Genomic DNA, 72,089 nt, shown 5'->3' with positions numbered 1-72,089 from the left:
GATTTCCATGGCCAGGCTCATCTGTCTGGATGGACTTAGACAAGCCACTTCTCCTGGACAATTCTCCTCACTTGTCCTGTACGAGCATTGACAGGTGTCCAGGGAGCAGTGAGTCTGAGATGCTGCGCACGGCCTCGTTGTCCCCATCAAGAGCCTTCTTTGGAGGTGAGGAAGCCCTTCTCCCCACCCCCCCACCACCCCCCGCGCCCCCCCCCCGGGGTTTTGGACATTGTTAGGTGCTTAACCAAGTCTTTCCCTCTTTTTCTTGCTTTCAGTTAAGCATCAGGATGAGTGTCCTCCTGTCCGAGAAGGTGGCCCCAGCCTCGTGCAGGTCAATTCCCCCCTGGATACCGAGGAGCTTGCAGGATGGTGGCTGATGCTTGGCTTTTTAATTGCCTTTTAAGTGTTTTACCCTGTTGAGACTTTGCCGTTTCCAGGCATCAGAGAAAGAGAAAACAAAAGCAGGTGTGCACCTGAGCTGGGAAATGGTGGCGTCCCACCAGCTTAGACACAGGGGACAAGGCTGGCAGTGCTGTGTGGGCAGGTGGCTCTAGGGAGCCGTGGGCACAGGTGAGGGAAAGGCTGTCCTCATCACCGGTGACAGCACCAGCCCCCTGGGCTCACACTCCACGGGGGAGGCACTTTCTAGATTACCAGTCCCGTGGGGGTGGTTTGCATCAAAATTAACCGAGCCTCAAAGCGATCAATCCAAGGTGTGTTTTTAAGGCTTCAAATACAAGGAGGAGCGGCCAGCCTGGGATGCAGAACAGGGTCAGCAATCCATGCATCTTGCTGTGAATTATTTGTATCCAGATCTGATCCTATCAGCTCATTTCAGATGCTTGTTTAGTTTTCCCAGTGATGAAAATAAAGCATCCCCTGGGGAAGCGCTAAGAGTCAGCTTGGAATCATGGGCATTTGCTTAGGGGTCGTCGCCGGCGGTCAGATGCATAGTCCTGAATATTTATGGAGGTATTAATAAACCAATCTCGATTTGCTACTGGCACAGGATGTTAGGGCCCAGAGCTGCGGCAGACATTTTCCTTGGCCGTCATCACCCCAAAGAAAAACTCCCCCTTCTGTCACCTCCCTAGAACAAGAAGCACAATTCATTAGGGGAAAATGCCTCTGACCCTCCCCTTGCCCTTGGAGCCCTTCCGCGGGAAGTTTCTAAACAAGGAGGATTGCTACCACAACTCCGGACATCTCCAGCTTACTTTTCTTCTTCCTGGGTCTTCCTAAGTCTTCCAATTTGTGAATAGTCTGCCTTTGGGTGATGCCGATGCCCCCACACCACACCCCATCCCCTGCGGGAGCTCCCAACCCCTAAACACAGGACACACGGTTGAATGTGACTTTCAGATAAACAGGAAATAGAATTTCAGTGTGAGTAGGTCCCAGATAGTTAGTTCATAGGACCTATTTATGCTAAGTATTTACAATCATTATAAATATCAATATATATGTAAATTATATATAAATATATATTTAGTATATATAAAAGTATATGTAATTATATAACATAATGTAATATAACAACATAATATATAATACATATATAATTATGTTTTTATGTTAAAGTATATATAATTATGTCATATAATTAGATTAATATACACAAATAGCTACTAAACTTAGTATATATCAACTTAAAACTATATACTGTATAGCTTTAGTACATTCATTATTATATTTATTATAATGTATAGTGTTATAATGAATTACATTAATTATACGAATAGTTATACTATTATTACTTATTAATGGTTGATTAAATATGTTAAATTTAAGATGCATACTATATATATATATATATATATATATATATATATACACACACACACACTTTCCATATAAGTAAATCCCATGAAATGTCTGGGACCTACTTGTACTAAATTTTTATTGATTCTACGTGTGTTTATATGCCACCAGGCCTGGCAACCCTGCACCCTTCACCCCTGCACCCTGCACCTGTCCTGCATCACCCTGCAGGGAGCAGACCCTGGGCAGCGGGTCCACTGTGAGAGAGGGGAGCTGGGGTGTAAGAGTGCGTGGCCCAGACCTGCCGAGGGTTCCATCCGTGTCTGCCGGCCGCTTCATTGGCACCTGGGAAATAGAGAGGAGGGACGGTCCCCTGGCTTGCTGTCTCCACTCACCTGCTCTCTCCGGGGTCCTCTACTCAACACCCTGCAATAGAGAGCGGCCAGAGGCAGTATTTACAGCCAATCCGGACAGCTGCCTCGGTGACAAGAGTCGCAGCTCCTGTCTCCTGTCTGCAGGCAGGCCAGCCTTACTGGTGGGCCCCCAGCAGGTGCCGTCTAAAACTCATGTATTTTCCTTTCCGTGAAACCTTATTCAAAGTCTGCTTTTCCTCTCTGGGAAAGCGAAAGTCCCCTCCCTCTCCTGCTGTTTGTCTCCTGTCTTTTCCTGTCCCTCAAGGTCCTAGTCTCCTTCAGATAAAATGAGGCTTCCTGCACACCAGCACCTGGGGGATCGGGTCGGAGGCTTCGCGGGAGCTCAGGGCTCGGCTCCGGGACCCTCACCCTGACGCCTCTGCCAAATGGTGTTCCAACCGGGTCTTCTGATCTCGGTCTGAACCAGAGTTTGTTTCGGGTGCCTGTATTTGAAACAGGGTCTTCACCAAGGATCCTCAAGATTGTTCCTGCGTGAGGTCTCCTCTCTCAGAGGTGACGGGATATTTTTGAGAATATTTGGACTCACATCATTTGCTCTGAATTTCCCTTGTCAACACAACCCAGCATCCTCGGAGGCAGGGAAACCAGAACACGAAACCAAGGAGCGCCAGACTTTTTGTGTTTGCCGTGTATTTCTCCGTGTGGACTTTCTGAGACCGGTACAGGGTCCGAGCTCCAGACCCCAGGTTCTCTGGCTTGAAGTCAAGGGGAGGGGGAGGGTGGGGGGGTGGGGGGCTTGCGATAGCACAGCTGTGATACAAACACAAAAACCTCACGGGTCGATCCTATCACCTTCCACATAGTTTCCCACTTGGTTTCCCACATGTTACGAACCAGCAATCACACGTCTGGACATTGTTTTTCCGCGGAGAAAAGTGTCCCCACAAAAACCTGCACACCGTGGTTTACAACCATTGTTTTGGTAGCAGGCACAGAGTGGAGACGACCAAGTCCCTCCAACGGGTAGATGGTTAAACACACCCTGGTGGGTGCAGACTGTGGATTACTACTCAGCGGTTAAAAAAAAGAACATGCTGGGGCGCCTGGGTGGCGCAGTCGGTTAAGCGTCCGACTTCAGCCAGGTCACGATCTCGCGGTCCGTGAGTTCGAGCCCTGCATCAGGCTCTGGGCCGATGGCTCGGAGCCTGGAGCCTGTTTCCGATTCTGTGTCTCCCTCTCTCTCTGCCCCTCCCCCGTTCATGCTCTGTCTCTCTCTGTCCCAAAAATAAATAAAAAACGTTGGAAAAAAAAATTAAAAAAAAAAAAAAAAAAAAGAACATGCTGTCAGGGCGCTGGGGGGCTCAGTCGGTTAAACCTCCCACTTCAGCTCAGGTCATGATCTCACGGTCCGTGAGTTCGAGCCCCATGTCGGGCTCTGGGCTGACAGCTCGGACCCTGGAGCCTCCTTTGGAGTCTGTGTCTCCCTCTCTCTCTGCCCCTCCCCTCCTCTCTCTCAGTCTCTCCTCCCTCTCTCCCTCTCTCTCTCTCAAAATAAATAAACGTTAAAAAAGGAGCCTGGAAGTTCTGTGCCTTTCTCAGCTGTAGGGGACACCCAGAAATGTCAGCAGAAGTCACGAATTTACAAACACCCAGGCCTGTCTGCCTACGGTCTCTTCAGGTGAGTCAGCGGCACAGAACCCTCCACGGGATGGGTCGCTCCACTGGGGGGAGTGTCTGGAAGGGAGTTTTCTCTGTCTTCAGCCCCAGAGAACAGCATGGGCTCTTCCCTTCCGACCGGGAGTGGCCGTGCTCTCATTACCTAAGTCTACCTTGGACCAGACGGAACAGCATCCGTTCTATAAGGTCTGGAGAAACGTCACCGCTCTCCCATCAGTATTCTAAGATTGGCTCGAGTATAGCGAAAGACAAAAATAAAAAGAACTTGGACATTACAAGCCAAAAGACAGCCAGAGGGGTTAGTAACGGGTCCCCTGCGAACGCCGGGTGGTGCTGGTCCACAAGGTGGACACACGGGTCCTGGCAGACCGAAAAAACATGTTATTTTTATTCTTGCCCTCGAATTTGTTTTCAACATCAGGGCAGGAGGCGTTGTATATGGAATTCTGGGTTTCTGGCTTCGTTTGAAATCTTCTTTCGAGGATCTGTCGATACAGAGCCTGACTTTCCGCCAATTGTAAGAGCCACATAGCTGGTTGCCCTTGGGGTGCAGCATGGACTCCAGGTCCCAGGTCTTTACGGGCCCCTCGTCTTGCGTCCAGGCCAGTTAGCTCTGCTGCTGTCCCTGCCCAATGCCAACAGCACAGGCAGACTGATCATATAAACGCTCGCCTAGTCCACATTACCTGTCACACGATTAGAATAGTTAAAAAAAAATCCTTTCCTTCGAAGAAAAACACCGATTTTCCCCAAGTTTCTGAAAATCAACAGCTTCGTGGCAGTGACTACTTGTGAAAGAAAGCAAATCAACAAATGTCGCTCAAGTCAACACGTGCAGGGCTAGAAGTGGGCCATTCACACACGTGCTCACTCGGGAAGGTGAGCGGTCCCCTCGCCCTCTGACCCGGCCCCTCTCTGCTCTGCTCCAGGGGGCTGTGTCTGGGCAGCACAGCTCTCTGCTGCTTAAGACGGCAGTAAAGTACGCTTTGTTTCGGTGACCCGTTCCTTCGACAGAACTACGGGGATTTACAAGATTAATCAGACATAGTTAACGACCTCCAACAGCAAACAGTGCAATCGGAAAGACATCGGAAAACATGCTGCAGGGTGAACACTGATGATAAACCTAGAAGAGGTAGGGAGAAAAATATTTGCAGGTGTTCACATAGTGTTATTTCCAAGCGGGCAAATCAGAGAAAGTTTTGCTCAGCCTGCACAGGTTCCTAAGCCCACACAGAACGAAGGTGCAGTGAAGGGGGGCTTTGTAAACGACACAGAGGGTACGAGGTCACTCCAAGGTCTGAGACAGCTGCTGAAGCCCCAGCTCTTACGTGTGGATTCCAGGCAGCAGAATAGAAAGGGTGAGGAATCAGGGGGTGTGACTCCTGGCTGAGTTATCTCCCTTTGAGCGGCCTTTCTGGAAGTCGCGGGCAGCACCCCCACTTGTGCGCCCGCCTCCTGCAGAGCACCGAGTGACCTCCGGGACTTCTGTCAAGCCCGTGCACTCGGGTCCAGCCCACCGAGTGCTAACGTAGTGGAGTGACTATTTGCTCTGCACTTTCCGAGAGACCTGACTCTGCAGGACGCCTTTCGTAAACAGTCCCCTTTCTGGGTTTGTCAGTTTGCTCTCGCCAAAACGTGTCTAATTCATGGTCCGATCTTTTCGCCTTCCTTGGTTTCCATTTCCCCACATGACAAGGGGGTCTAGACATGCCCAGATGTAATCGTGGAAGACGGAGTGCTTAGCACGGCCTGCACAGCGTGCGGGATGGCGGAGGGGACGATGTGCAGATGCCCGTGACCATCTGGGGCGGTTGGATGATTCTGGGGTTGGGGGTTGGGTATCCACGTGCCGCTGTGGGGGTCCCTTCTGTGAATGTTTGGGACGTGAACCCTATCTCCACATCCAATGGCCACTGTGGCCGGAGGGTTTCTGGTTGAGAAGGCCTGTTTCTAAGGCCTGGCATTGAGATCCTTGGGGTCCCGCGTCCCTTATCAGCTACACCACTGTAGTCGGAATAGTCTGGGCTGTGTTCTGGTCCCTCTCTGCCTCAGTGCAGACGCTTGTGCCTCCCCTCTGCGCGCCCCCACTGGGCACGGGCGAGAGGGCTGAGTGCCACGTTGGCCCCACACTCCAGGGCCCAGGCTGTCACAACAGCACCATCTAGGGCATCACGTGCCAAGAGGAAGACAGCGGGCAGAATGCGACCCCACTGACAATCACACTCAAATCCTGGCTTCCAGGGGCCTGTGCTGCCTGGAGCCTCCACTCCCCATGCCTCCCCTGGCCCGAGAGGGAGGGGCCAGCTTGGGATGGGTATGATATCTCAGGACCTCAGGACGGGGACGCTGCCCTGACAAGGTCGTACACAGAAAGACGACTTCCTGGGTTTGTTTCCAGTGCCCCGGTTGTCTCCACGCTGGGCGGCTGTATTTGGCATTCATTGTCACGTTGACCTTCCGCTTAACGAGGGTGCCAGAAGCTGTCTCCTGGACAGTGGTCTTCAAAGGCCACAGCTGTAAAGGCCAGAAGCAAAGGTGGCCAGGAGCCCGGGGCAAGGCCCTCGGATCAAAGAATGTAGATTGGGGACTTTCATCGTGTGGTTTTGGAACAGCAGCTGGAAAGAGCCCATCGCAGCCGTGAGTGTTTGCAAGCGAGCACGTGAGATGCGTCTCACAAAGGAGGAAGACAAAGCGGGATTTCTGCTAAATGAAACCATCTCTCTGGAAACCAGCCCCATTGTGGGTCCAGGAGCCCTACCCCCCTTTTTGCCCAGCACCTGGCTCCCACGCATCAGCAGGCAGTGGTGAGAGTGCATAACTCAGGCCTGATACCCTGCCCTGAAATTAAATAGAACACAAAGGAACTGGAAGATGTGATCATTTCACCAGTGGGAGGAAAAGGCGTGCCTCATTGTAGCGTGGCTGTTCTCCAGGGAGGCTCCCTTCCAGAGCTCTCGGAATGGCCTGTGGCCTCAGCATGAGACGGTGGACCCAAATACAGCCAGTGATAGAACTCACTCGGACTTCCATTTTGCAATTTCCAAGTCCACGTGACATGGCCCAAGCTACAGGCTACAGGCCTCAGGCTCTTAGACCGTAAGATCCCTTTCCAGCTCTCCAGAAGCCTTCCTTCACCCTGTGTCACGGCATTGTTGGTCTGGGGTAGACCAGTTGTCTGTCAGTCAGGTTCTTTGCATCTGTCGTTGCCTCGCGCTGTTTCTCTGGATTTAAAATGTCTCATCCTTTTTAAAAACCCTGAAGCTCGGTGGCGTCTGGGGGGCGGGGGGGCTCAGTCATTTAAGCATCCAACTTCGGCTCAGTTCGTGATCTCACAGTTTGTGAGTTCGAGCCCCACATCGGGCTCTGTGCTGACAGCTCAGAGCCCAGAGCCTGCTTCGGATTCTGTGTCTCCCTCTGTCTCTGCCCTTCCCCTGCTTGGGCTAGCTCTCTCTCTCTCTATCTCAAAAATCAATAAATAAATATTTAAAAAAACATAAAAATAAGAACCCTGAGGCACATTAGATATCATCATGCATTAAACTTCTCTTCTCAGAGATAATGATTTAAGATCGAACGGGCAGTTTGAAGTCTTGAAATCAAAGTTGGATTCAAAATAAGTAAGAGATTTTGTACAGAAATTGAGAAAGTCCCATTTAACTTGGTTGCCCTTTTTTTTGGCGACCTTCTCTTGAGGTCTGAGGCACTTCCTTGTTTTTTTTTCTTTTTTTCTTTTAAAGAGAGAGTCTTTTTTTTTTTTCCTTATGAAGAGCTATGGTCACAACCCCACATAACCCTGACCAACCCAAGTGAGTCATTTCCTCTTTCCTCGGCTCCTGTGCCCTCTTTGAAGATCATCAAACAGTATTAGGAAAACAGATGGATTTCTGTTTTAATGTATCCTTTGCTCTGCTCTCATCCTCAATCTATTTTCAAATTAGAGAAAGATGCTTTTCTTGTCCCACGCTTTGAAAATTTGATTTTAGGGCTTCTGTAGGCACCCGTCTTAGAAAGCCACCTGCCTCCATTTCTACAAAGTAAAACTTTTACTAGGTGCTTCTGCACAGTGACCCAAAACTTGCAGCAAGCAACCCTCAATGTCACAGGTAACCAAGTCCCACTCTTGTTCAGCAAGAGTCGTGGACAAAGTGTGCAGGACTTTCAGCAGATAATGACTATTTTCTTGGATGAGTATTTACAAGCAGAACGCAATTTATCAAAATCTCCATGCCCCCAGAGGCTGAATATGCATATAGTTGAACAAAATCTACTTTGCATTGAGACGAGATGGAAAAAGTGCTGTTTTATACTTTACAGGGTTTTCTTAAATTTTTCATGGCGATCAAAACACTGTGAACGTCTGTTTTTTTTTTTGAAGCAAACTATCTAAGAGCTAGAAGGAGCACGTTCTTGTGGTTGTTGTCATTGCTTACATCGCTTGACGTAGTCTACAAAGCATGGTCCTTGGTAAGAACTGCTCGAATGGACTCTACGGGGAAGGGGACCCCTGTTTGTTTGCCCAGAGGATGTTTCACTTACAGCTGCTAAAGTAGGAAATGTAGCTTTGCTCAGTCTCCTAGAGCAAGCGAGGGAATGGCATGTTGTGTGTGTGTGTGCACACATGTGTGTGTGCACACGTGATATGCCAACCTAACTCACCGGTCTCCATGAACATTGGTGCCTCTCTGGGAGACGGAGATGCTTTTGTTGCCTCAGAGGTGTTTCCTGGACGTGTGAGATTTACTCTCCGTGTACGTTTTCACGAACACCTCTCTACCTTGCCCAACCCCAAATTATTTCCATTTGGCACCAAGAACGAGGCTGCCGTCAGCCCCTATTTTAAGGTGCCCTTATGGCACTTTATGGGTTCTAGACCTCCCCCCACCTTCCACACTGGTCACCAAAAAGTAGGACTTTTTGTGTCCCGGGGAAGAATTTTTGCAATGTGGATTTTGGGGCCCTAACACGGGGACGAACCTGGGTGACCTGGGATGTGGGTCACCGCAGGAGCCACAAGACGGAAAAGAGCTGCCCAACTCACATCGGACCTGGTTGAGAAGTACGTCTTTATTGTGCCGAGCCATCGAGAGCTCAGGGGCGGTGCTGGGAAGGTGGGTGTTGTCCCCCCGGCTAATGCTGCACACCTCTTCCCGTGGCCTGTCTCCAAGCAGCCTGTATAGACACACTGTGATCCAGACAGCACAACCCAGTAACAGACTCCGTGCCCACACAAAGGAAGAGTGCAGGTTCCCGACTGCAAGTCTGCGTACCTTCTGAGCCGCTCCCCTGGCTAGCTGAGCTGGATTATGCGCACAGAAGATAAGCAGGTTTAATAAATCACGAAGAACTTTTACCACAGGTGCCTGGGCCGTGAATTACCGTGGAACCAGCAGCCCGACATCTCCCACATCTTAAATTAGGGATGATGGCTGTTCTTTGGTCATCTACACAATAGATAATATGAAATATTAGGCCTGAAATGGGTTTTAGACATGACCTAATTCTAATTTCTGTAATTTAGTTCAAACATTTATTGAGTGGCTTCTGTGTTCCAGAGACACAGGAGAGGGTTTTAGAAATAAATCGCGCACCGTCCCTTGCCTCAAGCCATGCATGCGTGTGCGCGCGTGTGTGTGTGAAGGTAACACTCACATGATGAAAAGTTAACTGCTAACAACTTTCAAATGAGCAATCCAGTGGCTTTTACTCCATTCACAATGTGGTACATCTGTCGCCTCTATCTGGTTCCCAGACATTTTCTTTTTACAGTTCTTTAAAAAAAATTTTTTTTAATGTTTATTTTTGAGAGAGAGAAAGAGAGAGCAGGGGAGGGGAAGAGAGAGAAGGAGATGCAGAATCTGAAGGAGGCTCCAGGCACCGAGCTGTCAGCACAGAGCCCGACGCGGGGCTGGAACTCACAGACCCGCGAGATCATGCCCCGAGCCGAGGTCAGGTGCTCAACCGACTGAGCCACCCAGGTGCCCCATCCCAGACATTTTCTTGAGCCCAAAGGCAACCCCCTTCCCATTCAGGAAGTGCTCACCACCACCACCCCCCCCACTAATCCACTTTCTGTCTTTATAGATTTCCCTATTCTGGATGTTTCATATAAATGGAATCATAAAGTATGTGACCCTTTTTGCATAGCGTTTGTGAGGTTTATCCCTATTGTACAATGCATTCAAACAAAAATTTGTACCCAAATATCCATGGCAGCACCCTTCACACAAGCCAGAAGGTAGAGACAACCCAAATGTCCATCAACTGATGAATGATCAAACAGAATGGAGTACATTCATAGTATGCATATTCTGATATACTGATATTATTAACCTATAAAGAGCTTTAACAAATGAAAAAGCTATATATATATATCTCAATGTGACTATACTTAATAGGAATGTATTGCATGTTTGAAACTTTCCAAGAGGACAGATCTTCAGCGTTCTTACTGCAAAATAAAAAGGAAAAGAAAACGGTAACTATATGAGGTTGATGGAGGTGTTCCCTAGCTTGACTGCGGGCATTTCCATCACGATGTGCACGCATATCAACACATTGAGTTGCACGCATACTTTTGATTTGTCAATTTTATGCCGATTAAGCTAGAAAAGAAAACAATAAAACGAGGAAGTGAATGCCTATTGTTTTAAACAAGGAAAGCCACTCTAAGTTTTCCGTTTTCTGTATACAGCCCGCCCACCGACCTGCGCTGTCGTGCAGGGCATCGCCCGCTCGGAGCTGGGAGCGGCCCCAGGTCCCTGGTACCCTCATCTAGCTTCTGAAATCTCTAGGCCCAGCTGCTGTACCCGCACCGCCCTCTTCCACCGGCATCGAGGGCGCAGAAGATGTGCAGAGGCTCCAGGCACCGCGCAGGCGAGAGAGGAGTCCGCGAGCCGCCTCGGGGGCGCCCCCCAGTGAACCGCGCCGGCCTCTGCACCCCACTGCTCCTCAGCTGTGCTGGGCCCGCACCCCTGAGCCCGGCCCTGTCCCCACGTCCCCGGGCACACAGCACAGCAGCCCTTTGCTCTTGGACGCGCACACTAGCTGACCCTGCTAACGTGTCCCGCTGTCTCCCCTGGATGCTCGAAGCCAGCCAAGCAGAACAGGTGGGGACACAGCGAGCCGCGAGCAGACTTTCCCCAGGGACACACAGAGCAGACTCTCTTCGTCCATTATTTCCCCATTTGTGCCACCTTACTTCTCCTGGGGCAGCCAGTGCCTCCTGTTCTGGCTTATGTGCGAGAAAACCCATGTGCTGGGCTAGAAAAATAAATTACCGGGAACGAACAGAAATAAATAAGTTACTACATCACCGTGTAATCCCATTTTAATAAACATAAAAAATGGAGGGTGTATGGTTATCTAATAGTGTTTTCTATCCTAAGAGAAAACTAATAAGCCATAAAGGACAGCCTACATACGTGAGTCTATGACATTTTCAAACTTCTGTTTATTCAAATGCATTATAAATAAACTAAAACGGGGGGAAAACCTGGGGAAATACTTGTAATAGAGAAGACAAGGCATTTGCATCCCTAATATAGAAAGAACATTTATAAATCAACCCATATAAATGCAAACGCTTTAATAAAAACTGGATGAAGGGCAAGAACAAACAAATCAGAAATGAAAATAAGACAATATGGGAAATACATACTTGAGAAAATACGTGTTTGAGAAAATTTATTAATAATGAAAATTCAACTTCATCATTAATAAAAAGAGAGCAAAAAAAAAAAAAAAGCCGCCAGAGGTTATGTCTTGCCCATCCGTCTAGCAAATGACTTTTAAACACAATCTCCTTTGTTGGTAGAACATGTTGAAAAGGGTACAGTAGACACATTTTAAAGAACGATTTGGGGATGTGGATTCAAAGTCTTATAATGGAACATCCTGTTTGACCCCAACTTCACTCCCTGATATTTATTTCAAGCCGGTAATCAGATATGTAAAAACCATGAGGGCTTCTATATGATGCAAAGCACTCCCCATTTCCGAAAAGCTTTCAGCAGTGATGGCATGCCCATTGTGAGGCATACTAATGGCATTTTTATAGAGAGGGAAAGAGCTGTTATGGATGAGCCGAGGATCGCTACAAGCCCCAAATTTTATTCGACTACTCTGTCATCAGAACAGAAGCAAATGAAACCTTAAAAAAAAGTAGTGATGGTGAAAAAAATAGTGATGACGAGGGCGGTGACAATGGTGATGATGGGGATGGTGAGGACAGCGACTTAAATTCACTGAATCCTGACTCTTTGCCGGACAACGCTCATATGAACATTTTATGCGAACCAACCCTCATATAACCCTCATCGCAGCCTGGTGGGTGGGTTTCATCACTACACATGCTGCAGAAAAGCACAGAGGGTTGAGGTATCTCTGACTTCGGAAGAGAAAGATGAAGAACCTGGGTCCCTGATGGCCCACGAGCCACACACCGGCTCCGGCTGATGAGTGCTGGCTGGGTCACGGCGAGCCACGTGCCTCCAAAACAGTCCCACCATGTTGTTTTGAAGTTGTGATGTTTGCAGCGGACTCCGATTCCTTACTTCTCGGGAAGATTTTAAACATGGTGAAACAGTCCACCGTGCATTGGATTGAGGGTCCGTCGAAGACACCACTTCCCTAGACCATCGTCCCTCCAGGGACCCACAGCCCCCCTCCTGTGCCAGGGAGCTTGGAGTCAACTCTTCTGGGGCTCCTATGGAAATACTGGAAACAACCCGAGGGTTCAACCATAAGGGCTGGTGAAATAAATACAAGGATAATTTTAACGACGACTGCGATTATCCAGCACTTACCGTGGTAGGTAGGCACTGTGGAAAGCACTTACCATGTTTTACGGGAATGTGTCGTTATTCCCCAAATGCAGGCGACAATCCACATCTTTGAAAACACTACAGAAGTCTTTTAATCGACATGGTGAGATGCTTTATGACCAGCTCTCGCTGCCAAAATGCCGTGTAAGGTGCAACCCGCAAAGGTCAGTGCCTGCAGCCACGAGCACTCCCTTCCCTCTCTTGCTGCGTGTGAACAGCGGCCGTGTCAGCTGTTGCACACCCACACGCTGCCTGTGTTCTTGGGGCCAGAAGCCATGCAGGATGTGATTTTTCCCCTGGCGGATAGCAGAGGCCCACAGAGGCTGGTCACGCCGAACAGCACATTTTCAGTTGTTTCCCCCGTCGGCATCGCTAACGTCTCATCGCTAAGAGCGTTGTGTCATGAAGCCCCAAATCAACAGGTCAAGATTAGCAGGAGGAACCCCAAAGTCACATGGAGTGGGGGCCGTGACGTTTATTTTCACGTGTGGAAGGAAGAGGGTGAGAAATTGAGAGCAATAAAGTGATCCAGGCGTTCACAACATCATCACGAGGAAATACACGCGTGTTGGGCTTAATGCCTTTTGGATAAACGATCTGTCAGACGCGTGTACGTATATGCATGTACTGGGAGAAGGCTTAAAGTAGCAATATAGGAGTGCTAAGCTTCATCTCAGGAAGCGTGAGTGTTTCCATTCTGCTTTGAGCTACCCCAGATCTTCAGATTTTTTGGGGGGGCCGGATGAACTACATTCCATCCTTCACAAAGGACTGTGTCATTGGTGGCATTTCAGAGTCAGGGCCCTGGACAGCATAGCAAAGCCTCTCCTCTGCTACTGAGGACCCAAGCGTCCCCAGGGCTGGAAGGTGGGCTCCTGGACCCTTGTCTCCCCATCTAGCCTTGGAGGAGGCCCCCTCTGAGGGGCCGTCCCCGGCCTGGCCCAGCCCTCAGTTTCTTGGTGCGCTCAGCACAGGGTGGGGCCCTGCATCCCAGGACCTGGCCTGGTCCCGAGGCCCCCACCTTCAGGCAGGCGGGCCCCTGAGGCTTTCGTGGCCCTGTTCCGGAGCAGAGACAGTCAACATCAGGTTTGTCCTTAGTTCCCAAGTGTGGGGACCTCTTGAATTTCTCTGCTTTGTTTAAATGAAAGTATTAACCAGATGAGTTATTGAAGGCTCCCGAATGGAGCATCGGGAAGTCACAGCACACGCGGGACCCAAGAGCAGTGGTTTCAAATCCAGCCCGGTATCCCCTCAGGCGGAGGCAGGACTGAGCGCCACGCTGCCCCCAAGTGCCACGGCGTGCGCGTGACGACGGCGGAAGCGCTCATCAGCTCTCGTTGGCAACACGTTCAGTGAGAACGTCCCCACGCAGACCCGAGCAACAGACAAAATAAGAAAACACAAACTGAACAGGCCTGTCAGGACTGGCAGTCCCAGAGACCTCAGTCCCAACAGCACCTTCCCTGCACGCTCGTGTATCCGCTCAGCAAACAGACAGGTGTCGAGTGCACAAGGTGGGACAGTGGACGTGGGCACTGCGAGGCCAGGAGTGCCCTGATGAGATGCTCAGGCGTGGAAACACGGCCCGGGGCGGTGGGAACCGGGCACTGGAGCCGGGGCGGGCACATCTGGACCCTGGGAAGGGAAGGCTGGGTGCTCTCCTTGGCCACAGAGGTGGCAGGGAGCAGGCACCCCTGGGGAGCAGGGTGTGGGGTGATTTGGAGGTGGGCAGAGGCAAAGCGGGGTGGGCTGCTCAAGGTTGTGTCCCAGGCTTCAGGCAAGGACCCCAAGACTCTCCTAGGCAGGAGAGGGTGGTCAGCAGAGGGGCAAGTGCCCGAGGGGGTCAGAGGACAGGGACACCGTCCTCAAGCCCCTTCTCACTCCTTGTCTAACAGGGCGGGACACGCTGTCCTCAGCCCTGTAGCAGCATCAGAGCCCCCACCGGTGGTATCTCCAGGTCCCTAAAGATAACAGGGGCTTCAAGGTTGGGGCTCAAGGATGGGGGGGTCGTGTGGCATCACAGGTAGAAGAGACACAGGCGTGCAGGTCGGGGGAAGGAGGAGAGAGCTGTGCTGAAGCCCCCAAGGTTATTTCTAGGGGCCATGCATCCAGAGGCCCCTGGGAGGAATTCTTTCTTTAGGAAGTTCTGTCTTTAGAGGAGCTGCATTTGAAGTTAGAGCGGTAACCGGATATTGGGTATATTCAAACTCACTGCTCAAAAAGTCGGCTTTGGGGGTTTGCTTTTCCCAGGGACGAAGTAGTGTATTGCTTTTCTTTATTTGAGTTGGGGGTGCTGGCCGCAGAAGCGGGGCTCTTACACGGAGGCCCCTGAACATCAGGGGAGGTCTTATCTGTATGCACAAGTCACGTGCGGCACTGTGGGGTAAGGGCACGGGGGCCAGCCATGGGAGCAGGACCCCTGTCTGCTTTCCCTTTATTTTTTTTAATGTATATTTATTTTTGAGAGAGAGAGAGAGAGAGAGAGAGAGACAGAGCGAGTAGGGGAGGGGCGAGAGAGAGGGAGACCCAGAATCAGAAACAGGTTCCAGGCTCTGAGCCATCAGCACAGAGCCCAACGCGGGGCTTGATCCCACGAACTGTGAGATCGTGACCTGAGCCGAAGTCGGACGGTTAACCGACTGAGGCACCTGGGCGCCCCTCTGCTGTCCCTTTAGACAGCCTAGCTCTGTGTGAATGGGGTCCAGAGGAGAGCAAACTGAGGTGAGGTGGCCCCCGCCACTGGGGCCTCAGGGACGCCTATGGGGCAGGCTCTTCCCTCGGTCAGAATCCACGCTGAGTGCAGGGCTCTGCTCTTGCTGTTGTCCTCGTCTGCAACTCTCACGGCCACTGGACAGGACCCCACCTTCGGGTTCATCTTCCCCTTGTGGATCGGTTGCTCAAGAGGAAAAGTGAGGTTATTTGCCAAAAGAGAAGCAGGACTGGCGGCTACCGCTCGGCATCCTCTCCCCGCACCTCCCTGGGCTGCCCCCAGATCCCTGCAGGAGGGTCGGGGCAGCGGCCACCGTGCAGGGACAGCGTGCAAAGACACTGTGCAGGGACAGCGGCTGTCTGGGGCCTCGGCCGCGGGGGTTTCTGAGAGGTGATTACGGAAGAGGACCCTTGGCCAGCTGCTGGCTTCAGACGTTTGGTCTCAATTACATGGGACCCGGGGGGAGAAAAGAAGATAGTTTCCTCTCTGTTGTCTGGTCTCAGTGTGCTCGATGAGTTCCAGAAACAACACGGTCACAGTCCAAGTCAGTTAATGACCTCCGGCCCCTGTCCGATGTGGCTCCAGGGCCCGTCCTCCACAGACACCCCTTGCCCTGCAGAGTCCGGGCCCTGGGGGGACAGGAGAAGTGTTGTTACCATTTTTTTCCCTAAGCCTGGGAAGTAAATGAAACGATTTGGGTATAAATGTGATTGTTTTGTCTTTCCAAACTGAAACAAAGAAACACAGTTCGAAGAGTGAACGTGTGGGCTCCTCGCGCAGCAGGAACAAACCTGTCCCGGGACAGGCGGCCGTGTCTCTACTCCTCTCCATCACCCTCCAGAGACACGCCCGGATCTCCCCACCACAGGCTCCTCGTCTTGCTGTCTCAGCTTCCCTCTGACGTCTTCAGAGAGCTCGCTTCTGGACCCTCAGAGAATCTGCCCGCAGCCGCCTGGACCACCGTGCTCAACATCTCGCGTCTGGCCTTCCCGGCACGCATCGTGACGTGAATTTTTTGCACCCACCATCTACATTTTCCACCCTGGATGATATCCCGGGCTCCAGGAACAGACTTGGTCCTATCCTTCTCTGTGGCCCCGGGGCCCAGTAAGCACCAGGCAGAGAAGAGACTCAGCAAATACCCATGGAATTCGTGAACGAGTAAAAAAGCCCACACTTGAACGTGATTATACGTCGACCTCCACGACCCCAGGGGAGATCTCCATTACTCGTCATTTTTGCCGGTTGCTTAGACTTTCTCTCTTCTTCCAGCTCCTTTTCATTTTTCTGTCCTTTCTTATTCTTCTTCCCAATGCCCAGATCCTCACCTCCTCTGTCTGCAAAACAGTTTCATTTCCCCTCCTTCCTTAGCTCTTTTTACGGCACACCTTTGAGGTTGTATTTTCTCCACCCAAAGTGATCAATCAAGGAATTTTGAAAGCAAATGAAGTTCCTTCCCTAATAGCTCTTCAGTCAGAAAAATGTTTCAGTGGATCAGAAGAAGGAGCAAAATCAATGAAAAAGGAATAGCAGGGTGCCTCCCTGACTTCCGTTTGTCCGGTCCGCTGATATAACTCAAAGTCAAGGTTACCCAAAACGGCTGTCGGTGCTCCAGTCATTACATCCACATTCCAGGTGGCCAGAAAGGGCTGGAGGCAGGAGAACCAAACGGGCTACACCTGTCACCTTCAACTACTCCATTTAGGGAGGCTTTCTAGGGCGTCTTCCAGAACACTTCCCTTCTCCATCACTTAATAACAGGGTACATTTGATTACAGGAGATGTTGGGCATAGGGTACCTGAATAAGACAGGTTTGATTTTGAAGAAACAGAGAACGGGCATCAGGTAAATGGCACACGTGTGGGCAGACACGGAGATGCACCGGAAACTCGCTCAGTCATCCTTCCTGGCTTCCTTCTATTTGCATCAGCTGAGGCGATGTGCTCCTACGTGGGCCGATGACAGTTGCCGTGGGAATCTGACAAACCTTATCCAACTAAGGATGTGAGTCTGGGGCTGGGGCTGGAGCCGGCTGCCTCTACCCGCTGTGGCCGTGTGGGAGAGGAGAAGGCACCTTAACAACATGAGGGCTCTCTCAAGAAGGAAAAGGGGGCTCACGGAGGGAGGGCAGGCACCTGACAGCGGCCACCGTGGATCCCAAGCCCCGTGCGGTGCCTGGTATTCAGAGGGTGCCCCTCAGGTGGAGGGTGGGAGCATTAACTCGCCCTCGCCTCTTACCTCTTAGTGCCACGTTTCCCTTCCACATCCACTCTGCCTTCCCTGCGCTGCCCGCCGTGTAGCCCGTCACTCAGGAGCCACGGCCTCCTGGCTGCCCACTGGCATGGGCCTGAGGCTTCACCGTGAAGAGCTCACACTGGCCCATCCGGCCGGAGGGAAACGCATTTCTGGCGCAGGACAGGGGGTGGGACGGGGGGCACGGGTCTGCCATTCCAGAAAACACCCAGGGCCCGGCTCCTGGGCCAGTTCTGGTTGCTGGATTCTGTCCTGACTCTGAAATCCGCTCCAGCCCCCCAGAACCACCTCCCATTGGCACGTAAATACAGCTTTCCCTTGACCCAAAGGAACGCCAAGAGCAGCGGGAATCATTCGCTAATGAAAGGCAAACACGACCTGGTCCGTTAAACCCGCAATGACGATTAACCAGAAACAAACAACATTGATGTAGTTTCTTCATAACACGTATTCGAATGACTGTGTGTGTGTGTGTGTGTGTGTGTGTGTGTCTGTGTAAGAACACACACGACTCGACGTCGAGAACCGTCACACTTGCCAGTTTCACCCACTGTAAAATTTCGGAGGCAAGTTCAGTCTATAGGAATCATACGTTTTAATTACCAATATTCTTGCAAGCTAATATTCATGGTCTCGTGGTCAAGTATTATAAATATATTCTGAAGCTGGAGGAAAAACCCCTTTATGGTATATGTTCTCGTAACTAGAAAGCACTGTTTTCTTTTTTCTTCTTTTGATGAGGAAAAAAAAATGCCCTCGGTGGTATTTCTTTTCCGATACGGCATCATTTTTCTGCACCATTTGTTAGAAATCTCTGTTCTTATCATCAAAGATCTTTCTGGAAGTGGTTGTGCTCCAACCTCAAATATTTATAGTTTTCAGGCTTGAGATGACTTATTTCTATTTGCTTTTAATTTCCTCATGCAATGTTTCAAACGGCATCACAAGTTGTTATGAATGGTTTCGAGTTAAATTATATAGAGGTGCCACATTGCTTCAGATTGCCTGCATTTGATGAGGTTATTAAAACAGTGGAAATAAAAATTACCATAGCAACAAAGGCATAAATTCATAGCCTGTTTCATAATCTTGGGCCCGAAGGAAATTTTACGGCTCTTAACAGCTCGGGCATGATGCAACATGAACACTGAGTCATGTGGGCTCAAAAATCCATCAAGGTCGACAAGTACTGAATCCGCAGGATAGTCCGTACTGACTAGCCCGGGTCATTTCTTTCTAACTTTCCACCTGTTGGAGAGCCTGAGGGTGTGCAGAGTAAATTCCCCTCCATGGCACGTCTACCTGCCCACCATCAGCAAGCCCTTCCTGAGACAGGATTGTGTGCTTGAGAAGAGTCGCCCCCTCAGAAAAGCATGCCCCCCCAACTTGTGGCTTCCAAATGCTTGTCCCAGAAGCAACGACATCTTTGTCTCTCAAGTAGCATATCCATATCAAAGACGGGGGGAAATGTAAGAAAAGGAGAAAGGGAGACCGGAATGTTACAAGTCCCACAAACGTATGCCTAGAAAATGTTCAAGGCATCGGTATAGTGTGGGTCATCCTGTCTTTGATTGACAGGGCATGAAACTTGCTTGCTGTTTCACTTGATAATAAGCCCAAGATAAAAACCACAAGGTGGCACCTGTATCCGTACGTGGTGTTTTGTAAGCTTGGATGCTGTCAAGAGGGTAAGTGGATCTTCGATAGGCGTTCTGTGCTGCCCCTTGAGGAAGCAGGAAAGCAGAAGATGAGATTGATTTCGTCCTGATTCTCTCTCTCTCTTTTTTATTCCTGGCTCTGGAGAACTTTTCTGGAGTCGCCTCTGATTTTGGATTCTGTTGGTGTTTCTGGACAAGGTGAATGTTCATGTTTGGACATGAAGACAAACATGTCTTCTGTAGAATGTTGCTGCATTAGTATTTAAGAGGATTGTGTTGCATCTGGTGCCTGGGGACTGGCAGACTGGTACTCACCACGGGAGAGGCTGAGGACCTTAAAATGCATAAAGTGTCTTGAATCTTCATGGCAGGACTTTTGGAAAGCTAAAGGATGATGACCATATCCTTCATAACCTTTAGAAGAAAAATTATAAAATGGCCTGCTGTGTGAACGGTTAAATCATTCATCCAGTAGATCTCGATCAAGCTCCTAGTAAATGACAGCCTGGTTCCAGACACAGGTGCCCAGCCATAGCCAAATGCGCCAGGGCCTTGACCCCAAGGTGTTGGCTTCCTGATGGGGGCAGGGGTGGGGACAGGGAGGGACGGCAGAAGCCTCCAGAAGGGAGGTCAGTGAGGAGGCTACGGCAATAATCCTGGCAAGAGATGTGAAGGTGTCTTAGACGAGAATATTCGTTGAGGACGTAGGCAGTTCACTTCTAGATATATTTAGAAGACAACCCAATGGTCTTTCCCAGTGGAAAGTTAGAGGAGCCAAGGACCAGCCGAAGGACTTTAGCCCAACTCACTGAACGACTCAGTGTCCTGGGTGAAGCGTGGAAAGCGTTTTGAGGAACACACGAGAGAATGGGCATTTGGTCTGGGGCCATGTGTAACTTCAGACACACATTAGGGCTGTGAGCACAGACACCCGGTCCCCTTCTGCAGGCTCCCTATGTATGTCTTTGCGAAACGGCCTTCTCTAGCACAAGCCAGCATTCACTGAGTGCTTTGTAAACGTCACACGGTGTACCAAGCACTTCAGATTTCTTGTCTCAATGTCCCAAGCCACTGTAAGCGCATCCGTATCATCATCCCCATTTTATATGTGAGACACCTGGAATTTACAGAGGCCGGAAACACCCCGGCCAGGGGTGGCAATGGAATGCCTTCTTGAAGATGCTTCCTGCTACAGCACATGTCCGTCTGTCGAGAGGACTCAAACTTGAGAGCCTATCACCCCTGATCTGAGCCACTCCTTGCTGCAACCTCTAAGCTTCACGGGAGGCCCCACTCCATCCCTCTCCAGAATCCCAGGGAAGGCTAAGCCTGGCCACAGCACTGAGCCTAAATACTTGGTTATTTGGTACAGGTCCATCTGCTGGAAAATTACAGGGCAGAGAGTGGGTTTGGAAGCCCACTTGGAAGGAGGGGATAGTCTGTAGGAACAGGTGCCTTATTATTAACAAATTAAGCATCCCTCCTCCCACCCCAAGTCAGGAGGTAAATGTGTCATTTATGTCACCTCTACACCAGGAGAGGAGCTGCACACATTGGGACATCACTTGCTGTCTGGTGGAACACAGTCCGGGAGCCCAGACCCAGAGGGGGATTGGTCTCACACCTCGGAGCCTTTAAACAATCAGTTCACGCCGTGTTAAAGCAGAAGAGAAGCGGATCTTTCCATATCGAATCAGGAACCTATGTTTTTACCCATAATATGACTCTGAACCCCTGGAAGAGTTCAGAAGAGCAAGAAGGGTCTAGAAGGGTCTTCACCAGTGAAGAAAAGAGGACAATGACTTATTTTATGACTCTCTGGATCAGTCTGCAAATCAACCCGGTATTGAGCTAGAGAGAATCAAACCTCCTTCAGGAACATCTCGCATTGCTTGTCGGTCAATCCTGACCTGGACATCTAACCCTCAGGCTCCTGGGCAAATGTGAGTTGGGCATGTCCCAAGGAAGCTGGATGCCACGTTTTCATGCAGGGGCCCTGCCTATGCAGACGACCTCTTCCATCCAGTCAAGGGCCCACACAACAGTGAGACACAGCCAGAGCCAGGAAGCCATCCCACTCAGAGACTTTGCTTCCCTACTGTGAGACATAGGGCTTTTTGGCTTTTCATTTCATGGGGCGCCTGGGTGGCTCAGTCAGGTAAGTGTCCAACTTTGGCTCAGGTCATGATCTCGCAGTTCGTGGGTTCAAGCCCCGTGTTGGGTTCTGTGCTGACAGCTCAGATTCTCTGTCTCCCTCTCTCTCCGCCCCTCCTCCACTCATGCTCTGTCTCTCTCTGTCTTTTAAAACTAAATAAAAACATTTTTAAAAATTTTTAAAAAGATCTGCATCTTGGGGTGCCCAGGTGGCTCAGTTGGTTAAGCGTCTAACTTTGGCTCAGGTCATGATCTCACAGTTCATGCGTCGGGCTCTGCGCTGACAGTGCGGAGCCTGCTTCGGCTTCTCTCTCCCTCCCTCTCTCTCTGTCCCTCCCCCACGCGTGCTTTCTCTCTCTCTCAAAATAAATAAACTTTAATAAATAGATAAATCTGCATTTCTCCTTCCCTAGACCCCTGGGGGCTTACCATGACTCTGTACCTGAACTGGATCCCTGCTGGGTAGAAAATGGTTTTCCCTCAGCACTCAAGATTTAGCTTCTCATGGTTATTTCTTCTGTAACATCATCCGCTTCTATGAATTAAAGCAGAATCAGGAGTCGGGGTTGACTGGGGAGAGGACATAACTTTGAGGCCAAGAGAGGCGGTGTAATGGTTAAGAACACAGAGGCTCATTTGTAAATTTGGAATAATACTAATAACAGCACATCTCACAGGGTTATTGTCATCATCAAATTGAGCAGTAAATGGAAAGTGGTCCGCATCGGGCAGGACTTCAAATAGCACTCCATAAATGGCATCATCATCATCATCGTCGTCGTCATCACTGTCATCATCATCCTCGTCATCATCCTCATCATTGTCATCGTCGCCATCATCATCGTCATTGTCACCATCATCGTCATCACTGTCATGGTCATCATCGTCATTGTCATCACTGTCATCATCATCATCATTGTCATCATCACCTTCATCCTCCTCCTCCTCATCATCACTGTCATCATCATCATCACCATCCTCGTCATCATTGTCATTGTCATCATCATCATCGTCATCACTGTCATGGTCATCGTCGTTATCGTCATCACCATCATCATCACCATCATTGTCATCATCGTCATTGTCATCATCATTGTCATCACTGTCATCGTCATCAATGTCATCATCATCACTGTCATCATCATCATCATCACCATCATTGTCGTCATTGTCATTGTCATCATCATCGTCATCATCACCATCATCGTCATCATTGTCATCATCATCATCATCGTCATCATCATCATGATCATCATCATCACCATCATTGTCATCATTGTCATTGTCATCACTATCATCATCATCGTCGTCATCATCACTATCATCATCATCGTCGTCATCATCATCATCATCATTGTTGTCACCATCATCATCATCATCGTCATCCAGAAGAAAAGACCCATAATAAATAAAAGAATTGGCCACACCAACAGTACCAAGTTTCTGGCCTAGCATGGCACTTTTAGGGAGGCAAGTGAAATGACCATCTCAAAGAAGATCCTGGAATGTGAGCTTGACTTCCAGAACCAGTGACCCGGTATAATCCAAAGCTTCCCCGGGTAGGGAAGGTAATGTAGAATGTGTTGTTTCTATTTGGCCCATTTGTCTACCCTCTTCTCTCAGGAGATCCTCCTGATGTCCTGGGGAGCCACCTCTGCTCTACTTTGAATCTTTGCTGTTAGAAAGGAGCCCAGGACCAAGTTCCATTCCCCTGCCCCACACCATGGTCCTGGATTAGCCATGCAAACCAAGACAGGCCAATGAGTCTCAACCCTGGGATTTTGCTTGAGCTACCAAACTGATATGGCAGTGTCTCCTACATAAAGAGTGTGAGGAGAGAAATCAGGTGCCCACATCTCTCTTAAGTTGCCCCCCAGAGTTTCTTTCATGCACCTGCTCTTGGTATTTGTGGTGTCTGAGTATCAATCATCTAATTCCAAGGACACTCACAGACCCCTCTCTTAACGACTCACACTCTTATTTGTCTTTTATGGGTAACTGGCGTATCAATTGCTCCTGCTTAGGATTTTTTTTTTTTACCAAACACTTTACATTATTTATCAGATTCAATGAAAAAGATACCATTTTCACTAAGTAGTTTCTGTTCCACATGCTGTTCGCCTTGCATTACATATGGGTGAGCTTCAGATTTAGGTGCCCACCACAGATGACCTGGATAGGAGGGCCATTTTTCCCATGAAGGAGAAACCATTTGATAACAGTAAATACAGAGTGGCAGATAAGCTCCCACAAATGAAGTCGTTCTTAAATTACCAAGCCTGAGACCACGGCAGCTGGTATTACTCACTCTGGAGTGTCGACTGGGTGTGAAGATGCTCAAATCTTTTGTTCCAAGGAAGAGGATTTTCAGGGTATTTGAGCACTTGTTGTGTGAAAGCAGACCGCTTTTCAGAGAAAACGCACGGTACGATGTGTCCTGCCTCCAACAAGAGTCCCCGGAATCAGGCCCTCATGGGGCTGTTCAGTGAGGAAGGGGGCATTTAGAGCCCCTGTCCACACGAATAAGTTTCAAATCCCTCAGAACATGGGAGAAACGGTTTCGTGCATCGGCAATGAGCGATTTAATGCAGGGAGAAGGCTCCCGTGGGTTTCCATCTTGGCTCTGTCTTCTATTTTTCATGTCACCTTGTGCTCAGTTCCTCATCTGGAAAATGGGGTGATAATGCCACCTCCCTTGGGGGGCCTCAGGTGAGGATTAGATGGGCTAATACTGCAAAGTGCTTGAAACGGTACGCACGTGTTTGGGTGCCAGCTGTCACCAGCCTCACTCCACATGATGCAGTGGCTCACAGTGCCTGTGCTCATCCCCCCCACACACACAAAGCCCCGATCTCTGGGGTCAGCAGCTGTGTCAGGTTTCTGGCTCTGTCCACTGCACCAGGGGCGCTGCTTAGACCAGGAGTGATCCTCAGAAAACGTCTGTCCCATTCATAAGTTTTAGAATGCAGACGGCCTTGGTACACATAACACTTTGTCACACTGGACAGTTGATCTCGGAAAGAGGATGTGATACACTTAGAAGGTTCCTGACCTGGGAGTCACCACCTAGCCTCATGGTCTTGGTCAACTCAATCTCCTCTCCTCTCGGGACGTATTTCTCCTGCGTGAAGTACAAGGATTGGATTGGATTATCTTGAAAATCCTTTCAGGTAAGTTAATACACGGTTACCCCATGCAAGGGTCTAGTGATTTCCACACTGCTGCCCACAACAGTTTCCTGGAGACCTTCTAAAGATCAGACCCCCGCCACCACAGCTTCCTGTGTGGTTCTGACTGTGCAACATTTGGGGAAAGGCAAAACTATGGAAATTGTGATGAGATCAGTGGTTTCCCGGGCCTCTGGGGGGGAGGGAGAGATGAACAGGTGCAGCTGAGGTAATTTGCAGATGATCCTGTCATGATGGATAGCGGAAGGACGGACGGACGTGATGTATCTGTCAGCACCCCTACAACTTTGCAGCACAAACAGTGAACTCTAATGGAAGCCGTGGACTTTAGTTGATAATAATGTCTCCATATCAACTCATCGATCGCAACAAATGGATCACATGACGGCAAGATGTTAATAACAGGGGCGATTGTGTAGGGGAGGAGATACATATGAGAGAACTTTCTGTACTTTCCGCTGAATTCTTCCCCCAGCCCAAAACTGCTCTCAAATTACATCTGTTAATTTTAAAAATATTCACTCCCTCTCCCCACCTGCAGGTATCCTGACGTGATTGGTCTGGGCTGATCCTGGACATCCGTATTTTAACGTTTCTCACGCGATTCCAATGGGCAGCAGGGGTGAAGGACGATGTCTCTAGAGTGAAGGGTCTGCGGGATTGGTGGATGCAGACAGGAGGGGGATGGGACACAGGACAACCATCCCTGGACACCCCACGTCTCAAAGCCCCACCTTGTCCCTACTTGCTTGTGGAGCTGTTTGGCAGCCGGTATATTACTCACAGCTGAACGCACCCCAGGCCCTAACCCTTATTTCTCTGATTTCCATGGTGAAGTCCTTGTAAGCCAGCAGGGTGACTTCCTGGCCTCCTGTGGCCCCTGTGATGTCCGGCATGTGCTGGGAGAGGGCAGGTCAAAGTCCTGACCTGTTGCTTCATTTGGTGGATCTGGTTGACATGTGGGAGAAGACTGACTTTACCCCAGCATGTCCCCAGGCACAGCAGCCACTGTCCCCAACATCATCCGGGCACCTTGATTCTAGGAAACTATGCTCTCCTTCTCGTCAAGGCCCCACGATATGGCTTTAATTCTCCTTTTTAAGATTCACAACACCCACCGACCTTCTGTCTTTCAAGTACTATTCCTTTCACACCTCCCGGGGGGCAAAGGGGAAAAATTCAGCACCAGAGTTCTGCACCTTTCCCTTATCTGATATTTCCAGAGAAGCGTGCCCCAGTCTAATTTGCAGGAGGAAATTGAAAATGCATCCTCCTACCTCAAGGGATGATATTCAGGAGCTTTGGAGAATCTTTAACTAATTAAAGAGACAGAAGCAGATTAATGGGTCCAGAAAACAAAACCTCTGTCCCACCTCGAACAGCCCTTCCCAGGGTGTGCAAATTGATAGTTGTTGAATCCAGAGGTACCCGACTACCTTGCCATTTCTGGAACCGAGTACGGAGAGGAGGGTGATATTCCAGAGGGTCTGCCACCTTTTCTTGCCAATGGAGACACGTCACAATCCCTCCTGGCAACTGCAGGGTCCGATGGGAATTGACCATGACACGGACAAGTGAACAGGACATCTTATTGAGAGACTCACATATACACATAAGAGAGAAAGGTGCCTTCACTCTAGAAATGCAAATCTCCTTTTCACTGTGCACAGACAAATGCGGGGGTCACACACTTCTAGGAATGACGTGCTCTTTAGGGGGGATGAGAGGCAAACACACCCATGTGACCGACACCACTCGTGCCCAGAAGCAGCCAGGGGCTGTGGACGGTAGAAATCCCCACTTGTGTTCCTGGCCAGGAAGGGACGCTCTGCTCAACCTCATACAGGGGAGTGAAAAATTACAGAACAAGACATCCCGGGATGTGGGGCTTGGCTACCTGCACCATTTGGAGGGGACAAAAAATCCAACTCTAGTCTCTGAGTTTCCCTGGCCGAACGCACTGCTGGTAAAAATGATCGCGTAAGTGAGTAAATCGAAGTGTGTGTCCCAAATGCGTCTGAAGTGAAATGTTCACGTTTGCTCTGGGGGAGGCATAGCGTTTAACTGCAGGCATGTCCACCTGAGAAGCAAGGAGATCTGCGTTTAGGTTTATTGATACACTTATGAGCAAATAATGAATCTGAATGATCGATGCTTTAGATCCGCATTTCTCAGAAGGGCAAGCCTGCATTTAGAGACCATGTCATGGGGCGTTAAGATACGCGTCTCACGTCTAAGGGGAATGGTGGGAGCCAAGAAAGAGGCAAGAACGCAGGCAAAGAAAAGTCTTAGAATGACGGGAAATGTCTTTTCAGCTGTTTTTGCCCGCGGAATAATCTGGCTAAGGTTTTGCAAGCAGCTTGGAGTTGTGGAGAGTGTGATCTTTAAGAATTAGGTAAAGGCTCCAACGGGCTCTTCTGTTTTCCATCTTTGGAACGGGCCTGTGCCTAGTCCTTCTGGATGTAGTTGATTTAGAGGTTCTTACGCACACACAAGCATGCGCACACCCACGTGTAAACGTGTGTGTGTGTTCTTGAGGCGCAAAATAATAGGTGTGTGTTATAGAAAATGTGGAACCCATAAACAAAGACAAAGGGCAATGTGTCCCTCTCACTGGTAAAGAGGGACATTCCTGCATGGGGTGGGGCGTATGGCACTCCCACTCTGAGACCGTGGCCAGGATGGGAATCCAGCTTCTCACATCATCATCCAGTGGTCTGAAAATTAAATTACAAGATGTGTGCAGAAACAGAGCTGCCCCCGGCACATAACACGTGCTCAATAAATAGCATCTAAGGAAACACGCACAATGCACTTACATAAAAAGATGTTCGTTACCGGGTAAGAGTGAAATTTTAGAAACAATCAAGTATCCACCCATCAAGGAATTACATAATCTTATGGTACAGCTGTACCAGAAACTCTAAACAATGAACTAGGCCTATGTATACTCATGTTAAGTGACAAAGGTATACATTGTGAGCAAACCTATGGATTAATATAAGTTTTTTTTTTTTTTTTAATTTTTTTTTTCAACGTTTTTTATTTATTTTTGGGACAGAGAGAGACAGAGCATGAACGGGGGAGGGGCAGAGAGAGAGGGAGACACAGAATCGGAAACAGGCTCCAGGCTCCGAGCCATCAGCCCAGAGCCTGACGCGGGGCTCGAACTCACGGACCGCGAGATCGTGACCTGGCTGAAGTCGGACGCTTAACCGACTGCGCCACCCAGGCGCCCCTAATATAAGTTTTGACATTAAAGACCACGGACCCTAATCATCTATTTTGGCACATAGATTTACATGATAATATAAGCATACAGATTCATATTGACTTAAAAAATTTTTTTAATGTTTATTTATTTTTGAGAGAGAGCGAGAGAGAACATGAGCAGGGGAGGGGCAGAGAGAGAAGGAAACACAGAATCTGAAGCAGGTTCCAGGCCCTGAGCCGTCAGCACAGAGCCCAACGTGGGGCCCAACTCACAGAGTGCGAGATCATGACCTGAGCCGAGGTCAGACGCCTAACTGACTGAGCCACCCAGGCGCCCCTCATATTGACGTTTTATAGGTAAATTTACATGCCTATAAGTTTTGGGAGGTCACATGCCAAACTGAGCCCCGTGATGATTAACTGAGAATAATTATAGGACAATATGAGGTTAAAGAGGACTTCCGAGTGTGTGTGTGTGTGTGTGTGTGTGTGTGTGTATGTTAATTTTCACAAATAGACTTCCATCCCTATTGCTTGTTTACTTAAAAGAAAGACTCTGTGTCCAGCTCTGGCACCCACTAGTTGGAAGACTTTGGAAAAATGACAGAATTCTGACCTTCACAGGGGTGTGAAGGTCAATGCAAATGAGAATGCAGGAATCAAGAAGGACCCCAGGCCACCACCGCCGTGGGAAGAAGCCACGCAAAGTCACCACGGAGCAGGTGTCACCACGGAGCAGGTGCATTTGGAGGGAGCGGAGCACCACACTGTTCCCTGTGTTGGCTTGCTTGCCTGATTTCAACATTGCATGAAGTTTGTGCCCCCGTCTTAAAACGTTGACAATTACAGGGATGTTAACAGAGGGTCTGACACAGTATGTAAAGACCCACCCATGTAAGCTACTGCAACACTCCTTGTTGTTTTGAACTTGGTGACAATAGATGCCCTGTAGACCGTCCGGGGAGAATGCGTACTTACTTCGAAGACATGTTTTGCAAGGTCACTTAAGGATATTAATATTTAAAAGGAAATTAATCATCTTGATATTGACATTAATATTTAAAATGTCTGCCGACGAACCTTCGCAGCTTTGGAAACACCAACCCTGAAACAAGGCTTGGGTATCACGGTCTGCAGCTGCTCGAAATGTGAGGCTTCGTTTCTTATTGCCATCTATGAGTTTATATTTATTATTTGCTTATTTGAGTCTTGATTTGACCATGTTACAAATGCTAGGCGGCGGTGCGTCTCATCGTACATTTTGCACACCCCAAAGGAACTCGCAGGTGAAAGAAAACAGTACAATCATTCATCACCACCATAACCATGAATAATAAATACATCAGCGGTGATGGCTCATTGAAACACGGACATAATGTGAACTGTTGAATTCATAGCTGCTATTCAATTTGTTTCTCTCCTCTTAAGGAAACACTTTAGAATGATATTATTGACCAAGAGGGGCAGTGTTGTCCCCAAAGGGACTTTTGATAATGTCTCCAAGTTCCCAAGACTTGTCTTCACTGTCACGGTGCATTAAGGGCTGTTACTGGCATCTAGCGGCTGGAGGTCAGGCATGCTGCTAAATGCCCCACAAGGCACAGGATGATCTGTCCCCAAACACTCAAACAGAAGTTGACAGTCCCCAGCCTGCGGTGTGAGAAAGTCTGCTTTTCAGGTGTGGTGAGACGACAGACCAGAGAAAGCACTAGAGAATCTCAGCTTCTGCTCTGAGGACCTGGGGGGTCAGAGCCTTTTGTGGATGGAAAGGATGAGCCCACAAAGGGGCAGCCTGTCCCCTGAGGGTCTGCCCCCAGCTGGTGCCTCGGCCTGAGGGGTACTCAGCACCGTGCCCCTCCCCTGTACCTGCTTACAGGTCTATTCTCTAGCTCAGCCGGCCTTTTAGAGGGAGTTGGTCCAGAAGGAGGCCCCGCCCAGGACCTCGCCCGGCAGCTGCACAATTTCCGTATGTTTTTCTTATAGGGGCTTCTGAGAAACACGTTTTTGGGGTGGATGCCGGAAACAGGCTTGGGAAACACCACTGCAGGGAAAGGCCACGCTGGGTTGGAATCCCACACTAACACTTAACAGCAAGGATAAGGGGGTCTCCGTCCCACCTGTCTACAGAGCCAGACGGTCCTATATATGATGGGAAGGCCTCTCGGGATGGGAAAAACAGGCAGATTCAGGCCTCCCCCGGGTCAGGAACTTCTCGTTCCAGCCTATACGCGGTCCTGGAGGGTGCGGTGCTGGTCCCCTGATGAGGGAGGCAAAGGCAGGGAAAATGTACTTGAAATTAAATCTCCTTACAGCTTGCAGCCCACTGGTAGGAGGCAGAGCCCCGCAGCCTGCAACATCCTCAAGGCGTTTCTGGTGCCTGAATGTTTACAGGTCAGTAAAAATGAAAAGCAGCCTTATCTTGACAATAGCTACATCTTCAGGGTCCTGTAAGACCCTGCTTTCAGCATCCAGAAGTTCCTTAGAAACTGTCTCTCTATCCGCCTCCCTCCACACACTTAAAAGTCTGTGACCCCAGTGCAGCTCTTTCTGCCCATGGGTCCTGTCCCCGTGAGGTAATAAAACCACCTGCTTGCACCAGAGACGTCTCAAGAATTCCTTCTTAGGGGTTTGCTCAAGAACGCTGGTGGGGTTTTGGGGTGGTGGGGGTCCGGAGCCGATGGCCAAGACAGTGGGGGTTCCTGGAGAAATGTTATGCTCTGGATTTGCCTCAAGTATTTGTCAATGGGCTGCAGGTGATAAGGAAAGTTAACTTTACCTGCCATCTCCTTCTTGTCTTTGTCCCCACATCACTATGGAGGGGAGGGTGATATTGGGGCTCCGGGAAACTGAGTCTACTGGTTTCTAGAGATTAGGCTGCTGATAGGATTGCCTTTTTGTAATTTACTAAGATGTTTATCAACTGATGGAGACTCGGGTCTTGGTGATGTGATCTCCATCGGGGGTCTTGGTGATGTGATCTCCATCGGTTACGTTCTCTTAGCTTTCGGCAGCCGGGGTGCCTGAGGCATGTCACGTTTAACTGGGGAGGGACGTCGCTAGCTTGTGCTTGGCCCTCAGCAAGTCTTATGCTCCCTTATCAACCCCCCACTTTATTTTTTTTTAACTTTTTTTTAACATTTATTTATTTTTGAGACAGAGAGAGACAGAGCATGAATGGGGGAGGGGCAGAGAGAGAGGGAGACACAGAATCGGAAGCAGGCTCCAGGCTCTGAGCCATCGGCCCAGAGCCCGACGCGGGGCTCGAACTCACGGACCGTGAGATCATGACCTGAGCCGAAGTCAGACGCTCAAGCGACCAAGCCACCCAGGCGCCCCTCAACCCCCCACTTTAAATTTCCATCACCCCCACGCCCTCCGTGTTCTCCATCGTTAGCGAGAATCCAAGACTCTGAGTTTTACGATGTGGAACCTGTTGCCTCTTCATGTTTAACAACAAACCCAAATGTTTTCGGAACCGCTTCTAAGAATCAAAGACAACAAAAGTACACACGATGAAAAATAAAATAAGGTGGGCAAGCAAGCAAATGAAGCCCCCCCACCCGCCACAACACACACAAGTGGCCACGGGCGGCCAGCTTCACAGCGTCCGGGCCTCGCTCGTTGCCAACCTGGACGAATTGCTGAGAAAATGTGGGGGTCCCCGGCTCTCGGTGCCTGGCACTGGCAATGGCCACTGGTCCCCTCTGGGACCCGCGTGCGTCTTCCGGAACCCGCCCCCAACCGACATCCCCCCCGGATTCAGCTTTTTCCTCCGGGTCTATCAGTGACGCCCAGCAAGTCCGTGTGCCCCGCCGGGGTCTCAGACCTCATCACCCGGGGGCGTCTGAACACAAGATCCCCTTTCTTGGAGGTGGGAAGTGGCTTTGCATCCGATAAACAGCCTCAGTGACTGTGCACAGGGAGGAAGGGGGGGTGGGGCACCGCTGAAGGGCGAGGGAGGCTGGGTGGCGGGGGAGGGGGCACCCAGGGCCTCAGGGCCACTCTGGGGATTCTTTTTTTTTTTTTTCTAATAATCACCACACTCAACGCAGGGCTCAAACTCATGACCCCGAGATCAAGACTCACATTCTCTTCTGACTAAACCAGCCAGGCCCCCTTGGGATTCTTTTTCAAGAGTGATGGGAATGTGATGCAATATTACTCCGCAAACTTTGCCATTTGCAACATCGCGGATGGAACTCGAGGGTGTTATGCCAAAGGAAATAAGTCAGAGAAAGACAAATGTCATACGATATCACTCGTAGGTGGAATTTAAGAAACACAACAGATGAACATGGGGGGAAGGGAAGGGAAAATAAGATAAAAACAGTTTTGTTTATTTGTTTCTTTTTGTTTGTTTTCATGAAGTCCAGCTTTCTTTCAGGGATCGTGCCTTTGGCTTGTCTCTCAAAAGCCATCCCCGAAGCGCAGGTCACCTAGATGTCCTTCTTCTAGAAGGGGCTTCCTGCTTGCTCCCGGTTCAGTAGATCACAGCCCTGTTCATCTGTCATCAACTCCCCCTTCCAAACACACCCTGATTCTGGAAACTGCTCACCCGTCTCGGCTGCTGGACCCTGTGCAGGTCCTTGCCACCATCCCGTACGGTGACCCCACGGTTCATCCGGGCCCTTTGGTCACCTCCACTCAACAGAGAGGTGAGGACACTTTCAAAAATGTTGGTCTTTTGCTCGATGTCCTGCAAAGGCTTCTGAAGACACTTGGAATCAAATGCAGAGTTTTTGGTTTTGCCTACAGGACCCTCGGAATGGGTACCACTGCCTCTCTGAACTCCTCTCTTGCTGCCCTTCCCCACCCTCGGTTCCACGGCCACACCGGCCTCTGGTTCCCCACGACTCCCATCCCAGCCCCACGCCGGCCTTCATGCCTGCTTATCTCTGCTTATCTCCCCTGACCCCATCCTCCCTTCCTTCCCCTCCTCTCTTTCTCCTCTCTACCTCTCCCTCTATCCCCCTGTCTCTTTCTCTTTCTTTGTTCCCCTCCTTCTCTTTCTCTCCCCCGGGGGTGCACGCATCCCTTCAAAAAATGGTCACGACGTTCTTTTAGCAATAAACAAAGACACAAGGCTTCCCTTCTTTCTCGGCCCCAAGGACGTTATTTGGCATCACTCCCAGCTGATAATGAAGCTGGGAGGAGTGTTGGAGTTTGTAGTCATTTCCTGGAGGCTGGAAGAATTGGAACATAGAACTAGAATTTGGGAGAAGGCTGCACTATGCTGAATAAGAATTAATAAGGAGTTCTGTGGGAACCGGCTTTAACGGGGGTTGACACAGGAAAGATCGGGGCCAGCCAGGCAATGGCCTCGTGTGGTGGGAAGTGGAGACCATACCTGAACTTGGGCTCTGAGTTCTGTTCCGTGGTGCACGGTGCTCAGTCTGCCATTGCTCATGTCTGAGCCTCAGTTTCCTCATCTGCACAATGGGTGACAATGCAGAATTCTTAATAAGGCTGTTGCGATGATTGAATGGGATAATGACCACAGATGTCTTAGCATCTTGTCCCGTACATGACAGACCTTAAGTCAGCTATCACGGTTACTCCTATAATTATTAAAAAAACCTCACACAGTAAATATGCCAAATTGAGGGTAAACTCAGATTCTCTTATTCAAAGCCCATTTTCTCTCCCACTGTATGACTAAAAATCAAACAAACAAGTGAAATCAGCATTCTTCGAATTTCCAATCGTGCATTTACAAGCCATCTTGTTTGGCCGAGGACAAGAATGAACAAATGAATAATTTGGGGGCGCCTGGGTGGCTTAGTTGGTTGAGCAGTCGCCTTTTGATCTTGGCTCAGGTCATGATCCTAGGGTCATGAGACCAAGCCCCGCATCGGGCTCCGTGCGGAGTGTGGACTGAGCCACCCGGGCGCCCCATAGAGAGAGAGAGAATCTCAAGCAGGCTCCAGGCCCAACCCGACACAGGGCTTGATCTCACAACCCCGGGACCAGGGCCCGAGCCAATATCAAGAGTCAGATGCTTAACCAATGAACCACCCGGGTGCCCAGCAACGCAGACATTTTCACAGAAGCCTGGCCTCAGAGAGACCCGCTGCGTGACTGGGACGGACCAGGACGAGATTAGTCCAGCCTGAGATGGGACACAGACTCTCACCAAGGCCCGGATCCCGGATATCCCCGTGTCCCGCTCACCGAGCCACTGCAGCTTGGTTCCCAGCTACAGACTCAGCTTGTGCCCGCTCGTCTGCCCCCATCGGGGGTGTAAGGAAGATGCCCAGTTGTGAAGTCCTTCCTAGGCCGCGACAGCGTCCCCAGACAGACCCCCTCTTCTGTGAGCTCCTCTCAGATCACCGGCACCAGCCCCAGTCCTGCAGCAGGCTTTTCCCGACACCCTCCCGAGATGCCCTCTGTTCCCAGGACGTGCAGATGAATAAATGCGCCTGGCTCAGCTCCAGGCGTGTGCCTAGCGGCCTGGGGCCGCAGGGACGCCCCATCATGTCTGGCGCTTGGTAAACATTTGCCCGTGGATTCGTTAGATCAAAGGATAATTGCATTAAGTGTTTTTGCCACGATCTGGCCTTTGGGATAAACGAACATGAAAAAACAAATTGATTTTAAAAACTCACATCTTGTCAAATACCACACATTCTTCCACAACCTCCGTTGTAACTTAAAAATACGTGATTAAAAACGAGAAAACTCGAAATAATGGAAATTTCAGTTCCTGGCGAGGTTTTCTGAATGAAAAGTCCAGCGTCGTGACTGCCATTGGAATAGGACCTCCTACTGCCGAAACGTGCTTTTAGGAGAATTTCCTCATCCCTCCTGGCCTGGCTCCCGCTGCTTTCTCCTCCTCCAGGCAGCCTTCCCTGACCACTGCGTATGCCCTCGCCCCCTCCTTTCTCTCACCGCCATGCTGGTCCTGGACGGGCTTGGAGGATGCCAGCACCACGGCGTCCATGGGCGCACAGAGAATGAAAACAACACGAAGGGGCTTCTCGGTGCCAGGCAGTCCTGTGTTGACGGGTCTCAGATGTCTCAGAAGAATTCAGAGATCTCTGAATCGTCGTGTCTGGTGGCACAGCTCAGAGGCGCCAGCAACAGCAGCAGGAGAACCGAGTGGGTGGGGAAGGTCGGGGGACGGAGGGGTGTCCGTGTGGTGCCCTCCGGGGCCTTGGTAGGAAGGGTGGCCCGACCTCTGAGGAGGCGTCAGGCCACGGCAGCAGGCCAGGCTTAGAGTGTGGGATCTGAGTTACATCATCATAGCAGTACTGACTCCCCCAGCCCCACAGCTCTGCGATGGCCAGGGCGTCACTGGCTTTTCGTGGCCCCACCTGCACTCTTGTTTTTCTGGGTCCGGGCCCACACCGTCCGTTCACATCCCCTGCCTGGCTCGGCAGCCCCAGGGCCAGTGCCAAAGGGTGGGTGTGCAAGACGCAGTGCTCTCTGGGAGCGAAGGGAGGCCCGTTACCCGTGGGCGGTCACTCCAGACAGCCCCCCTTTCCCCCCCGCATCTGTGCGCTTTTCCAACGCGGGAGACGTTAGTGCTCCGTTCCAACTTCGATGTTACGACTTTAAAAGGAAGTACGGGACCAACAAAACAGAAAGGTCAGGCACAAAAGGCAAGCATTTTTATTTGCTTCGGCCTCGAGCCACGGGGACGTCAACCCAGGGACCTTAAAGAAACAGGTAACAGACCCACCGTGGACCATCCCGGCCTCACCTCGGATATAAGCTGAAGCCGTACTGATAGTGCTTTCTGGAAAAAGCTGCCTGCCAGCCGCTCCCGCCTTGCCCTCCAGCACCGACCTGGGCTTTGCAACCCCCCTCGGTGGCCGTGTTCCTTAAAGCTTAACAGAGCTGCCGAGAGCCAGCTCATCAGGGCTGTCCGCCCAGCATCCCGCGTGTGCCAGGCTCTGAGCGCAGAGACTATTTCCTGCTAAGCAGTGCGGGGGGCGGGACCCTCTCCGGAGGTTTGCACAGGCCACTCGGTGGTGACGGTTGTGACCTCTTCTGGCCCTCTCCCCATCCGAAGCCCCCAGCTTGGGAGGCTCGCCTAATGTGACCAGACTGAATCCCTACCCCTATATATTGTTGTCTGGCTTTTTATTACTTTTCTTACCCCTGAGATTGACCACGGCAGCCTCTCGCTCTATGTGGTCCAGCCGCGCCGGCCTTGCCCCGACCTTCCAACGGGCCTGCCCCTCCCTGCCTTGCAAACCCCTCGGATGCAGCCTGGACGTGCCTCACACATCGACCGAGTAAGGACCAAGGTCCCAAGGACTTGGGAACACGCTCGTGGATGTGGTGGCATCTGCTCATTTAATGACACCGAACAAGCGGTTCCGGTTTGCCCCTCCTCCCACCCCGTCTGGCTTGAGCGCTGAAATCCCCCCGCTCGGTCTGAGTTACCTGGGGCAGACGGTCAACTCTGCATTCAATGCTTGCACCGGCCTCAGCAGGTGCGAGCCAGCTGCGCCCCATTTGACAGATGAGGACTACTGAGGTTATGGAAGTTACAGGATTCACCCAATGCCCCTGCCTCGCCCCGGCTACAGAGGGATGCGCCACGGCCCCAGAGTCCTTCTCCTACACCATCCGCCCCAGGCAGATTTTCTCGACTGATCGTTCAGAACTTAGCTCGGGCAGAGATGATTTTTGAACGCGTCCCGTGTGGTGCTTGTGTGTAACCAACGACCTGAGGCGCAGCGGCCGAGTGAAGAACACAGGCTGGACTTCACCTGTTCGCCGGGCTTCTGGGACACGCCCCTTCTGGGCCGTAGACACTTGGGCGACTCACTCAACATCTCTGTGCCTCTGTTTCTGTGTCAGGACAAGGGTCACTATAGCACCGCTCTGTAGGGTTTTTCAGAGAATTCACCGCGCAGGCATTCGCAAAACTCTTCAAGCAGTGCTTGGCAAATAGTAAGTGATCCGTAAGGGTACCTATTATAAGACCATCATCTTCAAAATGAAAGAAAAGTAATGTCATCTCAAGACTCGAATCATAGAAGGGACCGTATGACTCATTTTCAAACAAAATGTTATTAAAGTTTAAAACATTGCCATGAACTCAAATCGCACTTGTCTCCCCTGGCACTTTGGACAGGGCACTCGCGCTGCCTGGAAGACATTGAAGCTCGTGGCTTGGGCTGCGGCTCTCATTAATTTTAATACAGACACGACTACCTTCCTATCCAAAATGCGCCACATAGATTTTAATTTCATTCCACGGGTTCCTGCAGGACTGAGGTGACATACTGGAAAATGTATCAATTAGGTTTATTTGCCAGGAAGAATGACTGAGCTCCCGCACACGGTCCGGGGGAGAGGAGGCTGGGCTTTGAAGGTGACCGAGGGCGGGCGGCAGCGTTCGATGCATGTTCCTGCCCCGGGGGGTGCAGCCAGAGCTGCAGAAACGCGTCCTACAAGGTGAGAGAAGATGGGCTCAGAGGGGCTGGTAATTTTCCCTCCAGAGGCACGTGGCATCCTAGACCTGACTCCTTCAAAGGGAGAATGCCTCCTGCCTCAGTTGCCGGGCCATTGGACCACGATGATCTTTTCTTTCCTTTTCTTTTCTTTTTTTTAACGTTTCTTTATTTTTGAGAGAGACAGAGCGCGAGCAGGGGAGGGGCAGAGAGAGAGGGAGACACAGGATCCGAAGCAGGCTCCAGGCTCCGAGCGGTCAGCACAGAGCCCGATGCGGGGCTCGAACTCACAGACTCTGAGATCGTGACCTGAGCTGAAGTCGGACGCTTAACCGACTGAGCCCCCAGGCGCCCCTGATGATCTTTGGGTGGCTCTGCCCACAATAAAACTGCCTGCATTTACTTCCTGCTTAGGGTCTTTCTGTGTAAGTTCCTCAGCAGTGGGAATCTGGGTATTTATGAAGGTTTTCTGCACAGGTTCACCTTCAAATGCATTGAAAAAGAGGCAGTACCGGGGAATATACCGAATTTGTTAAAGCCATCGTGTTTTAAGAGAGACGCGACTGGTCCGGCTGTTAAAGTTTTGCTCTCTCTTATCGTTGGATTTGGGGTGTTGTGTGTGTATTTTTTGTTTCCTTTCCTTTTGCTTTTCATTCCTAAGTGAGTCCTCTGTTGGGTTAGGGGCTGAGTGGCTTAGACACTGGAGGCTGGGGAGTCGAAAGATTCAAATTCAGGCATTTCTGGAAACGAGTTGAGGTATTTCAGCGTGTGGCTGGGGGGTCTCACGCACGGTGCCCACTGCGGCCATCCTGCACCAAATGACCTCAGCATTCATTGCTGTCCTGCACCGGAACCACATTGACATCAAGGCTCATGATGCTGACTTTTGCATTATAGTATTTTTTTCTGCATAATTAGCTAGAATTTTCCCCCAAAGAAATGAAACCCTCCCTTGGTTTTTTTTTTTTTTTTAATCTGTAAATTAAGACTATTAATGGGGCAGTGGAATTGCATCTGATGATTATGTCCTGAATTCACTGCCAAGGCACACATAACAAGTATAACAAAAGTGACTCCTGGAGACCACGTCAATGGTCCCTCCTACTGTCATCAAGACCACGGCCCTTACAGACTCAAGTTCAAGATGTAACACAAGGCTGTGCTCTCGCTTTCATCACTGCAGCTGAGGATCGGGGCTGGGGGGTGGGAGTGAGGAAAATTTCAAGGGTCTGTCTTTGCCTCTCCGAGAAAATATATGAAAATCTGTGTACATTGAATGTGTATATATGCGATGCCACTTTTCTACCCCAGAGGATTCCTAAAAGGACCGCAAGAAAGCACGCACGAATCAGTGCCTTAGAAATACAAGCTGTCAGTACTGTTTGATCCCCCGGCCCACCCGTCTCCACCAGGGACCCCGACTACTGTAGACACATTTCCTCGTCCTCCCTGGCACAGCCCCATCTGTCTCAAGTCTCAGTATCTTTGAACTTCCCTTCCATTTTCCTTCCCACCCAGCCTCATCTCAGGGATCCATGGAGATCCTCCCTGGAAGGACGCCTCTCCCCTACTCAGCTGCCCGGGTACCCCCTCGCTCCTCCCAGTTCTGCACGGACTCGTGCCTTATCTCCTCTCCTAGGAGGCATAGGCTACGACTCCTTTATGTTGTGGTGTCCCCAGGTGTCCAGTGTCATTTGGGGGTACACAGTAAGGGTTAAAAGTCCTGGCTAATCATATGATTGATTAACTACCTCTTTGCCAAGTTTACGGGAACTGTTTCCCTTCCTGAGAATATTGCTGATGGAAGATACTGCCTATATTTCTCCTTTCTACCCAACAGATTAAGTATCTGTGAAGTATCTCAAGTGTGTCTGTGGTTCCCATTTACGAGGACGATGAGGAGGGCAGTGGTGACCACGTGTGTCTATGTTTTGTTTACCAAGCGACGCTTCGTACGTTTTTACGTATTTGCATGTGACGCCAAAGCCTTTTGGAAGACGTCTTTCAAAGCAGCCCCAAAACTAGAGAAAACACGCCATGGAGCTCACATGTAGTGGGCACTTTCCCATAAAACCCACCACCTGCAGCCCAGAACTAACTCAGCTGCACCTGCGATTGGGACGCGTCTCCTAAGGTTAAAGCAATTGTGGGGTTCATATTTTAAAGACCATCTGGTCACAGTTTTGCTAACAAATGGCAGCCTCTGGGAGTCTGAGTATTTGCCGAGGCTGAGCTGGTGCCAGAGGCCTGATCTGCCTCCAAGATACTGCCATTTTTCTTCATTTTCTTGGAAACAAGCACAGTACGTTGGTGCTTTGTTGAAACAGGCAATATTACCGAATCCATCACCTTCACAAACAAGACTGAGTGGCTTTGGTAAACCAGGGGTTGTTAGCAGGAGCAACGGATAAACACTGATATTTTCTAATTAAGGGTGTCAGTCTTGTCCAGAGGACCTCTTGGGTTTAGACGCTATGCTCGGCTCCTGGTTTTCACAGACCTGTTTCTGAAAACAAATAACTCAGTTATTTAGACAATGCTGCTGACATTGAGCTTTTGGGGAGCCGGTTCCATACACCGCGGCCAGACCAGCTGTGGCAGAGCGGAGGAAGTGGCCTCATCAATTTCCTCACGAATGTCCTCTGTGCGTGCGTTCGTGGGCATGGTGGCTGCTTGGGTGGTCACCCGGCTGAAGGAATCAATATGGCGTCTTCCTTGGCCTCTCAATAGCATGAACTCAACTCCTTCTTGAAAAACTTCCACCAGTTGGTTTCTGGACACCAGTCACTCGTTCCTATTCCAACTCACTGCTCACTTCTCAGACCCCCACACTGGTTCTTCCCCATCCTCTGTTCCATGCCATATTGGAAAGCTTCAGATCTCCATCCTTGGACCATCCTTGTCTCTGCCTACACTCATTCCCTGGAGGGTCCCTCCCAGTCTCAGGGCTTCAAAGAACCTTTTCTGGCAGGTGAGAAATACATTATTTCCAGCTAATGTCTTTACTATGCATTCCAAACTCTAAGTCCATTGTTTGTTGGCTATCTCATCTGCGGTGTTAGCAGACGTCTCACTCTTAACGTCCAGAACTGAGTTCAAGGTTTCCCCCCAGAACCACCCCAACACTGATTTTCCCCACGTCAGTAAATGTTGACTTCATTTATCTTATGACTCAGGACGGGGCCGGCGGGGGGGGGGGGGGGGGGGAGCAACCTCAGGCTCTTCCTCGACCTGTCTCTTTCTCCCCCATTTCATACACAATCCATGAGCAAATTCTACTGGACCTTTCCCCCAAAATATACTCAGAACCTAAACGTCGGACCACCTCCACCCACTTACCACCTCCTGCCTTCGCCACCACGTCTCTTCTGGATGACGATAGTCTTGTATCTGGCCCCCCACCTACCACCTTTTTAAAAACCCTTGCCCCAGCTTCAGCCCTTTATTAATATAGCAACTGGATCAACGTTTTGGCTCATCTACTCAAAATCCTGCAACGGCTGAAATTTTATTTTTATTTTATTTTATTTTTTTTTATTTTTATTTTTTTTTTAATTTATTTTTTTTGGGACAGAGAGAGACAGAGCATGAACGGGGGAGGGGCAGAGACAGAGGGAGACACAGAATCGGAAACAGGCTCCAGGCTCCGAGCCATCGGCCCAGAGCCTGACGCGGGGCTCGAACTCACGGACCGCGAGATCGTGACCTGGCTGAAGTCGGACGCTTAACCGACTGCGCCACCCAGGCGCCCCTTTTTATTTTATTTTAAAGTCTATTTATTTATTGGGGGGGGAGGAGGGAGAGAGAGGGAACACGGGCAGGACAGGGGCCGAGAGAGAGGAAGAGAGAGAATCCCGAGCAGACTCAGCGCTGTCAGCATGGAACCCGAAGTGGGGCTTGAACTCACAAACCGTGAGACCATGACCTGAGCTGAAACCAAGAGTCAGACTCTCAAACAAATGGACCACTGGGGTGCCCCTCGAAATCCTGCAATGGCTGTAATTTTATTGTGAGTGAAAGGCAAATCCTTACAGTGACCCGTGAGGCTGGGAAACCTGTCTGCTACCTCTCCGAGCCCAAGCCTTACTGGCTCCCTGGGTTCCCCGGGCACCAATCATACTTGTCAGTGCCTGGATGCGTGGACCCTTGGCCGCTTTAAGTAAACCGCCCACGGGTTTATTTTCTATTTACTGTATTTTTTAGTTTATTGATTTTATTTTATTTAGAGTGGATTCCTGTGTTCTGGCATTCTACTCCCATGAAGCCAGATGCGAGAGTTAGAGGCATTTACAGACTTGACAAGTCACGGACGTGCAAATAGATACGCAAAGCTCAATGACTCATCGATTTCTCTCGCAGATCGTGGCAACCACCGGTGTTTCTGCACCTCACCCCTGCGCAAGGTCAGAGGGCTGAGCCAGGCGATATCGACGCGTCGGGAATAGCAGGCCTTCCTGCAAAGCTTCCCATGTGCCTTATTCTTGCCGGGGTGAAACTTAGCCCAGAGCCATAACTCACACTGCTGTGCCATGGCCGTGTCTTAGAACCACTCTCCATCATTGCTAGCAGAACCCCCCGGCTCCCAGCTGTGAAGGACGCGAGGACTGGCCCCATGAAAGCCACTTATCACACACAGGTGGGATGTGGCTTTGACAAATGGCCCCCGCACAGCACACCTTGAGGCTTGTCTGCTTCCTTCCTTCCTAAAGATTTCTGTCATTGTCAACACACTTCGTCATGGGACCAAGTCTTGATAGCCTGTTGAGGCACGAGGTTACCCTGACCTGTAGTCTCATCGAAACAAAGAATCTCGTACTGCAAACATTTCTACGGTTGGGGTGTGGTTCCCATCCCGGGCTCCATGCTGGAATCATCTGAGAAGAGTTTGTTAGCTGACGTTGTTTTCATAATCCGTACGGCCAGGTCTCCATCCAGAAAGAGTGGGTCCGGGTTTCTGGGGTGGGTCCTGGGTATCAGGGTTTCTTAACTGAACAGCACTGAACAGACCGAATCAACAGAAAGCAAACACACAGACAAAGAGCCCCGAGTTAAGGTGGATTCGGTTTGTAGGCACGACACCTGTTTCAGAGCTCACTCTTCTGTCGCACGTCAGTGGCACTCACTGGCTGTATTACCACAAACGCAAGTAATTGTGCGAAGCAAGGCTACACCCACGAATCCCTGGGGCCTGTGCCCCTCCCAGAATTACAGAGGAGGCCGTCCTGTCCCCTCCACGGAGTGTTGTCCAGGTTACCAGGTTAGCAGAAGTCCCAGCTGCACGCGGTCCCATCTGTGCTGCTGTGCTCCCTTCATGAGCAGGGCAGACGCAGGCGCTAAGCTGATGCCCTGCTTTTATTTTTTTTTAATATTTATTTTGAGACAGAGACAGCGCAAGTCCGGGAGGGGCAGAGAGAGAGAGAGGAAGACAGAGAATCCCAAGCAGGCTCTGCACTGTCAGCACGGAGCCTGATGCGGAGCTCGGACCCACAAACTGACCTCACCCAGGACCTGAGTGGACACCAAGAGTTGGAAGCTTAAGTGACTGAGCCACCCAGGGGCCCCAGCTGGTTCCCTGCTTTTAAACAACAAAAGGTCTCTGACCACAGGGCAGTAGATTTTCTTCAGAGAAAGCTCCCTTCCCCTGGGGGAGGCTATCATTTCTTCGATCCTCTCCAGCACGAAAGCCAACTGTGCTTTGTGAATAATCAGCCCAAATTTGGCCAGATATGTGGGTTGTTGCTGCAGTGAGCTAGGGGGCAAATACAAGAGAACTTTCCTCTTCACCTCTGGCTGAGCACCCGAGCCCCTAACCCACACACGTTGTTGAACACATTAGATCTATGCACTTTGATTTTTTTTAAAAAAAGGGATCCAGGGGCGCCTGGGTGGCGCAGTCGGTTAAGCGTCCGACTTCAGCCAGGTCACGATCTCGCGGTCCGTGAGTTCGAGCCCCGCGTCAGGCTCTGGGCTGATGGCTCGGAGCCTGGAGCCTGTTTCCGATTCTGTGTCTCCCTCTCTCTCTGCCCCTCCCCCGTTCATGCTCTGTCTCTCTCTGTCCCAAAAATAAAAATAAAAAATGTTGAAAAAAAAAAAATTAAAAAAAAAAAAAAAAAAGGGATCCATCTCTGGCTACCTCAGTCAGTCGAGCAACTTTTGATCTTAGGATCATGAGTTCAAGTCCCACATTGTGGGTAGAGTTTGCTTAAAAAAAAAAAAAAATTAAATAAATAAATAAATAAATAAATAATTTTTTAAATGTAACATTTTACAGGTTAAAAAAGAGAGGCGAGGGGATACCTATCTACAAGTAACACTCAGCTTCCTGTAAACAATTCTTCAGAAAGAAAGAAAGAAAGAAACAAACAAACAAACAAACAAAATGAAAGAAAGACAGAGAGAAAGAAAGAAAGAAAAGGAGGAAGGAAAGAAAGAGAGAAAAGAAAAGAAAGAGAAAAAGAAAAAGAAAAAAAGGAAAAGAAAAAGAAAAAAAGGAAAAGAAAAAGAAAAAGAAAAACAAACATGATGAAGACAGTTTATGGGGAAAGACCCCTTCTCTAGGAAGCTAAAAATAGGAATCACCAAAGAAAGTAACTTTTTGGCAGGACAAAGACTGTGAGTTTGGAATCCACGTCCCCTGAGTCTTAGGTCACCTTCCGTACTCAGTGCCTTTCAAATGACTTTCAAAATAAAATTATTTTGGCACAGGCATTTATTTAGGAAAAAACAACAACAAACAAATCTCATTTCACTTCGCATAATGTCGTTCAGGTCCATCCATGGTGTCACCAATGGGCTTTCCTTCTTTTTAAGGTTGAGTAATATTCCATTGTACACACACACCAATAGCCAAGACACGGAAACAACCCAAATGCCCACCGACAGCTGGAAGCATCTTAGGTATTTTGCGGCCCCACCGAGACCTGGGAGCTCTGCAGGAACTAGCCGATGACAGTGACGCGGAGAAAGGGTAGGGACTTCGTCACCGGGCAGACTTGAGCTCACGCCCTGAATCGCCGTGGGAGAGCGGGAAGTTTCTCACACAACACCTTCCACAAAGTCGGTGCTCAGTTCCCATACGCAGGTGCACATCAGCTTGGAATGTCTTCGTCCTTATGGACATCAGGCGAAGCGGGGCGGAAATGCCAGCCAAGCAAAGAGGTGTCATCCAAATGCATCCAGTCACTGGAGTGACATCTACCAAGCGTACCTCCCGGTGCCTGCATTTCCAGGTTAGTGACTATCCCACCCAGGAAAGGCCCAGAACACACACATCCAGCTGCCCGCCCCCCGTGTTATGTTGACTGATGGGACAGATGGCACCATTTAACAAAGTGAGCTTTGCTTTTAGTCAATATCACAAGCAAACTGTTCATTTGTTCCAGGGAAAAAAAAGCATGTAGAAAATATAGAGTGAGTGTAGCCAATTATTTTAGCTTTTACTCAAAAACCCTCTGACAATGATCGACACTCAAACATGCTTCATTCATTAACAATCTTGCGATCAGGAACAACATTTTGTCAGCGGGAAACAATTCACTTTTTGGCAGAGAGCAAACGAGTGCTAAATTATCCTGAAAAGGAGAATTACAAACGGACATGTGTCTCTGGATTAGTGTTATTTAGCATTTTACAGTAAGTGTTCTGGAGAAGGAGAGATTTTTTTTTTTCAATGAAATGTTTAAGCCTGCAGATGACACTTAGCTTAGCGGTCCCCAACTGAAAATGCCAAGGAAAAGTCAGAAATCAAAGGGTGCTCTCACAATAAGGAGAGGGAGGAAATGGAAAGGAGATTTTACTTTTTAGAAGTGTGTATTGTTTCCCTTTAAATCAATGAATGATTCTCCCTCTCCCTTCCCCTTCTCCCTCCCTCCCCTTCGTTCCTTCCTTCCTTCCTTCCTTCCTTCCTTTTAATTATCAAATAAATACCCTTATATTGACACCAACAGGATCCCTCCAGCAACGTACCTTTGAAAGGCATCAATATGGTTTTCCAGTGCTGAGAGCCGAGTGCATAGGGGCCAAATAACCTATTAGACGTTGACTGTCACTTATTCACCCCCTTTTCTGCACTAGAGCTCAATGCCACGCTTATTTCTTCCTGGGTCTCTGAGCCTGTGCCGCTGAAGACCCACCTGAGTCAGGCTCCCACCACCTCCCACCGCTCACCAGGTTGGAAGGCGGACTCCCAGGCAGCAAGGAGGGATATGGGCACCGTGTGTCCCGGTCCAGATTTCAAAACCCATTATCCTGCTCAACTCTGCGTCTGCCTACCTGTCAAGGTACCAGCTCTCAACTTCTGGGTCTTTCCGAGATTCTGGAGCTAAAGAGTTCCCGGGGCCACCCTCCCTGAAGGCACAGACTTTCTTTCCTTGGACCAAAGCCCAGTTACTGTTCGTCCTTACCTCCTCTGACAAATCTGTGTCCATTTGTCCACTCTCTGTCAGTTTCTCCCTTCCTCTGGGGAAGGAGTGAAAATCCACGTGTCTGTTAAGCCTTCCACGTTCAGCTGGAATCCGCTTGACTTAATCTTCATAAAAACCCGGTAAATTACCATACACAGGAGAGGTAAGCCTCCCAGCAAATGAGCAACTTGCTCTGACTCAGACAGGCCATCCGAGGCGGGGGCAGGGTGGCGGTCCCTCCTGGCGGTCCCCATGGCACCTCCCACCTTCCTTTCCTTTCCCAGAAGGGAAAAAAAACCACACATCAGGAGGAAGTCCCAGAAAGCGCGAGAAAATAACACCAGCGCATTGAAGGTACCACATAGACCACAACCTGAGTGAAGAAACAGACTCGGAGAAGGGCGAGGGTAGCGGATGGAGGAGAGAAGAAGGGGGAGCAGAGCGGTGGCCCATGTGCGGACAAAGACCAAGTTGTGTAGCAGCCACAGAAGGATCAAGAGTGTCGGCGATGTTTCCACGAGTAGACACGGATGACCGGTTTGTGGATCACGTAATAGTCAGGGGGAAGGATTCATATTTGAATCATGGGCTGACTGAGAAAACCCGAAAAGCAAGATTCGGGAGGAGAAGGCGGGTTTGCAAGGGCTCAGGGTCTGCAACAGGGTCTCCAGGGAGGTGCTGGGCGCTGAAGACACTCACCCTGCCCCAGAAACAGCCTCCGACTCTCCATATAGCGCACACTTTGCTTTCCCTCGATGGCAGTGATAACCTTTGTTTCAGTAATTTACAGACACACCCTTTATAGCTTCAACACACTTTCCTCTCTTACAAATAATGATTTTGGCCCTTCAGGGGTATTCAGAATGATTACAAAACGTCGTTGCTTTGACACAGAACTCCTGAAAGTATTCAGGTGGTTTTTCCTGTCTCTCTAAAGCTGATTTGTTGATATGCAAAAAAAAAAAAAAAAAAAAAAAAAAAAGGACTTAGAACCCTCTGCACAGGGTGGAGGAAGAATTTGCACCTGACTTTCTCAAGGCCACGTTCACAGGAAAGCAGAATGGCAGGGTGGCTTCCCACCGGTGTTTACATCTCTGCTGTGGCAAAGATGGGGGAGCGGAAAATCGAAAGTCCAACATGATTATTTTTTTTCCAGCGAGAACAGGAAATCTCCGGTACACATTAGGAGAATTTGAAGATGATGCAGTAAGGAGGTGACTTATAAGGGGTTCAGAGAGTGTAGAGAAACCATTAGGGTTTGAGCAAGACACTGGTCCCAGCTGGAGTGGGGCTGTGGAATTGGGGACAGGAGGGGACAGGAGGAGTACAGGAGGGCAGTGGAGAGACTTTAAAGGATCGGATCCCAAATTCCAGTGTGGGGTGAGGCGGTCCCCCCACATCCAAGCGACATCCCGACACCAGCTGGTGTCCTACAGTGCGACTCAGTCTGCACCTGTCCAGCTGCAGTGGCATCAGCTCCCACAGGTGAGGGGCTGGGTCCCACGGGGTGCCCCTCTCCCTGCTGCTGGACCAGATGGTCACCTGTGCCTCTGACGGACTCTCCACAAAGTTCAGGATGGACTAATTCACCGGAGCGGCTCCAGAACTCAGGAAATCGGTTTGTTCACTTACTACAATTCGTTACAAAGGACGGTACAGGGTAGCAAGCAACAGCGAGGCGAGGAGAAACCTAGGGTGAGGCCCCAGACAAAGGAGCTTCTGTCCCCGTGGAGCCTGGGGCCGCACCTGGTAACAGTGGAAATATTCTGGTTCCCCCACCCGGAGGCTCTCCAAACCCCCTCCTTTTGGGTTTCTGTGGGGGGTCCGTGCCACAAGCACCACCGATTAAGTCCCTGGTCACTGGCGGCTGACTCAGTCTCCAGCCCCTCTGCCCTCCTGGAAATCAGTGGATGGGGATGGAGGTTCCCACCCTCCACTCAGCTCCAGGTCTCCTGGCAACTGGCCCTCATCCACCTTTAGGGCATTTCCAGGGGGTCCCGGATGTGGAGGGAAGGGGCTGCTTTAGAGGAGCAAGACCCCTATTTCAGCTTCCAGCTCCACAGCGAGGGACAGAGGACAGGGAACCATATCCCCGTAACAAAGACGGTCCGTTGCTCTCGTGGCCCGAGGGCTCTGGGGCCAAGGAGCCAGGCACAGGGATGAGGACCACGCAGACCTCCGTCATCCGAAAGAGCACACGGACGTTCCTGACGTGGCACAAGTCTGCCGTCACACTATAGGGGCTGAGATGCTCCGGACTCCCTCCTTTTACCTGGGTCCTGCAGACCCAGCGAGAGACCAGAAAGTGGGGGCGGGGTCTGCCGGGGAGCCCTCACTGGTCAGCCCCCTGGGCACCACTGATACACAGATAGGCTCTGTACATTCTGAAAATTCGCCATATTTGTCTCAAAGACTTGTCTGATTTTGTTAATGTCTCTGCAATATCTGGGAATATCTCAGCCTCCCCAAGAACTTTGGCAATGACGGGCACCGCAGGGAAACCGGACGAGAGCTCTGGTGTCTGGGCATTTCCTACCTTTTTGCTCATTTTCATAGTTTATTCTTTTTCTTAATTTTTAATGTTTATTTATTTTTGAGAGATAGACACAGAGTGTGAGCGGAGGAGGGGCAGAGAGAGAGGGAGACACGGAATCCGAAGCAGGCTCCAGGCTCCGAGCTGTCAGCACAGAGCCCGACGCGGCGCTCGAACTCACGACCTGAGACGAAATTGGACGCTCAACCGACGGAGCCACCCAGGTGCCCCTATTTTCACAGTTGAATGTTGGAATGCAAAAACTATATTTATGAGAAAAAAACTATAATTCTATTGTTTGATTTCATGAAGCTTGATTGGCCATGGGGTTTTGGAGTCTATCGTTTCTTCCTGACATCAGAAGGGAGCCGTGAGAGGTGCCTGGGTGGCTCAGTCTGTTAAGCATCCGACTCTTGGTTTCAGCTCAGGTCATGATCACGATCTCACAATTTGTGGGTTCAAGCCCCGCACTGGGCTCTGTGCTGAAAGCTTAGAGACTGCTTGGGATTCTCTTTTTCTCTCTCTGCCCCACTCCCATTCATACTCTCTCTCTCTCAAAAATAAACTTTTTAAAAAAATCCTTAAAAAGAAAAAAGAAATGGGCTGTGACATATGGTTTTCCAACAGCTTCCTTACCTCTTTGAGTCTCTGAGAACCCTACGTCCTTCTCCTGTGAATTCTCCGAAGAGGGGAAGAGAAATCAGAGTATTGAACAACCTGGGGCAAAGGGTTTTCTTTCGTGGAAACAGCTTTCACAGACAGAGACCCAGGCAACAGCGGCGTGTGCAAAGGCTGTTCCCCCACAGTCGGACATCAGGACACACAGCCACCCCGCTCGCCACACCCGAGGAGTGGCTTCATAACCGTGGCCGCCCTTTCTGGCGTGACAGCAAGTCAGTAGTTTGTTTAGAGCTGATTCCCTGGCTGTATGAAGACATTGCCCTGGTCCGCCATTCGTCAGCTGTGTCTTAAGCTTTGGGAGTGTTGCTAATTCTGTGCATTAAGTATTTTCTGCCCGAAACCTGCTCCAGGGCTACGTAAGATTGCAAGCAATCCGTTTGGGGATAGTTGGGGGGACTGGTTCTTTCCAAGGGTGTTTGGGTACGGAAGGCAGGTACCGCCATGGGACAAACACGTATTTGCTAGTTTGAAGACTTCTGAGGTCAGACCCCCGTATGCAATATGTATACACAACATACAATGTGTACAGGGCAGGTAAGCCATCTTCAGAGAGAAGAGTAGTCAGTGAAAAATCCCCACTCGGAACTGCAAACAGAATTTCTTACTGGATTGAATGAGTGGATAGTCGTTTTGTTTCAAGTGATAGAAACATCAACATCTATGCCCCAAAAGCTGTATTTATCAGATGGGCCCTTAAAGAAAATTTGGCTTAAAGAAACCCACTAATATAATCCCAAATTTAACTGAGTAAAGTTGCGGTGTTAAAAACAATGAATTGTCTGTTCAAATCTTTCCATCAAGTTAATAGGGCAACTACATGTAATACTTTTAATTTTCCAAAATTAATTTAAACCAAATTATCTCCACTTAACTAGGCATAATAACAGAATAAAACTAATAGAGTTATTTTGGAAATTAAATGAGTATTTATTCAACTGCCTGCGGTTTATAAGTGCTTTATAAGTGACGGCTATTATTAAAAAGTTATTTTAGGGGCGCCTGGGTGGCGCAGTCGGTTAAGCGTCCGACTTCAGCCAGGTCACGATCTCACGGTCCGTGAGTTCGAGCCCCGCGTCAGGCTCTGGGCTGATGGCTCAGAGCCTGGAGCCTGTTTCAGATTCTGTGTCTCCCTCTCTCTCTGTCCCTCCCCCGTTCATGCTCTGTCTCTCTCTGTCCCAAAAATAAATAAACGTTGAAAAAAAAAAAATTAAAAAAAAAAAAAAGTTATTTTAATTTTTGTTGTAAAGTTAAGAATCAAGTTGCTTTATTTTTTTTTTTACTGTTTATTTATTTATTTTGAGAGAGAAAGAGCAGGGGAGGGGCAGAGAGAGAGGATCCCAAGAAAACACCCTACTATCAGCACAAAGCCCGATGGGGGGTGGGGGCTCCATCCCACGAACCATGAGATGATGACCTGAGCCGAAATCAAGAGTTAGATGCTCAACCGAATGAGCCACCCAGGCATCCCAGAATCAAATCACTCTTAACTCTTGGGACGTTCTCATGGCTGGGTTATTTTTAGGAGAACCTAGCAATAGTTCACTGATGCTGTGACATTAGCACTCGGGAGTTAGCACCTGTAGAGATCTGTATTCCTTATTTTCAGTCCATGAAGGTTAAGTCCATTGTGATGCTGATATCAAAGCCATAGAAAACATGCAATAGGTAAGAAGTATTATCTTTATGTGTGTTGAGCCACCAAGACTTCACTGAAATGTATCTCCTGATAGTGCTTTCATCAAGGGAATCCTTGCCAAAGAGGAGAAATGAAATATATCTCTATCTATCTATCTATCTATCTATCTAATCCATCCATCCATCCATCTATCTTACCTATCTATCTTATCCATCCATCCATCTTATGTATCTATCTAATCCATTCATCTATCTTATCTATCTTATCCATCCACCCATCCATCTATCCATCCATCCATCCATCTTATCTATCTACCTATCTATCCATCCACCCATCCATCTTTTCTATCTCTCTCTATATATCTATATCTATAGACAGATATAGATATAGATATAGAGAAAGTGAAACACATACAAACAGTACCAAATACACCAGTAATTAAGGCTTTATTTAATTTTGAATATAAAGAAAGAAATATGATTGGATTTGTTTCTTACTAAAAAAAAGTAAATATGGTAATGAGTTTTTCTAAAGTTGTATGTGACCTTAGGGTAACCGTGATTATTACATTGCTTTCCACACAATTTTAAATGGCTTTCTTGAGATATAAGGCAATTACCACAAAATTCACCCGATGAAAAGAAAAGTCAATGTTTTCTGGGTTTTTTTGGTTTTTAGTAAAGGTACCAAGTTGTGCAATCAAGACCACAACCTTTAGAATATTTCCATCACCTTGGAAAAAAAACATCAGACTCACCCTCATAACCATGAGCGGTCACTCTTGAATCCCTCCTGGCCCCATTTCCTGGCAACCGCTAACCTATTTTCCAATCTATGGATTTGCCTAGTGTGGACATATTATGGAAGTAGGGTCACACACCCCACGAGGTCTTCTGTGACTGGCTTCTTTCCCTGAACACGATGTTTCCGGGGCCCAATAACACCGTTGCAGGTGCCGGAGTTTTGCTCCTTTATAGCGTCAAACTATGTCCATCATGTGGACATACACCCTGCTTCCTTTGATGGACATTTGAGTTGTTTCTACTTTTCGGCTGTTGTGAGAGATGCAGTGAACACCTGTGTACAGATTTTGTGTCGTTATCTTCCCTTTCGGATTTTAAGCAATGTTTTCTCCTCCCATGATTGGAATGATTGTACGTAGCCACCGTGGTTAGGTTTTTTTTACCTAGAATTTCCGTCGTTTAATACTTTTAGTCGACGGCCAACAATGAATTTTGAACTGATTACAATAAGGTGAGTGAAAAGCGAACGAATTGTTCTCAGAATCACATCAATAGGGTGAATTGCATTTTTATCTCAATGGCACTTTTAATGTCAAAAGTAGGAGATATTGTTAGACATAATTGAAATCTCTGCCCGTTTGTGTCTCCAAATAATGAAAATCCTCTCAAGTGTCTCCACATGGTAATATTTAATTAAAAATATTGTGATGATTCATTCATTTGGTTTAGTGCCTTCTAATTATCCTCAAACGTTACAACAAAAGGGTGAATTTTCTATGTACATGAAGCCTCAAATTCAATAAAGATAAATAGTTGAGCCGCAAAATATGAGGTTCATCTTCATTGAAATGAGAGATGGGACCTTTCCAGTGGGGCTGTGATGCCGCCCCCATGAGTAAACTCTGGGTGCCCTTAATGCTTATCCCCATCCCCTTCCTGGCACCCTCATGAGCTGAGGATGGCAGGAAGGGGAATCGGGTGCTCCAGGAAGGGACACAGGTGCTCCAGGAAGGGACACAGGTTCTCCAGGAAGGGGACACAGGTGCTCCAGGAAGGGACACAGGTGCTCCAGGAAGGGGAATCGGGTGCTCCAGGAAGGGGAATCAGGTGCTCCAGGAAGGGGAATCGGGTGCTCCAGGAAGGGGACACAGGTGCTCCAGGAAGGGGAATCGGATGCTCCAGGAAGGGGAATCGGGTGCTCCAGGAAGGGGAATCGGGTGCTCCAGGAAGGGGAATCGGGTGCTCCAGGAAGGGACACAGGTGCTCCAGGAAGGGGACACAGGTGCTCCAGGAAGGGGAATCGGATGCTCCAGGAAGGGGACACAGGTGCTCCAGGAAGGGGAATCGGGTGCTCCAGGAAGGGGAATCGGGTGCTCCAGGAAGGGGAATCGGGTGCTCCAGGAAGGGACACAGGTGCTCCAGGAAGGGGACACAGGTGCTCCAGGAAGGGGACACAGGTGCTTCAGGAAGGGGAATCGGGTGCTCCAGGAAGGGGAATCGGGTGCTCCAGGAAGGGGAATCGGGTGCTCCAGGAAGGGGACACAGGTGCTCCAGGAAGGAATTCAGGTACTCCAAGAAGGGGACACAGGGACTACAGGAAGGGACACAGGTACTGCAGAAAGGGACGCAGCTACTCCAGGAAGGGACATATGTGCTCCAGGAAGGGACACAGGTGCTCCAGGAAGGGGACACTGGTGCTCCAGGAAGGGACATACGTGCTCCAGGAAGGGGACACAGGTGCTCTAGGAAGGGACACAGGTGTTGCACTGGAAATGGGGGTATGGTTGGAACAGGGATGGATTTGCTTCTCCCAGCTCAGCAAGGTGCAGAGGACCCAATCCACCATCTTGAAATGTAAATTTGGACCAAGCAGATAGGGGACTCTGCAGTCACGTTTACCTTCTCAGAGCTCTGATCCATGAGGGGACATCCAGGAAGCTCCATGTGGTAGGTGCCCCTCTTCAGCACCCAGGACATCGGGGGCTTTGTGCTACTTTGTGGAGGGAGATCCGGTCAGGTACTCTGGCCAGGAAATAAGATCTAGGAAAATCAACATGATAGCCACAGGGGTTGGAGAAACACAGAACTCCCCCGAATCACCTTGCAGCAATCCTGTACGAATACATGCTATTTTCCCAACAACAAATAGAGGGGAGTTGGTGGTAAGTATTGGGGTCTGCACTGAGGTGAAAATGACTCGGTCTTGTGGGGTCCAGGCAGGCGACTCCTCATGCACCCTGCAGGCTTCAAGGGATTGAACAAAAGCAAAGGTAGAACCATCCGTGCCCACGTGATGTGACCCTTTGCACTTGGCCACAGTCCTGTTTAGCGAGAGCCCGCAAGGATGTTCATTTAAACCCCGTCCCACCCCCTGGCGATTCAGGCCGACGAGTCGAGACGGCAAACGCGTTTTCAAAGTCTGTTGGTTTAGAAATGCTTTCAGGGTGTGTCCCTCCCCTAAATCTGTAACTCTGGAGTTATTTTCTGGGGCTCTGAACAAAGGCGACCTCTGCCCTCATTTGTTACCTTCTAGAATGCAAGCGGGGTTGCGGTTTGCTTTTCTTTTTTTTTTTCCCCCGAGCCCAATTAATTTAGCTTGAGGCTTTTATATTTTATTTAAAGTGGCAGTTTTCATAAATATTCATCAAACATAAATAAGTTGCCAGGGTCAGCAGGCCATGTGCCAGGAAACAAAGACACGGATGTTTTCTCTTCCCGGGAGCGAGTTCACGAATGCGTAAGCACCTAGGAGGCACGTGTTCCTGGGTTCGCTGCAGAATTTGTTGGGGGGCAAGAGGTGTAAGTGTGGATGGGGCCCGAGAAGACAGACCGAGCAAGGCATCCCCAACTACCTACATACCTTTCTGTGTAGCTGCCCACCTGCTTCTAGCCCAGCTACAACTCCCTTTATGTCCATAGCCGTACCTCTCCCTCCGCATGTAGCCTGGATTTACACACACACACACACACACACACACACACACACACACGCACCCACACATTCATAAAGCCACGCAAGATGTGACACAGGTTGTGGATGAATCTGTGAAATACGCATTGTCTAGTTTATCTCAAACATACACCAGCCGCTTGTGTATTAAGAGATAAGGAAAATTAATATTAGGAAGAGCACATTGTGAACTACCCGAGCCATAGGTCCCTAGGGCACGGGGGGTGTGCCAGACTGATGGCCCCGAACCCAGCATCCAGCAGAGAGCTCACCAAGAAACAGATGTAATCACTTGTGGAAAAGGGAAGAAAGAAAAGAAGAAAGGGAGGGAGGGAGGGAAGGAGGGGAAGAAGGCAGAGAGAGGTTGAGAAATCCCCCTGGCATCTCTGAAGCATCAGACAAGACAAATCAGAGTCACATCAGACAGTCTCCATCAACTGATCTCTCCCGTGCCCAGCGTGGAACAAGAGGGAATATCAACAGTTCGCCCCGTCTTATTCCTGGCCTTTCTAAAGTACCACTTTGAAGTTAACACTCGTCTTCCTTCTGGATCCTCAAAGATCTTGCACTGGGGCCCCGCTGAAAAACCCAAGCAGAATCACTTTGGCACGGCTGATTAGAAAGGACGGCGTGTCCGTGTGAGTTGGCCACCTCGCTGTTAATAATCAAGGGAAGCCGGGAAACCAAACGGCAGAGAAACCTACACCTTGGTTGAGAGGAAATCCTGATATTCACCAACGTCGCTAGTTCGAAAGGTACCTAAATGTAAGAAGGAAACAATTGCCACTCGGTGGGGGTTAGCATTTTCCCCCAGTGGATACTCTCAGCTTATTTACTGGTAAGTTGCAAGCATTCGATTTGCTACAACTGGTGATCAACAATATGCACAGGTAGGGGCGCCTGGGTGGCTCAGTAGGTCACGTGTCCGACTTCAGCTGGGGTCACGATCTCGTGGCCCGTGGGTTCGGGCTCCGTGCTGACAGCTCGGAGCCTGCAGCCTGCTTCGGATTCTGTGTCTCCCTCTCCCTCTGCCCCTCCCCTGCTTGGGCTCTGTTTGTCTGTCTGTATCTCTGTGTCTCAAAAATAAACATTAAAAAAAAAAAAAAACGAAATGTAAGCATCTAAAAGGACAGGGCCCCTGTGGCCCAGTCCCTGTGGGAGGGGAGGAGCGTCACCCCCAGAGCCACTTAGCAAAGGCAGGCGGCCCCGTCACCTCTCACTGGAGCAGACCCAGTGCTTAGAACCACCCCCCCACCCCCAAGCCACCTTTTGCTCCGGGATGGTTGAGCTTGGTTTACGCTGAAATCTGTCTCCCCTCCTGCAGTAATCTGAGTATGGACCGCCTTACCGTTTTTAACAAACGTCCGGTGTCAGATCTCTTTGGCATTTGACACGGAGCAGGACTCAAGAGACGCGGTGTTCTCCGACTTGATGAGACTTTAGGACCCGCAGCTCTGATCAGTGATCGTGTTTAGAATATTTGGGTTGGAACCTTCAGCCCAGGGAGGGCAGAGGAGAGAATCAATCAATGACCAATGGCTTAATCAATCATTCATACATAAGGAAGCCTCCATAAAACCCCCAAAGGAAGGGTTTGGAGAGCTTCTGGATTGGCAAGAGGTGGAGATGGGGGGAGAGGGGTGGACCCCGAGAGAGTGGAACTTCGGGGCCCCGGGCACCACACCTCGCCCGGCCATTTTTTCCATCCGGAGGCCCCTGGGTTGTGTCCTTTTACAAGAAACCAGTGATCTAGTAACTAACCTGTTTTCCTGAGTTCTGTGAGTCAGAATGCTCAGTGGGTGTCCTTGCTCAAGGAGGAGAAAACGCACACACGTTTGGGGACCGCGGGCATCAGAGTTGGGGTAGAGGTTTGTGTGAGCAAAGATGGGAAGAGAGTTTTCCCAAGCACGGTGACCCCCCAGCCACTATCTGGGTGGTTACACGACCCACAGCACTGTCTCCCCCTCCTGCTCCAAGGCAAACAAAGCCTCAGCCCTGCGAGGCCTTGGGGCCTTTGAATTAATTGACCATCTAGGCCTTTCATTTGTGAGCCACACGTTTCCAGCAGCTTCACTCTGCTTCCTAGCAGCCCCATTTAACATGTGGGAGAATAAACAAATGAAACTAATAAGTCCGTTATTTATGGCTTGTGTACTTTCCTCGAGGCCTGGAGGAACCCTTAAGCTTTTCCAAGAATTAGTCAAATGGCGAGTTACGGAAGAGATTCTGGTTTGCAGATGGAACACAGAACGTGGACCACCTTCTGAAGGCGCACGCATCGGATCGAGGACAGGGTTCCAGAACCTCTGGCACAGCTCTGTCTTGGGACACACGGATGCAGGCTGCAATAACTCCAGTCCATCACGAAACTCGGGCCCGGGGGTCACCTCGTGAGCCCCTCGATGTCTCGTCTCCACGATGCTCGAGACATTGGATTCTGGGAAAGCCACCAGCTCATGGCCTCAGAGTTGTCATCGATAGAATGCGGGTAGAAAACCATCTATGAGGAGCGTTGGGTACATGGGAGCCATCACCTGTGTGTGGTCCAGCACCCGTACTCAGTGTCAGACCATTTCCAGGATTCTCGGGCGGGAAGGTCATAGGAAGTGAAGACATCGGTGTTTCAGTAACAGCATCTCAGGAGTGTGGACGTTCTACCATTTTTTTTTTGAGACAGAGAGAGAGAAGTGGGGGGTGCAGAGAGAGAGGGAGAGAGAGATAGAGTCCCAGCACAGGCTCCACCTCAGTGCAGACCCTGAGGAGGGACTCGATCCCATGACCCTGGGATCCTGACCTGAGCTGAAATCAAAAGTCCAACGCTCAACCCACTGAGCCACCCAGGCGCCCCAGGAAGTCCTACTCTATAAAAGGTTACTCTCCTTACTAATGGTGGCTGTCTATTTATTCCTGGAGAAGTGCTGCTAAATGGTCATGAACGTATGGGCAGTTTAGAGGCGGGGAAATATGCTTCCGTCTAGGCTCCGTCTGTTCACTGCCACGGCCATTCTTCCAAGCTCTAATCCTTAGGATCTGGTGTGGGAAGTAAGTGAGCACGTCTAGAGGCAGGGAAAATGTCCAGAAAACTGATCGCTGTAGAAACACTGACCGAACCACTGAGTCTGGCGGTTAGGGTATCGCCAGCAATGACTCCCAAGAGCCCAACGTTAACGACATGTAAGAATTTGGAGTCGTGGAGGCAGGAGAAAAATAAATATGTTTTCAGAAAGAGAACACAGAGATCCGCAGTGATTAATGCTTGGGTTCGGTCTTTGAATGCTTGGCTCTCCCAGCCCTCGAGTGGAGATAAACGCTGGTCATTGCTAATTCCTGACATAAAATCCCATCTGAGCAGAGGCAGGTGACAGCTTTGTTCACTTAAGATTCTCTTTTATTACGATACTATAATTATAACAAACAGGGCACTTGGGCTGGCTTTATGGAGGCAGCAATCATAACAAAAATGCAGTTACAGAGGCTGCATTCGACCCTACCTTGGAGGGATGCTGGGGGCTGGGGCTGAGGCCACCAGCAAGGTTCTTAACATTTATGATTTTTTAAAGTTGATTGATTTATTTTTTGAGAAAGAGAGAGAGAGAGAGGGAGAACGAGTGTGAGAGGGGCAGAGAGAGGGGGAGAGAGAGAATCCCGAGCAGGCTCCGCCCTGTCAGCTTGGAAGGTTCTTACCAGCCGATCCAGCAGACAAAGGGGCCGGTGAAAGGAAGGACTCAGTTCCACACAAGCGTTCTTTTTCAGGTAGTTGACAGTGGGAGACACCAAGACAGAGCAACAAACAAGAGGTTAATTCTGCTGCTTAAGAAAACTAGGATCTTCAAGCCCATCAGGACCTCAGATGCCATTTCAAGGCCACACCTGTAGGGTGGGTTTGGATCCCACTTTATAATCTCAGGTTTAGGAGAATTTTCCAAAATGATAACTTGATCTTTTGTTCTGCATCTCTACGCTGTTTCTTTTCTGAGCCCCATCCGACCAAGGATGTCAGGGAGTCCTTCTCAGCCCCTCGAGGGTCACCCGCCTGCTTTTCTGCATCCGGCATCAGAGACAGAAGGAGGGCTAAGACACCGGGTCCTCAAGTTGGTCTAAAGAAGCAGGTGTTCTCCACACCACAGCCCGGCTTTAAATCCTCGCCTGCTTCCGAAATTTTCTCTACTGTCTCTACCCCTCCTCTGCATATGTGGGTAGTTTGATTGGAACCACGTAGGAAAAGTAACTCCTACCAAGTGGAAACGGGTCCCGTTGCCTTTTCCCGCCGTTCGAGCACTGGGATTCCGTGTCTCTGCCCTCGTGAGGTCCTGTGATCCACTTACACATCGATGTTTCTCTGCATGTGTCAAAGCAAAGAAAATTGTGTATGTGCGTTTTAGCCACTCAGCTGCGTCTGTTTTCCTAACCAAAGAGTGCCTTTACATCATGTATCTCAGGGCCTTCTCTTAATAATATTGTGAAATGGATTCAACAGAAACGTTCGTTTACAAACCAGCCAACCACCGAGTCCCCGGGATTTTCAGGGTTTGCATTTGTTAAGTGCAAAGCAGAGTTACAGCTAGAGTTTTCCCAGCTCTTAGGTGTGGCCAGTGCAGTCCGAATGGAAACATACCATCGTTTTTCTCTCCAGTTCCTTCCCCGCCAGTTTGTTTCCGCTGACCTTGGGAATGATCCATATTGTAAATGTGAGTTTTTATTTTATTCCCTTTTCAAATCGCCCTGGGTCATGCCATAGCACTACATCATCGGTGCCTCCTCTCTTTAGAAACTCAACATGTCTGCCCCAAATGCCACTCTGCCCTCGTCGAGGACCCGCACGTGGGCAAGAGCTTTCCAGAGCAGTTACATGGAAGAAACTTCAAGAATTTTGCAACCATCCACCCCGGCTGGGAAGCACTCTTAGGCTACACTTAACAGGACAATTCTGGTATAAGGGGGGAGTGGGGTGTGAATCTTACTGCTGGTTGACCTTGGATGAGTTAAGGAACTTTAGTTTCCTTACTCTCCTGTTTGTGAATTAGAGAGACTGTGGTGTGCACACGGTTATTGTGAGGACTGGAGAAAAATAGCGTTCACTTTCTCTGAAAGAGAAAAAGCCATGAAAGCAGCTCTATATGTATGGATATGGAACAGCCTTTAAGATTTATAATCGATGGGGGGCGCCTGGGTGTCTCAGTCAGTTAAGCGTCCGACTGTGGCTCAGGTCATGATCTCATGGTTCGTGAGTTCCAGCCCCGCGTCGGGCTCTGTGCTGACAGCTCGGAGCCTGGAGCCTGTTTCAGATTCTGTGTCTCCCTCTCTCTCTGCCCCTCCCCCACTCACGCTGTATCAAAAAATGAATAAACGTTAAAAAATATATTAAAAAAAAGATTTATAATCGAGGGGCACCTGGGTGGCTCAGTCGGTTAAGCATCTGACTTCCAGCTCAGGTCATGATGTCACAGTCCCTGAGTTCGAACCCCGCGTCAGGCTCTGTGCTGACAGCTCAGAGCCTGGAGCCTGCTTTGGATTCTGTGTCTCCCTCTCTCGCTGCCCTTCCACTGCTCCCTCCCTCTCTCTCTCAGAAATAAATAAACATTAAAAGAAAATTAAAAAAAAAAGATTTATAATTGAGTAAGACAAAGTGAGGACCAGGACTGAGGGTAGGGTCTGCTCCATACGTATTTTTTTAAGGGTGATAAATACTTGGGTATTGTACTGTGTAGTCTGGAAGATCATGCACTCATAATTTAATAATGACTCTCTGTGGAGACCAGATAGTCTCCGGAGAAGCCATAAGATGAAGTGAAGAAAATTAAAAAATGTAATTTCTCCCTGCATGCTCCTTTGTACTGTTTAATTTACTCTTATCATGGACATTATATTTTTATCACATGCAAACGTTGGTTTATTTTATTGTCCTCTGCTTAAATAACAGTAGCAATGTTTATATTATAAAACGACTCTCTCTTTTGTGCCTTGCATTAGCCTAAAGACTTATTCTATGTCATTTCATTTCATCTTTAGGACATTTCCCCAGAGAAGGTACCTATTCTATAGTCCCATTTCGCAGATGGAGAAATGGAGGCTGGGGGCTTAAATAATCACCTGTGGTTACACAGATACACAGATGTCACATGGCGTGCTATCTGTCCACACTCAGCCTGCTGACTGCTGGACCCTGAACTCTTTCCATTTCAAACAGGCTGGGGGCTCCGTCTTGCGCACATACGTTCCTGACCCAGGAGCCCACATCTCTAGTGTTCTAAAGGTTGTTTCAAGGAAAATGGGGCTATCAATTTAGGATAATTTCCAGGAGGAAAGTTTTTACTGGGGCTTACGTACCTCAGGCTTATTTTGTGTTTTAACTTTTTTCAAGATCAATAACCAAAGAAGGAAACCTTATTCGTTTTTCCAAACTGCTGAAATTAATCTTTAAAAAAAACCCAGCGGTTTTGTTTTTCACCGCAGCTAATTTCTGGAGTCATGTTCCCACTTTTAACTGAATTGCCTGATGACAATTTGCATGTCATTAAATAATTGCTTGCAAATTTCACTAGTAAAGTTCAGCTTGAAGCAGTGACATTTTCCTCCAGTAAGTCATTCAGTGAAGCCAGGTTGCATTTATCGATCTAAAACTAAGTAAATATTTGACAAAATCCACTGTGTATCTGATTTGGGGGAACAAAGGAACTCAGTCTCCAGGGTGGGGTATAAACTTCCCAGAGCTGTCATGTTTCACTCATGTGGTTTCCGTAGGATCGCTCACTACAAGAAAAGAAAGGGATAGGTCTCATAAGTAAAACAATACCAATTTAGCATAGCCTTAGAGAAACACAAAATTTGCTGCTTATGTACTTAGGGACAAGAAATATGATGCTATTTACTAACGATAAATAATTTTCTTCTCCGTTCTATATCACGGCCGTTTAAGGATGAGAGCTAAGGGAGACAGAAGCAGCCCACAGAAAGAGGACAGACCGACAGCCACAGGCGAGAATCGTGAGCCCCAGTCTGTCTGGTCTGGGCTCCATCCAAGGAGGTACATTTACTCCTGCTGTAAAGGCAGACGGATGAGCTGTGTGGTCTCATCCTGCTTCACCCGTGAATCGGTCAGAGACAGGACAATCAGGGGCTAAAAAAACAGAAGAGAGAGACCCACAGAAGCACACCTGGGGAAGGCGCCTGGAGGGGGGAAGGGGAGTTCCAACTTGCGGAAGGGATCTATCGAGCTCACAGAATTGTTTTTCTCTTATTTTAAAAAAAAAAATTTTTAATGTTTATTCATCTTTGAGAGACAGAGAGAGACAGAGCGTGAGCAGGGAAGGGGCAGAAAGAGGGAGACGCAGAATCGGAAGCAGCCTCCAGGCTCCAAGCTGTCAGCACAGAGCCTAAAGTGGGGCTCGAACTCAGGGACTGTGACATCATGACCTGAGCCGAAGTCCCACGCTCAACCGACTGAGCCGCCCGGGTGCCCCTGCAGAACTGTTTCTCAAATACTTTGGATTAGTGCCTTTTTAAAATTCTTCCTTGGTGGATGTGTTTGCTGTTGAGGTAATTTAAAATTTATGTAAGAAGTAATACAGAGAAATGCTCTCTGCTCGGTACCCAGTCTCTCCCAAGGGTAACATTTGGCAAAACTAAAGCGATATGGCGGCAAAGTTCCGTACGTCTGTTCAATCCACCCATCTCATTCAGAGTCCCTGGTTTTTCCGTGTCTGTGTGCATGCGTGTGCATGTGTGTTTGTGTGGTGTAGCACGTGGATAGATTCACGTAGCTGCCCCCACAGCGGGGGCACTGCGCTGTCCATCTCACGTAGGTGTGGACGACCACACATGCACCCCCCGTCACCCCCTGCCGGCCACCGCTCATCCCTGACCGCCATTCCTCTGTTCTTCCAAGTCCACAATTCTGCCCTCGCAAAGCGCTCTACGAATGAAATCAGACACCGCGTAGCCTCTCGGGATCGGCTCCTGTCACGCAGCATCACACCCTGGAGATTCTTCCAAAGCCGTGTGCGTATCCGTACTTTGCTCTGTCTTATTGCCGAGCGTTCCTCCCAAGGCCTGGATATACCACCGACGGCGAGCCCTTCACTCTCTTAAGGACGTCTAGGCTGGTTCCAGTTGGAGGGCTATTACTCCAAAAAGCTGCTATGAACCTGTGTGTGCAGGTGTTTGTGTGAACATGTTTTCATTTCTCAGGGATACATGACCTGGAGGATGCTGGCTGGTCCGTGTGGCTGTTGACTATTTAGTTTTAGAAGAATCTGTTTTCACGGGTGCTACCATTTTCCCCTCCCCCCAGCAAGGTATGAGTGACAGTGTCTCTGCCTCTGCACCAGCATGTGGTGTTTGCGCTTTTATTGTTTTATTTTCCATCCGAATGGATGTCTCTTAATATCTCCCTGTAGTTTTAGTTCCTGTTCTTCTAACGGCTAACGATGTTATGCATATGGTCGCGTGTTTATTTGCCGTCCATAGATCTGCATTAGGGACATGTCTGTCCATGTATTTAGGCTGGTTTTAAATTGGATTGTTTTTATTTTATTTTATTTTATTTTATTTTATTTTATTTTTATTTTATTTTATTTTATTTTTATTTTATTTTTATTTTATTTTATTTTATTTTATTTTTATTTTATTTTATTTTATTTTATTTTATTTTTATTTTATTTTATTTTATTTTATTTTATTTCATTCCATTTCATTTCACTTTTGGGTTTTGAAAGATCTTTATATATTCTGGGCCCTTACATAAATATTTCCTCATGTTTTAAAAATGTTTTCTTTAAACCTTTAATAGTTTCACATTTTACATTTAAGTCCATGAATCATGTAAAATAAATTTTTTAGGGGCGCCTGGGTGGTTCAGTTGGTTAAGCGTCCGACTTCACTCAGGTCATGATCTCACAGTTCATGAGTTCGAGCCCCACCCCGGACTCTGTGCTGACGGCTCGGAGCCTGGAGCCTGCTTTGGATTCTCTGTCTCCCTCTCTCTCTGCCCCTCCCCTGATTGCACTCTGTCTCTCTCTCTCTTAAAAATCAATAAACACTAAAAAAAAATAAAATAACATAATAAAATAACAAATAACATAATAAAACAAATAACATAATAACATATAATAACATAATATAATAATAACATAATAAAATAAAATTTAAAAACTTTTGTAGGGGAGAGGTTTTGGCCAAGAATTTCTGTTTGATTGTTTGTGCAAATGCTCCAACACCATTTGTTCAAAAGCATATTCTTCCTCAATCAAAATGCTTTTGCCCCTCGACAAGAGTCAGATGAGCAGATTTGTGTGGGTCTGTTTTCGTTTTTTCCTGTTCGTTTCCACCCATCCATGTATTTAGCTTTGTGCCAATTCCACAGTTGGAATACTGAAGCTGTATAGTAAGCCTTAATACTAGGGACGGAGGTACTTCCCTCTCTCCTCTTCTTTTTCAGACTATCTAGGTGAGTCTAGGGCACAAGCCCATTCCTCATCAATTTTAGGAGGAGCTTGTCTACGATTTTCACAGGGATAGCATTCGATCTCCAAAGCCATCTTGGGAACGTTGACATCTTCGCCATGTTGAGTCTTCCGATGCATTAACATGTCCTATTTATTTGGGTCCTTTGTGATCTCATCACTGTCCACGTACAAATACTGCATACTTTTGGGTAAGCGTATCCCTGTGTTGCATTTCTTTGGAGTGATTGTAAATGGTAGTATGTTTTTAATCTCAGCGTCCTCACATTTATTGCTAGTATATAAAAATTTGATTAATGTTTGTGCATTGATCTTATATCCCGTAACCTTGCTGAACTCATTTATTTGATATTTTTAAAGATTCCTTGGGATTTCCTGCAGAGATGACCATAGCGTCTGCTAATAGATACAGTTTGTTTCTTTCGTTCCTATTTATATAAACAAAATTATAAAACTACTCCCATAGGCTTTATCGTATAGCTGAGCAATGTATGCATAATTGAGAGATGTATGTAGAAATCAAATTAGAGATCAGAGTTTTCCAAATGTCTTCTGGGGAAGTTTGATAATATAATAATAATAATAATAATAATAATAAATTTTGTTTAAAAAGGAAAAGTTTCAGGGTACCTGGGTGGCTAAGTCGATTAAGCATCCGACTCTTGATTTCAGCTCAGGGCATGATCTCGTGGCTCGTGAGTTCGAGACCCACGTCGGGCTCTGAGCTGACAACACAAAGCCTGCTTGGGATTCTCTCTCTCTCTCTCTCTCTGCCCCCTTCTTCTCTAAAAATAAATAAAAGTTAAATAAATAAATAAATAAATAGGAAACGTTTACAGGTGAATATGTGTGTGTATGATAAAAATGCATATATATGAATGTGTACATGAATACACACATAAGGGCATAGAGAAGTGTGTATAATAAATGAGTATTATGTACACATATATACACAAGTGAGTATATGTGTATGTGTGCGTGCATATTCTCATTCGAGTTGTTACACTGATGTTAAGAAATGATGTACTCTAATTAGAAAGGCCATGACTAGGGGCACCTGGGTGGCTCAGTGGGTTAAGTGTCCAACTGGATTTCGGCTCAGGTCATGATCTCACAGATTGTGAGATCAAGCCCCGAGTCAGGCTCTATACTGACGACAGCAGGGAGCCTGCTTGGGATTCTCTCTCTCCTTCTCTCTCTGCCCCTCCCCTGCTCATGCTCCCTCTCTCTCGCTCAAAATAAATAAGTAAACATTTAAATTTTAAAAAAGGCCATGACTTCCTTGAGAATATAAAAATCATTTGAAATGTTTTCCATGCATGGCCATTAATTTCTGTTCTGTATTTTTTCTCATAATTTCTACAGGCAAGTGTGATCCTGGCCAATGTATTAAATATTTATGTCTCAAAAACTAATTCTTATTTAATGCAATTGCTTATTAAACCCTATCAGCTTTTTTAGGTGTTCTGGAAATAACGTTATAATTGTATATTGTTCTGGAAATGCATTCTAATTTCTCAAATCTGTGTGTGAAATTTTTTTACAGATAATAAATCAGTAGGTATTAAGCAAAAATAGAAAATATGATCTCTATAACAGAAGTTATTATAAAGTTAATTAGAATGTATCCATAGTTGAAGAGAATCAAAGTGTGTATTAATATAATCCAACGTATAGACAGGACAACGTTTAAAGATTAAAGGTACAGAGTGAAGAACACCACGCTATTCTACAAAACGCTGCTAACTAACACTGGAAGAATCAGAATAAACGTTTGGGATTTGTATGCACCCAAGACAGCACCACTACAATTACAAAGAGAGAAGTTTGGTGAATTGTCCCAAACGGTAATCTTCACCCGAGGCCGCCTGTATGGTCGATCAATACTCGAATCGATATTTTGAAGAAATGGCCACCCTGTGGTCTAACAACCCTGTTCCGTCTTCCTGTACATCAGTGGTTTTTGCCTAAACAGGCCGTCGAACTTCAGGTTTCGAAGCAGCGACTTCTGTGTCTGGTGGTGAGGTGGTGGTGGGGGGGGGGGTGGTGGGAGTTGAGGGAGAGGTGATTTGGGGTCAAGTCCGTGAGTTCTGACTCACGATGCAGCCCACGTATCGTTTTAGGTTCCAGACGAGCGGGTGATGTTAAAAACAACAGCGAAAACACGAGAACGAGACACGAACCCAACGCAGAGGGGAGAAGGCGTGTCTTCCAGATTGTGTCCCCGTAACGAGCACAGTGACTCACACCGTGACGCCGTCTGCTCCCACTTAGGCGCCAGGGGCAGCGCTTCTCAGGGCGGCTCCCTGATCCCATCAGGATCCCAATCTCCTTTCCCTCTTTTTCCCCATCGTGCTGCTTCTGCTCTGTGACTTGCTCCTGCAAAGGCCCCAGCGGGGATGCTCAGACACAGCTGGGACAGCGTCACAAGTACACGCCCGACGTCCCCACACTGTGGGCACTCGTCTGCACTTACAGGACCCGCACCTGCGAGTCGTGGGTGTGCGAGGCAGACGTGCCAGGATGAGCTCACGGGGAAGGTTTCCGGCTGACAAAGGAAGGGCTTTGGGAGGAAGTGACCACACTCTCTTTCCATGTCTGCTGCAAGCACATCGTCCGTTCAGGGTTACTCGGGAGTAATTTGTGCTTTCCAAGCCTTTGAGGCAATAAAAGAAAGTGAGACCAAGTGAGTGACACGTCCGGGGAGGTGAATATCAGTGGACGTGAATTAACCACGGCCACCAAGTCCATCCTTTGGTCCATCAGACTGAGTTACAACGGGGAAGGCGGGACGGCACGGCGACCGTAGAGGACAAGCCTCGGAGTGGACGTGGTCCATCCTCCGCATCAGCTTCAGTCCTCCAGACACATCTTCAGGGCCGAGAGGAGATCCCTTGAGAGTGATGTGTGAGCAGGGGAGGGAGCGGGAGCCCCAGTGGGAAGGGAGAGACTCACCACAGTGCAGGTATGACTCCCGCCCCAGGACAGGGCGAGGTGGGCAGACCCCAGACCCGAGCGCGGTGCTGACGGGCCACTGGCCAGCCCAGCCGGGGCTCCTGTGCACAGACACCCCCTTGGCGACAGGCTTGGTCACCGGCCCACCCCCAGGCTACGCTGTGCAGGTGTGCAGGTGACAAGTGTCACCAGCCTGTGCACCATACAGCTGCTTTCCCGAAGGGACATCTGGACAGTCCAACGGCATATGAGCCACACACACTCCTTTCCAACACATTCCGGCGAAAATGTCATGTGCTCTTGCTGGTTTGTTAATAATAAAGCGTACCGGCTAAAAATCACCTAATAGCCGATCGTTTTAGGAAAAGCAAGTAGATCATGTAAATAAAACATAAAGACTACCAAACTGCTCACTCTCTATATTTTGGGGCCCCTGGGTGGCTCAGTCGGGAAAAGCATCCGACTTCGGCTCAGGTCCTGACCTCGCGGGTTCGAGCCCCGCGTCGGGCTCTGCGCTGACAGCTCAGAGCCTGGAGCCTGGTTCAGATTCTGTGTCTCCCTCTCTCTCTCCCCGCCCCTCTGCCACTTGTGTTTTCTCTCTCTCTCTCAAAAATAAGTAAACATTAAAAAAATTAAAAGCAAAACATTTGAATATTTTATTTCCATGCACACATAAACCTGTCCACACGGAGTTCTGTGGGATGGGAGAGTTACAACAGTGTTGCTTTAAATTGTTAAATGACTTCGGTTCCAAATAACATGGCTAATATGACGTCACACGTGCCCAAACCAATTTTCACACGGGAGAAATGAAGGCGGTTACTGTGTTTCTCTGATTTACGACGTGCGGGTGTGGGGCTGAGGCTCGATGATGCACCTGTCTTACAGACCGAACTCCGCCGCAGCCTGGTCTTGGCATTCGGAGCCTGAGTTGGTCTACACCCGCTGGAAACAGCTTTCAAACACACGCCTCATCGCGGGGCTGTTCGGCGCTCAGTTTTACAAGGCACGTGAGAACGTCTCACGGGCCAAGCCGAGAACTTTTAACCACGTCTCCTCTACTAAAAGCCATACTCCATTTGTTCCTTGAATTCCCTGCACTTTCTCAGTTTGAGGAGATGTCTGTGGCCCCCTCGCTCCTGGTCAGTTCTAGATGTGACCACCTGCCATCTAGACAACAGGCACACGGCCGGGCTGGAGTGGGTTTTGGCAAAAGCCTGAAAATTAAGACTTGAGTTGTTTTCCCCCTGGGTTAATTCACAGCACACACAAAAGCCTTTTCGTTGGAAATAAGCGAGCAGGTGGCCCTGTCTTTTTTTTTTTTTTTTTTATCAGTCACATCGTGAGCCTGTCACTGTGACTTCCGTGTTTCTTCTTCCTCATTGATACCTTTTTAACCAAACCTCTGGCATACAATTTTTTTTATATTGCGTGGGGTTTCTCTGTCGGTCTTTTGATACGGGGAGATTTAGTGAAAAATGAAACCACTGTTTCTCTATTTGCAAGAAACGTAATGTCACACAAGGGCACACGCACACAAGGCATCTGTGGAAATTGTGGGGACGGACGAAATGCGATTTTGCACTTCAGGCCCGTGTAATCTTGCTCATCTCAATGCCACCGCAACAATCAACACTCTTTCCCCTGGAAAAAAGAAAAGATGAAATCTGAGACCCCAAAGAAAGTGGAAGGAAGACAGAAGCTACCGGATGTTAATGCAAAACCGAGTAAGTTCCAAGAAGGAAATAAGTCTATTAAATAGTGAGGAAAGATGCTGTTTTCTAGTCACGAAACTTTTCACTTTTCTTTTGCTCCTGGTTGTTTTTTTATTTCACTTGAAGAGGTGCATGGCAGTGTCTTTGGCAATGAGTTGGGTTGTAAATACATTTGTTCTGACACCGAAGGAGTGCGGTGGGTGCCCTTACCTGCACTTGTGTGGACATGGTCCACACATATGCACCCAGTTCCATAGGATGCCCCACCCCTTTCTGGCTCCTGATACTTTTACCTTTTTTTTTTTTTTTGGCTGTCAAGGCCGTACTGGAACACAGACATCACGTCCACCATCACCGCCAACTTTCGCACCTGTCTGTGCCCCCAGGTTTCTCCCAAGGGTCTGCTCACACGGATAGCCCTGTCACTCCTTCTCTTGGTTTGAACCCTGACTTTGTCTCCAAGTGACCGTGTGTCACCCTGTCCATTCTGGCTCTGCAGGTATCCCATGTCTCAATTCAGGATCCTGGGGTAGGTGATACTTAAGGCTTCTTCCAGCCAGAAACATCCGAACTCATAATTTGCAAGGGTGATATTTACAAAATACCTGAAGTTTACACGGCAGCCTCAGCAGGAAGAATTGTATTTCCTGTGAGATGCAGGGAGATAAATATGTAAAATCCGACACCACTTTACAGGTATATATTCAAACGCAATTAGAATGGAGGGACGCCGTTTTAAAATCTTCTTTCAGAGGCGCCTGGCTGGCTCAGTCAGATAAGAGTCCGACTCTTGATTTCGGTTCAGGTCCTGATCTCACAGTTTGTGGGTTCGAGCCCCGCGTCGGGCTCTGTGCTGACAGCGTGGAGCCTGCTTGGGATCCTCTCTCTTCCTCTCTTTCTGCCCCTCCCTGATCACTCTCTCTCTCTCTCTCAAAATAAATAAATAAACATTAAAAAAAATAAAATAAAATTTTCTTTCAAAGTTGTGAGATATTCATTGAATTTTCATAAATAATTCACGGGTATCTCAGTTAGCTTTTGATAACCAGCCAAACCCTAAGTGGCCTAAAACAGCGATCATTAACTAGCTCGCAATTCTGTGAGAATTGTTCACAATTCTGTAGGTTGGTGGCTTGGGCCAGGTTTACCTGGGATAGCTTGTCCATGCTTCCCATGGCGTGGGCTGTTAGCAGACACACACTCTTGTCTGCTGACCACTGGCCATACTCTCATGTTGCTCGTGATGCAAAGAAAAATACGATCCATAAGGAAGAGAAACCCGATCAATAGAAATAGAACAAAGATGAGACAGAATAGAACCAGAAAAAGCTATTAAAATAGCTGTTATAAATGTGCTCCATATGCCCAAGAAGATGTAGGAACGTGTGAGCGTCGGTAGAGATATGGAAAGAAAGACCCAAATTAAACTTCTAGAAATGAAGTGTAGATAGATAGACAGATAGTTCTCTACAGCACCAAATAAATATTTTAGGCTTTTAGGCCAGATGGCCTCCACTGTAACCCATCACCTCTGCTCTCACTGTGGGCAAGCACTCAGACAATAAACGAAGCCATGCGAATGGCCGCGTTCCAATGAAACTCTATAAAAACGGTAGGTGGATCCAAGTTGGCTCTCGGGCCAGAGTTTGCAAGACCCTCTTTAAGCCGTGGAGATCAGAGAATTGCTAACACAGCATAACCTCGCCCATCTTGACAGACACAAGTACTACCCTTTCCTGGACGCCCTACTAGGGACACAAACGTGACGATGAACAAGGTGGTCTCTAACCTCAAGGAACTGGGTGTCTGGTAAGAATGGTTACACATGCTGGAGAGCGGACCCCCGTGTTCTTGAAGTAGCTGATGGACACTGTCACCCAGCGTCACAGAAGATGAATATTCTACTCAAACGTGTCTTCGCTTAATACACCTTTTTCCCCCAATACACTGCATTGTTGTAGTAACCTCTCATTCATGACAGGATATGACGTCTTACCTTCCCATACGTCTCCTGTTGAATTTTATCTGATCCACCACGAAAAGTGAATATACGAGCGACCCTGGGTCCTGTCCACCGGCCACTTGTGCCGTGCCTCCTGCATGCACAGCATGTATAACTCTCTGGATCCGGTTCTCCCTTCACAGACGGGGATCCATCCACTAGCCAGCAGACAAAGTCGATTCCTTGAGTCATTTGGAAGTAGCCTCCTAAGACACCACTGGGTTGAAAAGAAATGTGTACTTTTCACAGAATGCAGACACATGTTCAGATAATGTTATTACCCCCGTATGTGAATTCCAAAATAGCTAAAGAACTTCACTTCAAGGTAGCGTTAGTGTTTTTATCCGGATGGTGGGATTAGATGCAATAATCACTTTTCTTTTTTTTTTTTATATTTATTTTTGAGACAGAGAGAGACAGAGCCTGAGTGGGGGAGGGGCAGAGAGAGAGGGAGACACAGAATCTGAAGTAGGTTCCAGGCTCCGAGCTATCAGCACAGAGCCCAACGCGGGGCTTGAACTCACAAACTCTGAGATCGTGATGTGAGACGAAGTCAGACGCTCAACCAACTGAGCCACCCAGGCGCCCCTAATAATCACTTTTGTATGTAGTTTTTGGTATCTTCCGAATTTTCCCTAATGAATGTGCATTACGCCGATACTAAAAAAGGCATTTATTGGCAAGGAAATGCATTGCTATTGCTATTTTAAATAAGTCTTCCGATTATTGGGCACATGTTACATTTCACACCAACTGCACGTCGTCGACGTCTGCAGGATTCTCCAGAGCTGAGTGGGTAAACTGGGCTCAGCTTCCACGCACACTCCCTCCCACACGCCCCCAGAGGTGGGGTTTGTCTCAGGTTCCGCGGTGAGAGGGGGTCAGAGAGCAGAGCTTTGTGTCAGAATGCCAGGACCGATCGTTGACATCTGATGGACATAGGAGGGGTGGGCACGGTCTGCTTACCATGCATGTTACTGGCCTCAATTTACAGCACCGCGCTAAGACCAGAGTGATTACGCATCTTTACAGACATTGTGGGAATCGACCTAAATCATTTTTGTTTCACAGAAAAAACTCCATGTTAACAGAATACATACAAAGCCAGTAATAAGACTCTCCTTCTACCAAAAATCCTCACCACCTTGAGTCTAACATGTGACACTTCGAGCTCTAGTAAGTGGCACCAGGTAGCAGAGACCGAAGGAAGTCCTGGACACAAAGGGCGTCCCTCTCATTACCTCTGCGTAAATAACACTAAAGGCAATATCAAAAATGCCACTGAACATGTACTCACGGATGCAAATCATGTTTCCAGAAAATAAATTGGGAAATTAAACTCATCAGCTCAACCCCAAGCTAAAAATTGCATGATTAATCCTTACTCTGTTTTCCTTTAGGCAAGGGATAGACTCTCAAAAATTCGAAGCTGATGGGTTCCCAAATGAATTGTTTCAGGGAAGCAATGCTTTCAATCTTACTTGTTTTACCACAATGGTACGGCAGATAAGCCATTCAGTCAACTAGTTAGGGGTGCTTTTACATACAGTAATTTATTTTCCCCCATCTAAATGATGTCTCATCATCCTTCGAAATTATCCGTTTATAGCATTATTGCCTTATAACTGACACGTATTAAATCTTGTATATTTCAAGTGCACGGCTGGATCAGTGCCCACGCTGATGTCCACGAAAGCATTTCCACGACCAAGAAGACACATGTGTCGCCTGCTCCCACATGTTCTCCGTGTCCCCTCCAGACTCTTTCCTTCTGCCCCCGGCAATCACCA

Source organism: Neofelis nebulosa, chromosome 11, assembly GCF_028018385.1.
Source record: "Neofelis nebulosa isolate mNeoNeb1 chromosome 11, mNeoNeb1.pri, whole genome shotgun sequence".
In the NCBI taxonomy this organism is placed as follows: Eukaryota; Metazoa; Chordata; class Mammalia; order Carnivora; family Felidae; genus Neofelis; species Neofelis nebulosa.
This window is presented reverse-complemented; position numbering follows the sequence as displayed.